General features: G+C 39.1%; 2 protein-coding genes and 1 long non-coding RNA gene across 3 annotated transcripts; 1 reads left to right on the top strand and 2 right to left on the bottom strand.

Moving 5' to 3' along the window:
- Positions 1-3,006: 3,006 nt before the first annotated feature.
- LOC131234499 (glucan endo-1,3-beta-glucosidase 14) lies at positions 3,007-8,396 on the top strand. Its single transcript, XM_058231429.1, has 3 exons — positions 3,007-3,151; positions 6,153-7,180; positions 8,183-8,396. The coding sequence occupies exons 1-3, from the start codon at positions 3,100-3,102 to the stop codon at positions 8,231-8,233; spliced, it is 1,131 nt and encodes a 376-aa protein (XP_058087412.1). The 5' UTR covers positions 3,007-3,099; the 3' UTR covers positions 8,234-8,396.
- Positions 8,397-40,139: 31,743 nt separating this feature from the next.
- On the bottom strand, positions 40,140-70,210 carry LOC131234858 (uncharacterized protein At5g03900, chloroplastic). The gene is made up of 13 exons (XM_058231841.1): positions 69,710-70,210; positions 66,912-67,019; positions 66,697-66,797; positions 66,391-66,474; positions 57,913-57,982; positions 57,776-57,841; positions 55,594-55,683; positions 48,884-48,949; positions 46,365-46,507; positions 44,319-44,405; positions 44,169-44,232; positions 42,377-42,520; positions 40,140-40,595 (listed from the first exon to the last, which is right to left on the bottom strand). Exons 1-13 carry the CDS (start codon positions 70,088-70,090, stop codon positions 40,464-40,466), a joined length of 1,536 nt encoding a protein of 511 aa, XP_058087824.1. The 5' UTR covers positions 70,091-70,210; the 3' UTR covers positions 40,140-40,463.
- On the bottom strand, positions 45,042-46,358 carry LOC131234859 (uncharacterized). Its single transcript, XR_009165811.1, has 2 exons — positions 46,078-46,358; positions 45,042-45,448 (listed from the first exon to the last, which is right to left on the bottom strand). It is a non-coding gene; the product is annotated as an uncharacterized LOC131234859 (long non-coding RNA).
- Positions 70,211-72,089: the final 1,879 nt, after the last annotated feature.

Here is a 72,089-nt window from a genome sequence, read left to right as displayed (position 1 = left end):
TGATAAGTTCACATAAGCTTGGATGAAGGGAACAAACAACTATCAGCTTGATCCAAAACTTTTGTGGCCCGTCAATTACTATTGTTTCCTGTGGTATGGTCCACTTGATAATTCGATCTGCTTCATTTTTTGCATAATACCCTAAAATGATATGGGAAAAAGGATGGGCAGGGTGGATACTGAATACACACATCAAGGTCGCCACCATGGTCAGGGCCACACCGTCTTGGGTGAAGTCCGGGTCTCACCTAATCCACTCTCTTGTGGAGACATGTAGAATTTTTGTGGCATCTATCATGATGTATGTATTAGATCCATACCGTCCATCAATTTTTCTATGGCATTTTAGGGAATGGGACAGAAAATGAGGCAGATCCAATGCTCAAGTAGGCCACACTACATAAACGGTAGGTACTGGACGCTAGCTGTTAAAAACTTCTTGAGGCCATGGAAGGCTCTATCAAGCTGATATTTGTGCTTTCCCTTCATTCAGGTTTTTGTGACCTTATGAAGAGGTTAGATGGCAAATAAACCTAACAGTGGATCTTAAAAAAGGTTTCAATGGTAGTCGTTTAATCCCTGCTGCTTTTTGTGGTGTGTTCCACTCAAGCTTTAGATGTGCCTCATTTTTGGGTTCATGATCTAGAATGATCGGTAAAAATCGATGGCCAAAGCGGATCTAAAACATAAATAATTGTGGGGCCCCAAGAAGATCCACACCCTAAAAATTGATAATACTTGGAATTTGATATACTTAACTGTTAAAGGACTAGTTGTCCTATATTTTAGTTTCCTTGTTTAGAAAAAGTGAAGTTCTTTATAATAAATCACTATATATATATATATAGAGAGAGAGAGAGATAATAAAATTATAAATACAAAAATAAGACGTATATTGAATGTAATATACTAATGTAATAACGAAACCAATACGACCTAGCTCTTTTGGGTTGAACTTGGTTGAAATTTCGAAACTAAAGTTGAGTTGACTTGGGTTAATGTTCAGGGATAGGAATCTTGAGTTAGCTAGGTTTGACCACCAACCCGACCCAACCCGACCAACTTTCAGCCCTAGGCTAATCCGCTCTCCCCATATACAGCCTAGCAAGTTTTTAATGATGAGAATTAAATCAACTTTTTTCTATAATGCGGTCACCTGATATTTTGATCTGCCGAATATTTAGTCTCATGCTTTAAAATGAGCTGTAAAAATGGATGGACGGAGAGAATAAAACACATACATCATGGTGAGGCCCACTAAGCACCAGAGAGTAGCTACGGCGGGGAAGTGGATTGGCTGGTGTACCACACACCACCAACTTAGCTGATGTGTCAACGTCACCAAGTTCTGTGGGTCCCATCATCAGCTCTGAGTTATATCCAAACCGTTTGTCAACTTGGTGAGCTAGTAGTAAGGCTTGAGCTGAAAAATAAGATAAATCCAAAAATCAAGTGGACCACACCATAAAAAGCAGTGGAGATTGAACGACCACAATTGAAATCCTTATGGGGTAGGAGAAATTTAAACTTCGGATCAAAATAATATTTGTTTTTTCTCTGACAAGTTTTTGTGACCTTATTAATAGATTGATGGAAATTAAACATTACAGTGAGCCCTACGAATGTTTTAACGGTGAGAATCATTGTCCCGCTGCTATTTTTGGTGTGGTCCACTGAACCTTGGAAATTACTCATTTTGGGGATCAAGTCCTAAAATGATCTTGCCAAATGGATGAACGGTGTAGATATGATAAATACATCATTGTGGCCCATGGAACTTTGATCTCCTTTGAACCGTTCCTACAAGTCGGAGTTCGAGCAGCGTCAGCTCTCATCTTGGCATGACACGTATCCACATCAGCTAGGTTGGTGGTGTGTGGTACACCAGCCAATCCGCTTCCCTACGGTGGTGCTGCCAGCGTCAGTGCGCAGCCCGCATCCAGTGGGATTGGGATTCCTCCTCGGAGGCGAATCGCGGGTTGCGTGTGCCCAACTTCGGTGGTGTGATGACGTGGCAAAGTTTGGCTGATGACACTATGGCAAGTGGTGGGTGCTCCGTGGGCCTATCATGATCTATGTGTTTTATCCATCCCGTTCATTCATTTTTACACATCATTTTAATACTTTATGTTACAAATGAGGCAGATCAAAGTCTCAGGTGGACCGCACCATGAGAAGACAGTATTGATTGAATGTCTACCATTAAAAACCTCCTGTTGCACACTGTTTATTTGACATCTAACCTGTAGATTAGGTCATACAGAATTAGATAAAGATTAAAAAAACAAATATAAGGTTAGATACAAATATATTGCAGCACAGGAAATTTTGAATGGTGAGAGTTCAATTAACACTGTGTGGCTCACTTGAGATTTTTACCTATCTCAGTTTTGTGTTCATATCATAAAATTATTTGAAAAGATGGATGGACGGCATGTATGAAACACACACATCATGTAGGGCCCACATATCACCAACCACTCTAGCCATTGCCTTTTAAAAATGAGAGGGATCCAAAGTTCAAGTGGACCACACCACAACTCAGTGGTGATTGAATACGTACCATTGAAAACTTCCTCTGACTTCTGAGCCACAGAAGTTTTGGATACAATGATATTTGTATTTTTCTTTCATCCAGGTCTGTTTGGATTTCAAATAAACATAATGGTGAGGCCGGGAAGGTTGGAACGGTGGGCCTCACTGTCCATGTGGTATGGTCAACTTGAGGTTTGGATCTGCCTCATTTTTTGGATGATTCCCTAAAATGAACTCGAAAAATGGATAGACGGTGGGGATATAATCCATACATCATGGTCAGGCCCACAGAAGTTTGCCACGTTAACACAGCGCCGGTTTTAGCACACCACGTAATTCGCTTCCCTTCGCGTTGCGCCAAAAAGGCATTCAGGTAAAAACCCAGGTTGATTGGTATGCTGGAGAAGTAACGGGTGAAGGATCATAACCGTATGCCGCGATGAACCAGAGATTACCGCATAAAGGCTCCCCGCTGGAGAATGCTATATAGAGAACGCAGCGGCAGCGATCCGTCATCGATATTGGGGTTGGTAGAGAGAGAGGAAGAGCGGAGGAGGAGATCAGATGAAGAGATCTGTCTTTTCTTTCTCGTTTTCGCTTCTGCTCCTCCTTTCAGGTAATTTCAGTACATCTTCATAAAGCGTTTCTCCATTGCTGGAGCTCTGTATCAATCTGCAATTGAGTTCAAGAGATTTTTGAGTTCAATGCTCCAATTTCCTTTGAATCGCTACTTCTATCGCTGAAAATGGCATAGGATTAGAGTTGGTCTTTTAAATGAGCTCTTGAACTTATTAGATCTGAAGATGGACGTTTTGCAGTGGTTTTTTTGGTGAATCTGTGAGATTTTCGTCTTTGAGTAGGTTTTTCTAGAGATGAAAACAGTGTAGGATTCGAGTTGTTCTTTTGAAAGAGCTCTTGAACTGATTGATCGGAAAATGAAGGTTTTCTTTGTTGTTTTCCAAGGCGATATTGAGAGGTTGTCACTGTTAACGCTAGAAATGTCTTTGAATTGCTTTATTTTAGAGCTGAAAAGGTGTTCGACTTTAATTCTTCTTTTGGATTGCTCTTTTACTGTTCAGATCTGAAAATGGAGGTTTTACAGAATTTATTATTACTATTATTATTTTACTGTGAAACTGTCAGATGTTTTGTCTTCAATGCTAGAAATTTCTATGCCCTGTTTCTTCTAGAGCTGAAAAAGGGTGTCGGATTCCATATCTTATCTTAATTGATCTTTTTCGAATTGGTAAGTCGACTTTTTTAATTTTTATTTATTTTTTATTTTTCGAGAGAGATTTTCATCTTTAATGTTACAATGTCCTTTGAGATGCTTCCTTCATATCTGAAAAAAGGTGGAGAATTCAAGTTATTCTTTCAAATGAGCTCTTGAAATGATTAGATCCGAAAGTGTAGTTTTTTTTCCCGCAAAGTTTGAGAGATTTTCATATGTACGTTGCAAAGTTCCTTTCAATCACGAATCACTTTCTCTCGAACTGAAAATGGCGTACAATCTCATCATGGAGGTTCTGTTTTGCGAGAATCTGAGAGAATTGCTTCTTTTATGTTGGAAATGTCTTTGAATTGATTATTCCAGAGTGGAAAATGGTGCAGAATTCAACATCTTCCATCAAGAGAGCTCCTGAATTGGTTAGCTCTAGAAAAGGGTAGATTTTACCTTTTTGTTCTTACCAGGAATCCAAGAGTTTCTCATCTCCCTGACAAATATTGCCGAGTATTTTAAAATCTTGCATTTTTTTGTGGAATATTAAATTAAAAAATGTTATCATGTCATTATCACGATATTCCAAAAAGTCGGCAGTTTTTAATTATCTGCTATTTTATAGCGAATTTATCATGATATTATATGGAATTATTTGATTTTTTTTTTTCAAATAATCATTGCATACATGCATATAAATAAAATGATATATTAATTTGTCATAAATATTTTAAAATTTTACGTTTTTAGTGAGATTTTCCCAATAAATACACTGAGAAAAACCTCAAAATCTGAAAATCTCTTGAGAAATTCCTACCCGAAAAATAGGTGAGAATGAGATTTGTCGCTGTGATTTACATATGTGATGTTAAAAATTCTTTTGAATTGTTCCTAATGATTTTAATGGTGAAGAATTTGTGTTCTTTTAAAAGAGTGCTTGAAATCCAAGAATCTGAGACATTTCTGGTAATGTTAAATTTCTTGAAATAGCTTCGTTGGAGCTGAAAATGATGTAGAGTTTGACTCCTTTTTCAAGAGCTCTAAGATTGATACATCCAAACTATGCCATCTCTGCCTCACTGAATTCGAGGAACTTTCATGGTAAAATTAGATTATTATTTTTTTAAATCGCTTCTTAGGGAAGTGAAAATGGTCTATAATTCAACATTTTCTTCCCTCTAGAGTCTCGCATATATCTGAAATTGGTTTGTTGTGGTCTCTGTAATTGCAACATTTTGGAAAGTATTCCTCTGTCTAATTCCTTGATTTCTCCCTTGTTGATGGACTTGAAATAAAGGGCTGTCATGTCCTTTTGGTGAATGGCATATATTTTATCCTGTTATCTATACAATTTCTTGAAAACTGCTTCTTTGGAGCTGAAAATGATGTAGAATTTGATATAGGAGGCCCTAGTCTTGAAATTTAGTATCTTGCATTTGAGTTCCTGTAAAACTCTTGATTTTATTTTCTTTTTTTCTTTTTTTTTTAATGCCTTCAGCTTTGAGCTGCTTGGTGTTGATTTCTGATCTCTAGAGCTTGAAGTGGAGGGTTTTCATCTAGGATGTAGGGAATTCTTTGAAACTTCTTGTTTTGGAGCTTAATAAACGACAGAGAACATAGAATTTGATACAATACTATTTTTGTATAAAATCAGTGGTTCTGTTTGAACAAGTTTGAACTTCTGGAAATTCTCTTCGTCATATGTTCACTCTTTTGTGGGAGATCTGGACTTGGTCTTGAATTTCTGCACTCCATCTAAATCAAAGCTTATGTTATGGACATGTTCTTCATCTTTTGAACTCCTTTTTCCACGCTGATTTATCTCAAATTTATTTATAGGCATCTTTTTAGTTCAGACATGGATTTTTTTTTTTCTTTTTGTTCTTTTTTTTTTCTTTTATTAGTGTGGGGAGATCTTTAGCCATTCTGATCAAATTTGCTTAAATCTCTTCTTCCAAGAGCTGAAAATGGTCGAGTATTTGGATGTCTGTTCTGATTTTGAATTGCTGCACCTTTCAAGTCATTATGGAGATCCTCTGCAGCGTTGATTTGAGATTGCTTTAGCTTGCTTCTGATGGATAATGATAACAGAGAGGTTCTTCAGAAGTTCTTTGTTTATGAGTTGAAGAGATTTTCCTCTCTACTATTTTGTAATTTGTTGAAATCAGTTCTAGTAGGACTGACAGTTCTCCATAGAATTCCTGGCTCTCAAATAAAAAACAATCACTTCTATCTTGTTTACTTTTCAAAAGCTTGTACTAGTATATTTAAATCCTAATTCACAGTCCTTTCACTTAGGAAAAAAAAAAAAAAAAGAAGAATTAAAGAAGAAATGCCTTCCGTCGAATTGCTTCTTTTAGAGCTGAAAATGCAATCACTTCTTTTTGTATTTTTACAGGTCCGGATCTGCAAACCCTCAGTGTTGGAATTGGAATCAACTACGGGCAAATAGCCAACAATCTTCCTTCTCCCTTCCAAGTTGCACACCTCGTCGAATCCCTGAGCATCAACAAGGTGAAACTCTACGATGCTGATCCAAATGTCCTGCGCGCATTCTCCAATTCCAATGTTGAATTCATTGTTGGAGTCGGCAATGAATACCTTCCAAACATGACAGATGGTAACAAAGCCCTGGCCTGGCTCAAAGAACACATCCAGCCTTACCTTCCCCAAACCAGAATCACCTGCATCACTGTCGGAAACGAGATCTTATCTGGTAATGACACCTCTCTAATGACCTATCTCCTTCCTGCAATGCAAGCCATGCATGAGGCACTCGTATCCCTTGGATTGGACGACCAAGTGAATATATCCACCGCGCATTCCCTCGCCATCTTAGCTAACTCCTACCCTCCTTCCTCTGGGTCTTTCCGTCCTAATCTTGCCCAATACATCCAACCCATGCTCAATTTCCATTCTCAGATCAAGTCCCCTTTCCTCATAAACGCATATCCTTACTTTGCCTACAAGGCCAACCCAAAAGAGGTCCCCTTGGAATATGTTCTTTTCGAGCCCAACTCAGGGATGACCGACCCAAATACAAATCTGAAATATGACAATATGTTGTATGCTCAAATCGATTCTGTTTATTATGCAATCAAAGCGATGGGGCATTCAGATATCGAAGTCCGGATTTCAGAAACGGGGTGGCCGTCCAAAGGAGATTCTGATGAGGCAGGGGCTACACCGCAGAATGCAGGTATTTATAATGGGAATTTGCTGCAGAGGATGGTGAAAAATGAAGGTACTCCAATGAAGCCTACGGTGCCCGTTGATATCTATGTTTTTGCATTGTTTAATGAGGATCTGAAGCCTGGGCCAGCTTCAGAGAGGAATTACGGGCTATTTTATCCAGATGGTACTCCAGTTTATGATATTGGTTTACGTGTATATCTTCCACTAATTTCATCCGCTTCTATGACTACAGTAAGAAACATCTTCAGAATTCTCTTTTATTTTCTTTTTGTAATCTTCCTTTTGCATCCTTCTCATGAAACTTTCAGCCACCTCTCTAGTAAGAAACGTTCTGAAATATGTGTTATGTTTTTCATGATTTAATACAATCATCAAATAATCATGGAATCAGCCTCACAAATTTTCATCTCCACTATGCATTGGTTGGTATTTGTTGAACGGAGATGCTCCTGTGGGACTAGACAGCAGTGGGTCCTGTGATGTAGTTTCTTGACATCCAACCAGTCCATCTGATGTGTGACCTCAATTACTTCTACTGCCCAAAAATCAGTCCGATCCAGTACTCAGGTGGGCCGCACCACAGGGACTAAGTTGAGAGTGGACACCCACCTTGAATTAGGGGCCCACCGACCTGGCTTGGATGAAGGGTCAGGCCAAAAATCAAACTGTTTTGCAGCTCAGGTGGGGCCTCCCTCTCATGCTGTTCCCTGCTGTGGCCTCTGCCTGAGTGTTGGATCCGGCTAATTTTTGATACCTTGATGTAATATGAGCTCACACATCTGATGGACGGATCAGATGTCCTGCATACATCATGTGGCCCCCACATTTTCCCGGTACCACCATAAGCTTATGATGGTACCAGTGCCACCAGGGAGCACCTCCTCTTCCTTGAAAGGATCGAGCTCTCCTGTCTACTGTGATTAAGCAAAGTTGGTCGCACTGAAAGAAATAGCAGATGGAAGAACTGGGACCATAAATTTCAGGATCCACTAATGCATATGATGGTTGGACTTAGATCCATTGCAGATGCTGACACTGATTCAATCAGATTTTAATGTGGAAATATTATTTTCAATTCCACATTTTTATTTTTATTTTTTTAAAAAAAAAGGACCGATCTAGTCATTTAGTTTATTTCCTGCAAATGTTTGTTATCGTGTTACCAAGATTCTTCCAAGTGATACCGCTGACTCAAGCTAATCCTTTCTCAAAATTGGATGCTCTGTTTTGCAGGCAATGTCAGTTCTGGTTTTTCTTATCCTGTTTGTGACCTTAGTGATCTGAACTTCAATGAAGGGACCTACATTCTAACCATGGAAGATTGAACAGTAGGTCATCGACAGTAAAAAAATCAATCTGCCTGGGGTCTCAGTCGGAAACACTGGATCTAGATATCTCCTCTGATTTCACTGGGAAGAGATCTTTTCCAGGGGAGAGAGATTACTTTCACATTCAAATTCACCCTCTGCTATTCGATTTTTTTATCTCGATGCAATCATGCATGCATCTTCTTCTCATGACAAGAAATAAAAGAAAAATATTCTCCCTGCCTACAATCGCGACAAAAGCGGCATTTGTCTTCTGCTCCATTCTGCTCCATCTTTCGGCTTGCCACCGCTCTCTTTTTCGTTCTTTTCTTTTCATATATCTTCAAATTGCACAAAGTTCATGTGTCCAAAAGTGTCATATTTTTTCATGAAAGCATTCGATTCCCTTGCTTTCATCATCTTACGTCACCGTGGCTTCTGTAGTTTTGCAAAAGTACCTCATCCATTGTCGAATCTGTGAAAGAGGAGTTGTTGAATATGGTGATAGAGTATGACTCATCATATTCATGCACAGCCTTCAATCCAAACCATCCAAATTGTGGCCCTAACTGTTTCTGGGCCCACTTCTTTCCTTTTCTTATTTGTTCCTCTTTGGTCCCACTTCTTTCCTTTTTCGGTTTTCAGATATTCAAGTTGCACAAACTTCACGTCTCCGAAAGAACCTTTTTTTTCTTTCTTTTATTCGAAGAAAGTCTTTGATTCCCCCTCACTTTCATTACATGATGTAATTGTCCTTAGCATTACAGCATTGTGCAGCGTTATGACCATGCATGTCTGGTGGTCAGACACTGTACAAGTATACATGTAATCCAACCAGTCCAGATCATGGACCCCACTGTAGATGTGGATGGCTTCCAAAGTCAGATTGATTCGACATTCCTATAACTGTAACAAGGCATAACAGCTGGTGGTCTGACTTTTACAATACAACCTTAACAGTCATAACAGGACTTGTAATGGTCATGAAAACCCTATCCAACTTTTTTTAAAAGGAAAAGAAAAGTATTGGCCCTGTATCTGTCCATTATGGGCATATAACAGCCCGTTACAGCCTTATATCCGGCCGTTACAGACCATTTTCATATCAGGCGTTACATCCCTGTATCACATAAAAAAACAACTCCCACTCCTACCATTACATACCGTTACATAACGGCCCATTTTTTTAATACCTTGGTTTCGATCCTTCAATAATTATTAGACATTCATCCGTTGAATTTGGACTGTTGACTATTCCTAATCAACTGTCCAGCTGACGGTAGCATTGTGTTTTACCCAGACATCACATCCTCTCTCCTTTTTTTTGTTCTGTAGCTCATGTAAAGTTGCTCTCTACACCAGACTAACGTGTTGTTGTTGTCTATTGTAATGCAGGCCATCATCAAGGGAAAAACTGGCATTGCAGCATTTATCCGAATAGTACTACATCTACTAGGCTAGATACTAACTCCACTCTCTCATTCAGAATCCACAATTCATTTAATGGACCTAGAAGCCCCTCGTTAGAAAGGATTATTACAAATAAACCCTACTCCAAGCAAATTCCAAAATTTCATTCAGAGCATGGTTAATAAAAGGCCCCCTGCTGGAAGGGCTTTTCTTTCAGTGCTAGCGAAGGGTACTGACATTTTCGGTACTCCCACCATTTTAGAGAAGTTTGTATTTTTAGTGCTCCTTTTTAAATAGCAAACAATTATTCATTCGGTTTTATTTCATTTTTATTATTTTATATTAGTTTTTATAAACTGCCTGCTTTCTTTTCGGTCTAATTAGATAGAACCAACAAAAAGTATTTTCTTTAGAACTGTTTTACCACCCTCAGTCAAATCCAAGTAATGGTTGTTAGGCTCATTCTAAAATGACAAAATTACCCCTAAGACGCGGTATCTACTCGAAAGTATGACCGTAGGTGGACAGCTATCTATACCGTTCAAAACTACATGGACAATAATCTGGACCATTCCAAAAGATGGTGGATAATGATCTATGTCCGGAGACTAGGTAGACCATTCCGAGATGGCGGGCAGCAATGGACTGATCCTCCCATCAATATATAGAAAGATATGATAATTTCTTAAGGGTATTTCTGTCATTTTTTAGATTAGGCTGGCAGCCATTAGTTCTAATGAAAAAGTTAAAATAAAGTATGACACCTCAGCATGTGGGCATTGACATATAAAGAAAAATTTTGTGGGTGGTTCTACCTAATTAGGCGGAAAAAAGTTGGTCGCATTTTATAAAAGTCTTTTGTACCTATTTGTGTTAGGTTTTTTTTTTCCAAATTTTATGATAAAATAATGCTAGTGGGCCATCATTATTATTTATTTAATGTTTGTCTAAGTATTAGGGCACATAAATCAAGCATGGAGATGGAAATGTGTTTACAATTATTACAATTTTACATTATAATATTTCATGGTGAAGACAAACAATAAAAGGATCTCATTATTGTGGTTAAATGTAGCTCATATTACCATACAAGAAAATGACGAAAGGGAGGACGTGAGGTCGAGCACCATCTTCCTCAAGCGGATAACTATTTCAAATCCACGGAATTTCTCTGGACTCCTCACAGAGACTTCTCAAATCCACGAGGAAAGAAAGCAAGAAAATTCTAATAAATTCGAAATTGATTGATCGATGGGAAAAAAAAAAAAACGAGTTCGCAACCCTTTAAATATGAATACCAAGCAATGGGAAAGAAATCAAAATCAAACTATGACTAAAACTCCTAGAATTCCTGACTTATTATAAATAGTAAACTTATTATTTATAGACGGTCGTGATGTCTACTAGTGCGTAAGGTTTTCAACCAAAAATAGTATCCTATTCGGCTTCGCCAAGCTGTTCTTGTAATTTTTTTTAGTTCTTTTCATGTTGGGCACAAGTCCTAAAGCCCAACAGATGAAGAGTTATAATCAAACTAAAACTTACTATTTATAGTAAAAACGGAATTGAAATAGGGAAACAACCGTCAATCTGGCGGTATTTCGCAAATCCGACTTGGGCAACTGGGCATAGCGGGGTTGGGTGGCTAAAGTAGCTCGTTCTACCCCAAAATCATATATTTTACGTTCAATAACTCATTCCGGATTGCGAGATACGTTTCATTTAAGGTCCGGCGGTCCAGATCACTTCTGTCGTCGACCGGGCCTTTTTTGATCCATCTTGGCCATGTAACTGTCCGCAACCCTCTCTACATTAGAAAATTGTTATTATTACCTTACTTGTACGGCATTTGTTTTGAGTAGTTTTTGGATATTCTACGAGTAAATTGAATTATGATATTTTCAATATGGGAGTTGTTTAGCAACTTGGATTTGGATTGTTACCTAGCAGCATGTTTGGATTAGGAGTAAACCACAGGAATGCAAGGGAAAGTAAAAATGTGCCATAAAAAGATGATAACATAAATAAGGGAAGGAAACTTAGTTGTATTCCGTTGCATTTTCTAGTGTTTGGATTAATTCTCACGGAGATAAATCTCTTTTTCCTCTATTTTTACCATTTAAAATGTCACATGGAGGGAAAATTCTTTAGGGGCACTAGGACGAGAGAAAATGGGAGGGATTGTGAGTAAATGAATGTAAATGGAAGTAAATGACTTTTTTAATGCGTTGGGTGGAAGTAAATGGAGGTAAATGGAATGAAATGGGAATAAATGCGGCTGCAAATGAAATTCTCCCTAATCGGGAGATTTAAGAGTAAATGGAGGTAAATGCCTTTTTAAGCTCCTTGGAGAGTTGCAAAGTAAAAAAGGTGTCGCTATGCATGCATTCACCCTCCATGTGCATGCTAATGATACTTTGAAACAAGCCAATTATTAACTACATCACTCAAATCATACTAATAGAATGATCCAAACTGTCAAAACATTGGCCATCTAAATGGACGGTTAAAAAGCATTGACAAGCTACTTGTTTGTGATCCTTACATTTGTGGCCCACCTAAGGCTTGAATTTTTTGCTAAAGTATATATTTCAAAAGGCTTACTACAATTATTCTATCAAATATCATATTTATACGCTAATTCTGGATATTAAAGCTTATTTAAAATATCACATATGTTCCTGTGAATATGTAGAAAATTTTTAATGTATTTCAATTCCTCTCATTTACTCCCATCCAAACATAATATATTAGTTTTCGATACATTTCATTTACTCTCATCCAAACAAACTTTGAAAGTTATTTATTCTCAATTCATTTACCTCCAATTCCACTTCCCATTTACCTCCATTTTTGAGTTCCCAAACAGGCCGTTTTACTTCTTGACTCCTTTTCTTAATGTAAGAAAAGAAAAGGCAAACAATTTGTTGTGGGTTCCGCTTTCCAAGCATGTGAAAACTATCTTGTTGTATTTGCCCGATTCAACTTCGATCCTAACATGCCCTAAGAATCAAAATTCAGGATTCGAAATCCTTGAGATTTGCATTGCATTTTGTTGATTGTGTTTGGCAGCTTAGATTTCAAATTGTGGAATCCAAAAACTGTGTTTGGTTACCTGGATTTGGTGAGGAGAAACCAATTTGAAAAACATGACATTTATAGATGATTTCTGTCAAACAAGATATTTTTTTAGCCTGGATACGGCAATTCCAAATACCCAGAATCCAAGCTGCCAAACAAAGCAAATAATATTTATAAACGGAGAAATGGAAATGAAATTCAAGAAGCATAAACGAGTGATTCTAACTATGACTGGCCATACATAATAAAAATTCAAAAGGCATAAAAAATAAAAATAAAAAGTGATCCTAGTGTACAACCAGATGTAGGTAATTAGTTCTCTCCGAAAGTATTTCAAAGTAAAAGATAGTTTAGGCATCTAACAAAAGGCACTTCTCTTTAAATACCTTGAAATTCCAAACTCACTTGATTTTCACATTTTGCAACTATGATATAAAAATAAAAACGGGAATCATACTTTCTCCTTTTGAAAATCGTGAGGTCTCAAGTCCAACCGGTTGGACCATAAGTTACCTTCCACATGGCGAATAACTTCCAACCTTTATGTGTGCATGACATCCAACCGTACGTAGCGCTTTCAGTGCCAATGAAAAAAGCATTGTGTGGGTGTGTTCAGGCGTGGGACAGGGATGTGATCGGCATCTTGCTGGACAAGCAATCTATATTCCATCCAACTTGTACAATTGGTTGGCCCCACCATAAGGATTACCATGTGAAAAAGAAAAAAAAAAAAATTCATGCAAGGATGAAATCATTTTTAGGGCCCTACCAAATAGGCCGTATATTAATTTGTTGAACTTCCGAAAGGATGAATTACAAAACTTTGATGGTCGAGATCAAGGGTCCTATATACCCCACTGTCTCATTTGCAAAAACAAGAAATATTATCTTCTTTCTTGCTTACCTTCATCCAAAATCCGAGAAATTTCTTACTGCTCTTGTCTAAGCAAGCATCAGCCACAACACTCTATTCTCTGGTTCATATTTGCCTCAATCTTGTAGTGCAACCAATGGTTGGGATACACGTAAAGGTGAGCCATTTAAATTTTTAGGGCACCTTACATCGAGAACCAGTGTACTTGAGTAGAGTAGAACTTGTCCTGAGGACAGCCATCGGATCTCATTCATCCTTGTTCGTTGTTACTTCCGACCCTTAGAGATAGAACTACACAAAGGAAAAAAATGAGAAGCAAACAACACTGGGCTACTCATCTTCACTTCTTTTTAGTTCTATGTAAGCCAAGTTTTTTATTTGCCTCATGTTAAGCCAATGAGCAAACGTGAGCTGCCATAATAGTATAGAGTAAATTTCACACCGTCACTACAATAAGTTTCACTCATCTCTTTCCAATTTTATATCAAGCTCGAGTTTTTTATTTACCTTATTTTGAGCCAACGGCTTGACATAAACTAACACAATAGTTGTACAGAGTGGATTTCACGCCATTATTACAGTTAGTCCCTTAAAACCTTTTTCATACAGGCTTCTAAGAATAAATACGCATTGCCTGGATTGCTTGCAAAGAGAAGGAGAAGTAGATTAGGGTTACTTGTAAGAAAGAATTGAAAGGATAAGAATGTTAAAAAAATGAAAATTTATGTTTCTTTGTCTTATTAATTGCAAGGGTAAAATTAGCCAAACATTTTTTCACTAGTAAAATTTAAATCATTGATGTCATTTGTGTTGTAAAACAGATGTCTTAAATCTGGTTTCACCGTACTGCTCGACTAGTCGAGGGGGTGGAGGGGCTAACTCGACTAATCGAGGATCCCTTTAGCTAGTCAGAGCCCGCTCGACTCGAAGTCCAGCGACAAAGTTTCTGAAAATCCCGAGGTCTTCGACCAGTCGAGGGACAAGCTCGACCAGTCGAACGTTATGGAGATTCTACGCGGATTCTGCGCGAACTGTGTAAATTTGGGGCACTTTCAGAGGGTGCGTAAGTAGAGTTCCCGAAACTATAAATAGGGGTCCCGAGGATCTTTCTAGGTAATGTTAAGGCTTCCTAAAAGTATTTCAAGGGTTCCTAAAAGGGTTTTAGGGTTTCTAAAGGGTGTAGCAAGGGTGAGATTCGAGGTTGTTCGAATCGAGTAAGTCCTCTCTCTTTGTAATTTTTATTTTCATAGTGGAGATCTGTCGCTTTGTGCCGTGGTTTTTTCCTGAAAGGATTTTTCACATAAAATCGTTGTGTTCTCTTGTGTTTGCTTGGTGTCATTGGATTGCTATCCTAAATCCATATCTATGTGATTCCTCAGCCCAAATCCCAATAAGTGGTATTAGAGCAATCGTTAGGGCACAAATCTGAATCTGAGGGATTAACATCAATGGGAAACACTGTTTATGAGACCTGTATCCTAGCCCATACAATTTTGTAGACTCCTACGGTCCTCTCGGTCAAATTCTGGTAACCCGCGACGGGTAGATAGGATTTGCGCGTAACCCTGAGTCGTATCTCGTATTCCGTAGTCGGCTCGACCCGAGACTTGTATCCTTGTGACCGCACTGTCGCCACGGTTCTGATGCCCATCTTGCGCACCGATGCGATACCCGGGGTAGGAGATGTGGGCCCGCGTTCAGTTAGAGGAAAACGTCACGCATTTGCAAACCCAAGAGTGCATGTCCTATTAATCAATTACACCACATCTTATCATGTCAAGTACAAAAGCAACTCCAAAGTCAACTCTTTCTCTTACAACCCATACTTAGTCAAGTACACCCATCACTCCATCCATCACTCACCATCCCTCTCTCTCCTTGCATCACCTCTCTCTCTCTCATTTTCCTCCCAAGCAACCGTCCAAGCTCCATGAGAGAGCTTTGTGTGGCCCACTTCCTATCTCCCATCTCCACCATCCAAGCTTCATCTCAACCTTTAAACCTTGTTCCTTTAGAGCTAAAGAAGAGAAGTCCGAGAAGATCTATCGGTGGGTGATTTTTTTTGCTTGGATTTGATGATTAGAGGGCCCACATATGTTGGGACCCATCTTAATATATGTGATTGTAAGCTTGAGGGGCCCATAATGGCGGGGTCCCTCCCATTTCCACCGATCTCTCTCTTTTTCTCTATTTCTCTCTCTCTCCCTCCTTCTCTCTCTTTTTTTTCCTTGTGCAATGGTCCACCTTGATGGACGGTGCTGATTGAGGGACCCACCAGACGTGTGTGTTAGATCTACACCGTCCAGCACCCTGGGACGGTGCTGGACCCACTGTGATGCATGTAGATCCACACCATCCAGCAGCCTGTGGACGGTGCTGGACCCACAATGATGTATATCCATGTCGTCCATTGCATGGACGTGGAGCCCATGTATGTGTTGTATCCAGGCAGTCCAACTGTCTGGATGTTGCTCCACCTGACGCATGTATTTGTACAGCCGTCCATCTGTGGCCCCAGCAGCAGATCAGTTGCTGTGTTGACGTCAGCAGGTCCTGTGGGTCCCACCTTGATTGTATGTTCTTTTTATCCTACCGTCCATCCATTTTGACGGTGGAGATCCACCCCCATGATGTATGTTTTGCTCCGCACCGTCCAGCAGGCCTGGACAATGGGCCACCATGAAGCATGTATTATATCTAACACCATCCATCCATAGCTGCAGCTGCTGTGCAGCATCAGCAATTTCTGTGGGGCCCACGTAGCTCTCAGCTGCATCATCGTCAGCAGGTTCTGTGAGTCACTTGGATCCACGTCATCTGTCCATCTGGATGGAGCCCACTATGATGTTTAGGGTCTCATCCACACCATCCAGCACTCTGGATGGGGGGACCCACCTCCCTTGATGGATGTATTCCATCCAACCATCCATCCATTTGGCAACTCGTTTTAAGGCTTGAGACTAAAACTGAGGCAGATTCAAATCTCTGGTGGGTCACCATGTGGACACCACCATGATGTATTTATTCTATCCACACCGTCCAGATTGTGTTGGACGGTGCTGTCCAATGTTTGGACGGTGTTGATTTACATGGACGGTGTTTGGACGGTGTTGTCCAATGTTTGGACGGTGCTGATTTACATGGACAATGTTTGGACGGTGTTGTCCAATGTTTGGACAATGCTGATTTACATAGACAATGTTTGGCAGTGCTGATCATCATTAGTGAGCCATGTGCCCCATAGAATGATAGTGTACAGTGATACACATGTTACAGCTGCAACTATTGAAATGATTTTTAGTGTAATCCAAGCTCTCACTTGAGGCCCATTGGTACGGCCCATGTGATGCAGCCCACTTGATGTATATGAGGCCCATTGGTGCGACCCGTTGATGCGGCCCACTTGATGTATATGAGGCCATTGGTGCAGCCCATGTGATGCAGCCCACTTGATGTATATGAGGCCCATTAGTGCGACCCGTTGATGCGGCCCACTTGATGTATATAAGGCCATTCGTGCGGCCCATGTGATGCAGCCCACTTGATGTATATGAGGCCCATTGGTGCTGCCCATTGATGCGGCCCACTTAATGTATATGAGGCCCATTGGTGTGGCCCGTTAATGCAGCCCACTTGATGTATATGAGGCCCATTGGTGCGGCCCATGTGATGCAGCCCACTTGATGTATATGAGGCCCATTGGTGCGGCCCGTTGATGCGGCCCACTTAATGTTTATGAGGCCCATGGTGCGGCCCATTGATGCGGCCCATTTGATGTATATGAAGCCCAATATGATGTATTTATGGCCCATGTGCCAAGGCCCATTGTAGTATTTGTGTGGCCCATGTCATGCGGCCCATTATGATGTGTATTAAGTCCATGTCATGCGGTCCATTGTAATGTGTATCAGGCCCAGGAATATGGCCTGTTGTGATGTATTTAAGGCCCAGGTATGTGGCTCATTGTAATGTATTTGTGACCCATTTGATAAGGCCTATTGTGATGTATTTGTAGCCTGTATGGCAAGGCCTGATGTGATGTATGTGTGGCCCTCGAGTGAGGCCCAATGCGATGAATGTGCAGACCAATGTAATGTGTGATTTCACTATAATGTATGTAATGATGTTTATGTGGGTCACTCCTTGGGAGCAATGTTGCTTGAATTTCTACATTGATGGGCGATGATAGTTAAATGTCAACATTGTGACCTTCCCTTAGGCCATTTGTTAAGCCGATTACCGATTCCGATTATTGAGGTTAATTATCGAGGCCGATCCCGATTGTCGAGAGCGATTTCGGTTATTAAGGCCGATCCCGATTATCAAGGCCGATTATCGAGGCTGATCTCGATTATCGAGGTCAATTCTAACTGTCGAGGCTGATTTCCATTATCGAGGCCGATTCCAATTGTCGAGGCCGATTATCGGTACCAGTTGTAGATACCGATTATGAGTTTGTGACAGCATAGCATCATGATACATGCCCATACGCATCATCTACATGTTTGTTATGAAATGTGGTTGACCATTGCATATATCATTGGGCAGGTTGTTATGACACTCCCTAATAGGTGGAGATTGTCTCACATGAGTGCACGGTATGCGGAGGATTGATGCATGACTGGATTGTATGACTCATGCATCTTGCATTGTGTGATGTGATTACTGTACGTCCTAGCGACATCAGGGTCGTAGCCTCCACAGGCATGTCGTGAATGGACAGATGGGACACTGAAAATCTGTTACTAGCATCGGGGCACCATAGATGTCCCTGGGTGAAAATTCATAAACCTCTGAGGCCAAGAGACGCCCCAACATCGAGATCGAGTGGATACATGAGCGCCCGAGTGCCGAATACTAGTATGTCGCGTCTCCCACTGTATCGTGGTCAGTTAGGAGGGGGTATGGCCTTACCCGCCTGAGGGTAGGAAGCATAACTAGGCTGAGTTTGACTAGCTCGTAAATGGGTCCACTATCGACGTGCCCGGTAGATATTGGTTGATTACTAGTCAGGTAGATAGTGAGGTTTCTTCCAATTACATGGTTGCGCGTCCAATAGGCGGCGATTACATGTAGAGTGTACTAGACCCCGGTGATGATCCTAAAGATGTACAATACTGATATGTGGACTTGTTGAGGAAGAGTTGCATACTCATTCATTCATTCATTCACTATCCACTCGGGCTAGTGGTGCGCAACTATTTGTTACGTGTACCTTCGTAATGGCCAGGATTTCGTTTGGGGCGCGCGACCAACCTGAGATCAAGAGTTTACCACATTGAGTCTAACTATCTAAATTAGGTATGGGACCAGTTTTGATAGAAGTCCCTTGTAATGGACCCCATAACCTGTGATACTATATACTATCATCCCGACTTCATACTCCTACATAGTCATTCGCACCGCATATTGCATTACATCCTCGGCATCTAATACTTGGCTCCCTATGTCTCCACATTGCATAATCGATTTACATTGCTTCCTTAGTATATGATATTGGCTTATTATGTTTTTGCATCGCATGGCCTGGATAAGCCTGATGGTATTTATGAACTTGCCAGTATGTTTCTGCATTACCCTGATATTTATATGCTTGGCACGTGCATCGCACACACTTACACTACCCTCTAAGCTTTTTATAAGCTTATGCACGATTGATGCGTGCAAGTGACATTAGGTTGCAGCAGCGTTGAGCTAGGAGCGTGCAGCAGTCTTCTAGAGTTGTGATTTTCAATATATGTATTTCCCTTTCAGCACTGTATTCAAATGTTTATATTAGTGCATATATGATGATGATGTTGCCTTTGTGATTGGGGTAAACTTGTGGTTATACTTATTACGAGTTAAATGTACATTGAAAAATCTTCCTTGTAGGATCCTAGGATCGAAATCTAGAGTATGGACGCTGGGAGCTGAGAATGGGGTACTATGGAGGCTATCGGCACCGGATCCGATGATTGTAAATTTTGTGGGCTCAATTTTTGAGTTTGGGGCGTGACACTAGGTATGAGATCAAGAAGTACTCAGGAAAAAATAATTTTGAGTTATGGAAGATCAAGATGATCAATTCCTTAATCAAGTAAGGTGAAGATGGTGCTCTTGAGGAGCGAAAGTCTACTATAACTGATGATGATTAGAATACTATTGATAAAAAGGTCTTATCATCAATCCGTTTATGTCTCACGGATGAGGTTTTCTACAATGTCATAAGGGAGAAAACTGCGACTAAGTTATGGGCGAAGTTAGGGGATATCTATGCGAAAAAATCCTCTGAAAATCGCCTACACTTGAAGTGGCAGTGGTATAACTTCAAGATGGCAGAGGGTGGAGATATGGAGGCTCACATCAGCAACTTTAATAAATTGGTTTGTAAATTATTGGATATGAAGAAAGGGATGAAAGATTAAAAATAAGCATGTATGTTGCTGAATTCTCTTCCGGCATCGTATGAGTCATTCAAGGACACAATGTGTACCACGAATAAATTAAACCCTGAGTGTCGACATCGTTATCTCAGCCCTTCAAGGGAAGGCTATGAGAAAGCTTAACGTCAGCATGGGGATATCTTCTAATACACTGTTTACAAGGGATAAGAATTTTGAACAAGGTACAAGTTCTTCAGGTTCTAGATCCAAATCCAAGGGTAAGGGCAAAGGAAAGGTAAAGTGCTAAAACTGTGGGATGGAAGGACATGTGAAGAAGGATTGTACAAATCCTAAATCTAAGCGAAGAATCTGACGCTTCGTAAAGGGAGGTCAGTGTTGTCACGTCAGATAGATCGAGTGAATGTGATGGTGATGTTTTGCCTGTGTCTATGATCAGACGCCTATACGATGAGCGTAAGGGTGAGTGGATTCTAGACACAGGGGCATCCTTCACATGACTCCTCATTGGAGTTGGTTCACCAGCTACAAGGAGTGCGATGGTGGACAAGTATTTATGGGTGATATTGTGGCTGTTGGTACGGTGCGTGTTAAGATGTTTGATGGGACAGAGCGTACCCTGACTGGGGTGAGGCACGTTCCTGACATGAAGAAGAGCTTGATTTCTCTCGGTGCAATCGAGGATATAGTGAGCAGGTTTAAAAGTATTGATGGTATCCTTAAAGTATCTAAGGAGGCACGGATAATTATGAAAGCACAACGACTCAATAATGTTTACAGGTTAATAAGGATCACTTCAAAAGGTGTAGCTGTAGTGGCTGTAATGGATTCCACCTCTGCACGTGTGTGGCATGCTGGGCATGGCCACATGAGCGAGCAGGACAGGAAGGCTGAGACGCGTGGACAAACATACAAAGTAGGTGGATCAACCACCTGTGAGAAGAATCTCACGACATAATTCTAAGATATCGGCGAGGTACATGGACGACTCCAATATCGCAGAGGATCCGTCCTCTATTCAGATGGCTCTAGGTGAGCCTGGTGCTGAGAAATGGAAGGTGACTATGGGCGATGTGATGGACTTATTGTATCAGATCGACACATAGGAGCTGGTGGAGCTTCTAGTGGGCCAGAAAGTGATTGGATGCAAGTGAATCTTCAGAAGGATACAGTATAGATACAGAGCGAGGTTGGTAGCGAATGGTTATGCTCAGAGAAAAGGGATCAGCTTTTCAAAGATATTTGCACCGACGGTATAACAGGTGTCTATTAGATTCGTGATTGGCGTTGGTTGGTCAATGCGATATTGAACTAAAAGGATGGATGTGGAGTCTGTACTTCTATAAGGAAAATTGGAAGAGCAGATTTACATGAAGCAATCAGAGCAGTTTGAAGTTAAAGGGGTTGAGAAAAATAGTTTGCAAGAGGTCATGGTATGACCTGTTACCTAGGCAGTAGTTTGATTCTTTCATGGTGAGTCAGGTATTGTATGTTGATGACATGTAAATCGCTAAATTATAACATGTCTGAAATCAATGTACTGAAGACATGGTTAAGTAGGACATTCAGGATGAAGGATCGGGGGGCTGCAAAAATGGTTCTCGGCATTGAGACTGAAAGAGGAGTAGGCTTTGGTTATCTCATACAGAATACCTTGGGTAGGTATTGATTAAAGATATGATGGACCAGTCAAAGCCGAAGAGCGTTTCCTACGTGTCTCTCCTCAAGTTTTCCTCAGGACATGTCCCAAAACAGATGAGAAAAAATAGGATATATCTCATAAGCCTTATTTGAATACGGTTGGTAGTGCATGCCATGGTCTGTATTAGACCGGTTATTTCACAAGCTATCGATGTTATGAGCAAATACCCCGCAAGCAATATTGGGTAGCGATGAGATGTTAAGAAGCCTACGTCTTTCCTTTTGAGAAGACAGGAGCAAAGGTGATTGGGCATGTGGATTTAGATCCGACAGACATGCTCACCTAGATCGTTCCTGCAGAGAAGTTCAAGTTCTGTGCAACTTCTCTAGGCTTAGTGATGGCATAAAAGGAGGACAAAGTGTGCACAAGAAGCTATGATGTGATGCAGAGATAAGAAAAGATGTAAAAAAGCTACATGGTTAAAGATTGAAGACATGGTAGAGATTGTTGTAAAATAGATGTCTTAAATCTGATTTTACCGCGCTGTTCGACCAGTCGAAGTCCGCTCGACTCGAAGTCCAATGACAAGGTTTCTGAAAATCCTGAGGTCTTTGACCAGTCGAATGTGCCCTTCGACCAATCGAGGGACAAGCTCGACCAGTCGAAGGTTACACAGATTCTGCGCGGACTATATAAATTTAGGATGGTTCCAAAGAGGTGTGTAAGTGGAGTTTCGTAAACTATAAATAGGGGTCCCTAAGGTCTTTCTAGGTAATGATAAGGCTTCCTAAAGGTATTTCAAGGGTACCTAAAAGGGTTTTAGGGTTTCTAAAGGGTGTAGCAAGGGTGAGATTCGAGGTTGTTCGAATCGGGTAAGTCTTTTCTCTTTGTAATTTCTATTTTCATAGTGGAGATTTGTCGCTTTATGCCATGGTTTTTTTTCGAAAAGGTTTTCCACATAAAATCGTTGTGTTCTCTTTTGTTTAATTTGTGTCATTGGATTGCTATCCTAGATCCATATATGTGTGATTCTGCAACCCAAATCCCAATAGTTTGGTGGGTACATCCCAACCATATGTTGGACAACAACATTTTTTAGTTTCTTAAAATACCCGGCGTTGTTTAAGTATTTTGCCCATGTCCTTTAATATTAGATGTTCGGTTCCTTAAGAAACTAATTGTTGGGTAAAATTATCTACTGTAACTTGTATTATTCATAGTATACATGTAGATACAGATGTTGGTAGGCTGCAGCATAACAAGCCAAATCCAATACGAAGTTTCTAAGATAAGTCCTACATATAAAATCAACATGTGGTGGCCCACTGTGATGTTTTAATGACTTCCACTCCGTTCATTATGTCTGCCCCTCCTATTTCCCTTGGGCTCAAAATTCAAGTTGATTCAAAGCTTAGGTCAGACATACCATTCAAAATCATACATTTACCTTAAAATCACGTATTGTGGCCCATTAGAGTTTTGAAATGGGAAGCTCTTTTGGGTGTCCATTCATCCTGGTGCAATGCATGGTGGGATGCATTTTTTTGGATGGACTAGTAATCATGTACAAAATATAATATATTTTAAGATGAGATTAATGTACAAATGGACATGTGGTGGCCCACTGTAATGTTTTGAGGACATGTACTCTGTTCATCATGTTTGTCCTTCGTATTTGTTATGGAATAACACCTGTAGACTATCTGCATATTTAAGTGGCACGGAACTCTTTCGGCAAAACTCCTTTGAGTTAGCCAAACTTTTATAATTTTACGATCTCTAAATGCGGACATCTCAAGAATTTGATTGACAACAATCAAATTCTTCGTGTTGAAATCCTTAACTAGATGAGCTTTTGATATTGTAATAACATATCTACCAGTACCTGCAACTAGCATGACATTTACATACAATAACAAGATAATAAAGCTACCATTACCATAAAGCTACCTTACTTGTTCTTACACATTGACGCCTACTTTAAACTATAAAGTAATTTGTTCATCCAATAAACGATATTTTTCTCACTTTTTTCAGTAAAGCGTTCGGGATAAATCACGTAAATTTCTTTTATCAAGAATCTCATATAGAAAAGTAATTTTTAAATCCAACTGTTCAAACTCCAAATTAAATACAACTATCATACTTAAGAAAGTATGAATAGTATTCAATTATACTCAACAAAGTATGAATAATCTTCAATTGGATAACTAAAGAGAATTTCATTAAAGTCAATATCTAATTTTTTTAGCATACCCTTTTACCACTAATTGGGCTTTGTATCTTTCAACGTTCCCATTGGTATCTTTTTTCAGCCTATAAAGTCATCTACAACTAGTAATCTTTTACCATTTGGGTAATTCGACTAATTCTCTATTCTTATTTTTATATAGAGCTTTTATATCTTCTTTTGTTGATAGTTTTCATAGGCTAGAATTTATAGATTCATATATCTCTCGGTATGAACAAGGCTCATGCTTTTCTATCATACAAGCATAAGTCTGTAATATAATCCTTAAGCCAAACAGAAGGTTTTGTAACTCTCTTCAGTCGACCTTGATCACTTTAACTTTAATTACCCAATATCTCATATATATGCATGTTTTTCATTAGCTTTATCCTCAATAATATCATCAACTTGTTGATATTCTGAAACAGTAAATTATTTTTTAACATCTTTTTAAAATTTTAGTTTAATTACCTCTCACAACTCTAAGCTTGTTTATATATCTTTATACAATGAATCTTCATTAAAAACTCTATTTCGAGTGATAACTAACTTGTCGACGGTATGTTCTCACAATCTATACTTTTTTTATTCCATCTGCATAACCAAAAAAGATACACTTTCTGAATCTCATATCCAGCTTAGTCATTTGCTATTTGAGAATCCACACATAGGTGTCACAACTAATGTACCAAGAAAAATGAATAATTAACAGGTTTTTCAAATTATACATCTTTAGAGATCTTGCAATCTAAAACATTCATAAGATAACGATTTACCAAATAACAAATCATGGTAACAGTTTCCATCCAAAAGTATAGCTCGAGCCTAACCAAACTCAGCATGCTCTTAGCATGATCCATAAGCGTAAGTTTATACATTCAATGACTCCTGCTCTTGAGTATTAAGTGTTAGCATGCTTATTTGTGCACCTATTTATCAATTACATGGGTCTGTGTGTCAGTGAGTCGGTTGAACTCTTGGAAGCTAGAGACCGAAGGCACGAGAGGATTTGAAGCATCAATGAGTGAAAAACAGTTAAATCATAAGGTGCCTTATGACCATAACCTTAGACCTAAAATAACCTAATATCTAAATGATCATAATATTAATAGGTAAACATTCATTGGATCAACCTTTAGCCTTAGGAGCCCCATATGAACATGCTTAGATAGGCTATGGAAGTACCAGCTGTTGTAAACCAAACTGTCCAAAACAGCAGACTATTTAAAGAGCTTGATCGAAGGTCGATCTTGATTGATCGAACATTGCCAAAAATATCCAGCGAGTTCACTAGCCTAAATCGATAAAGTTCAATCGATTGAGGATGTCGTTTTTCTACCCGTTTTATAGTCGTTGCAAATTATTTTCTATATAAAGGGCATTCGGGCATTGAGCATTTTGATGGGGTTTTGGTGTAAGTAGAGCGTAGGTGATTCCCCACTTATATCCATCATCATAGACTCTATACCAAAGAGTTTCATGTCAATCTTCTTGTGATTATTCACTCTAATGAGCATTGCATTCTCCATCACGAGGATATGAATGAACTCTTCCCTTTCTAGAGATTAGACACTAAGCCTACAGGTATATCATTCTCTAAATACTCTAGAATACCCATGTAGGTGAATCCCTACTAGGAATCAACTAAAACCTTTAGTTGTAAGAGATTCAACCCAACTCCCACAACCTTAGTCATCTTATAAGAGTATCATTTACAAGGCGGTTGATCGTATGAGATGATGCATTCGTGTCAACAATTGCGGGAGCAATTGAGAAGCTGATTGAAGTATGGGAAAGCATCGATCAAGCATATTAAGCAAGGCACCACAACGGGGCTCAATCCGACAAGTAAGTTGTCAATTGTAGAGTCAACACACTCTTTCCTTATATAGGATTAAGTGTAAGGTTTGTGACCCAAACTCAAATAGGTTCTTGTGTAGGACCTTACTTGTGTAGGACCGAATTTAGTGGACAAAGGTGCGTACGTGTTAATCTTCATAGGGAGCCTTCAGCGGGAGTGTACTTAGGGCCTTGGATTAGGACCACATTCACCGGACACTAGTGCATATGTGTTAATCTCCATAGGGAGCCTCCAGCGGGAGTGCTAGTGGTTGTTGGTTAGCCGATAGAAAACCAACTAAGTCTTTGCGAGAGCCACCAACATGAGTGGAAATGTATTTCTCTAGCACGTGAGTATATGTGTAGGTTAGTGGTAAGCTTAGGAGAAATCATTATAAAGGTTAGAGGTGAACCTGATTTAAAATTTTTGATAGTGAAATACCGATACACTCGAAGAGAGTGCGTTCATCGAAAGTTGAGTAGGCAAGTAGTCAAACCATTATACATTCTTATGTTTGTGATTGTTATTTGTGCACATTTTTATTTATGCTTGTAAGTTTAATTTGTTGAATCATATGAATGCATAATTAGATGTATGTTGGGTGTTAAATAGTTAACACATCTCACACACGAGATCATTATCTTACCTTATAAAGTATTTACTTATAGTGTTACATCTTTTATAGTTTATGTGATTGGATCCACTTTGGCTTGAAAGCCTAAGCATTAATTGTCTTATTAATTTAAATTGTTAAATTAATTTAATTAGGTAATTAGTTTTAAATTAATAAAATTTTAAGTGGTCTTATTCACCCCCCCAAATCCTCTAAGTCTTAGTTGTAATTTTAAGCTTCGCTAAGCTTTCGCATGCCCTGGTAGACAAGCCACACAATTTCATTAGGTACCATGTAGTGCTTCTCAATGCATGCTCATTGCAAAAATTCTTTAATTCTTTAAAGGTGCACCCTCCTCCATTGTCAGTTCTCAAACACTTAATCTTTGTTTCCTTATGTTTTTCAACAAATGCTTAAAGCTTGATAAAACAAGCAAAATTTCACTCTTCCTTCTCAACATATAAAATCATACATTCCTAAAGAAATTGTAAAGAAAACAAACAAAATACTTCAAACCTATCAAGAATTCAACGGGAGCATCCCAAGTCTTAAAATAAGTTAAATTTAAAACATCCAAACTTTTAATAATAAATAAGAAGGTATATTATGAATCATCTCATAAAAAGCAATGTGATAAAGCATCAATATTGATTCATCCATAATTAGATGAATATGTAGGGAAAATACCAATAATAAAGAGCCTCGGGTCAATAAAGACTGAAGAGATTAACTTGGGAACAAATTTGAATTGAGGAGCTCCATTGCAAAGTTTAAGACTATCCATTAATAGAAAAGCTATAGGAACGATGAAACCTTTGACGATAGAAGATTTAATTGAAAACAAATCCTAATTATTCATTGGGTGGGAGGGTCGATTACATATTGAAATCTGGATCGTTGCTGAGATTCATGATCAAATTCTCCCAGGAATCTGGCATTAAATAAAGCAGAATGCGACATTTTCTTCCTCATCAATCTTCACATCAACCAATATGTTAATCGATATGTTAAATTCATTCAAGTGATCTTACAAAGAAGATACAATATCCATTCATCTTCAAATTGTAAAACTGTTGTTGAGAGAAAGATCTTATTTGACATCGATTTTCCTTCATATAAATTTCATAATTTGTCGTACAAATCTTTTGTAGTTGTTTAATCAAACACGTTGAATAAAATCGAAACAACTAGTATAAGAAGAAAAAATCTCATGGCTAATTGATTTTTCTCCTCAAATACCTCATATTTCATCTCTACAGACTTTTTTTTCTTTTCCTTCAATCACAACTGCATAACCTTCCTTCATGAATACTATGTTCATTTTCAGTTTCTACAATACGTAATTGGATCCGTCGAACTTCGATACCTTGAATCTAATTCATCCATCTAAAACACAATTGCAACACAAACACTGACGTTAATCTTGTTCTAAAAGGCTTCTCAACCTAAGGTTCTGATACCAATTATTATGGGGAAAAAACACATGTACAAGATATATGTGGGAAAAACAAAACCACAAAAGAAAATAAGGCACAAAGATTTGTGTGATTCAGCAAGATGCTTATGTACAAGGGGCAGTAATACAAAGCTTTCTTTTTCACTAAAACAAGAAAAATCAGAATTACAAGACTAACCTTTCTCCCTACTCTTACTCTACACAAGGACTTTCTAATAAGGAATACCCAGAAAAAGTATAAAATACATCTCTCTTCCTGAGGTCCCATTTATACATATTACACACCTCAAAGAGAGCAACCTTCCAAGCCCTAAAGAAACTAGGTAAGCAACGAGAGAGAGAGAGAGAGAGAGAGAGAGAGAGAGAGAGAGAGAGAGATTAGTATCCTAATAAAAGATGTGTCGGGAGGGTGTAGAGGCATGCCTCAACACGCTACCCCAACACTATTTTCCTAGGATCCTAAAACTCATGTTAATCCAAAACTCCAGTGAGTCATACCATGCAAAATCATGCCTAAGCCCCTAAAATCAAATATTGTGGCCCACTTGAGTTTCAAAATAGGAAGATCTTTTGGGTGTCCATCCATCTCAGTGTGAAGTATCTTTTAAATGAACTAGTCTGCATGTAGAAAGTACAGTGTGCCCCATATACACTCGTTTTCAATGGTGGACATCCCATCCCAATTGTTCCCCATGGCATAGATCATCTAAGTTTTGGATTGGCTAGATTTTTGGACGCCAAGGAGAATATTATTAGACATACACGATGGAATGATTCGATGAATAAAATGTAACAGTGAGCCCCACATGACAATTTATATGCATGTATTAGATCCGGCCTCTCTTTGAGAAATTTTCCTAATATGGGCCATGGAGAGATCTTGGGTCGTGCTACAACCACTATGTGAACCAACAGAACAATAGCCAGGATTTACGGAACATGTCTTCACATGTAGAGTTTAGAATAGGAATTTTCAAATAAATAAAAATAAAAAAAAAATAAAAAAACAAAACTACCTAATTAATATAGATTTTATATTTCAGAACCTTTTTAGTTTTTTCAAGAAAGTTTTCAACAAGCTACCTCACAAACAATGTTCTTAACGCTTACTAACAATATTCTTAACGCTTGCGTGCAACCAAATCTGTTGGCCGCTCGAGTAAGCCCCACCATAATGTTTATGTGAAATCCACCCTGACCACTAGGTTCTTCACCAACGTTGACCCTAAGGCCCAACAATCATCCTCATCCATGATTCAGATCGACCAAACAATTAGAAATAGTACCAACAACACTCACACTTCAAACTGTTTCCCTTGGTCCATCCACTTGAATCATGGATGGCTGATTTTTGCACCCCCGGGGCAAATGAGGGATTTCATAAAATCGTCATGATAGGACCTGTAAAAATCGAGGGTGGACAATATCTCTCCCAATTGTTTCCTTTGGTGTGGCCCATCGGAATCACAAGTCAACCTGAACTTTTAGCCCTGGGCCTAACTTGGAATTACATGGATAATGGTTGGAGTGGATTTTACATACACATGATAGTGGGCCACACCAAAAATTGGTGTAGTCCCTCTCCCAGCTATTAAATTTTTAAAAATTAAAAATTTTAAAAATTAAAAATTAAAATTAAAAATTAAAAATTAAAAACTGAAATTTAATGGGACACTCACCTTTGATTTTTTACGGGCCCACCAAATGAGTATATGAGATTCACTCTAACCTTTGGATATATAATCAAACCTTAGGCCCATAACCAACAAAAGCAAAATCAGGCTGACCTGTGGTTCAAATGGGCCACGGTAAAGGAAACAATTGGGAAAGAGATGTCCACCCTTGATTTTTACACTGTCCACTTTGATGATTATTTGAGATTCATTACAACCATTAGATGTCACGCTAAAATTTAAGCTTAGAGTCTTTTAAGTGGGCCACACCAAGGGAAATAGATTGGAGGATGAACATTACCTTCTATATGTTTTTCAATCGTGTGGTCCACCTAAATCATAGATGGAGTTAGAGTTTGGGTGGTGAACAAGATGGTGATGCCTAACCAAGTCGGCAACCCATTTGTTGCCGTGAAGTAATCTAATGCCGAGATATATCCACAGGCATGGGGATGACAATTATTTAGAAGAATGAGGTAGCTTTTGAAAACCTTTTCGAAGAAGACATTAGAATATAAATTTTATATTAATAGGAAGATTTGTTTTATAAAATTCTTTTTTTTAAAAAAAAAAGTCGGCATGTACTAATAGCTACAGGCCACCAATCATATAGTTGTCCTGACTTAATTAGTCTATTGGGCAGTGGGACCCACATCCAATTATGAATCCATTTTCTTATCATTTGACCGTCCATATATAATTATCGAATGGCTCGTGGGGCCTACTCCCACCCACTAGATGCTTAACCTATATTGGCCATAGACAAAAAATCAGCCTCATCCGTGATTTAGATGGAACAAATAATAAAAAATAGTACATAAGCAACACTCACACTCCAACCTATTTTCCTTGATGCATCCACTTGAATTGTGAATGGCTGATTTTCACCCCAGGCCAAATTAGTGATTTCATAAGATCATCATGATGGGACCTATAAAAATCACGGGTGGGCATTCTCTCTTCCAACTATTTCCTTTAGTGTGGCCCATCGGAATCACAAACCAACCTATTTTTTTAGCCCTAGGCTTAGCATGGGATCACATACCTATCATAGTGGGCGCCATCAAGAATCCGTTTTGTCCCTCCCCCAAATGTTAAAATTACAAAAATAATAATAATAATAATAATAATAATAATGAACTTTTATGTTAACCCCTACCTTCGATTATCCACAGGGCCACTGAATGAGTATATGAGATTCACTCTGACTATTGGATATGTAATCCCACGTTAGGCTCAGAACCAACAAAATCAAGTTGACTTGTGATTTGGGTGGGCCACTATAAAAGCAACAGTTGAGAATGAGACGTCCACCCTTGATTTTTACATAGCCCATCGTGATAATTATTTGAAATTCATTTTAACTATTAATTGTCACACTAAGATTTAAGGTTAGAGCTAAAAATCTGGCCCGTCTATGATTTAAGTGGGCCATACCAAAGGAAGTAGCTTAGAGGATAGACATTGTCTTGTATACTTTTTTCAATCGCGTGGTCCACTCTAACCACTGATGGTGTCCAGTTTTAGGTCCTGAATATTTTATAGATGATTGAGGTAGCTTGTTAAAAACCTTTTGAAAAAGACAATGGCTTGTAAATTTTATATTAATTAGGTATTTTTTTATGTAAAATTATAAAATAATTAAAAAAATCCTTGCATGCTCAAACTGCATGCCACCAATCATCTAACATTAAGGGGCGTTTGGCGCATGGTATTAGGTGAGATTAGGTGAGATGGAATTGCATTTGGTCCCGTGCCAGTTCCACTGAATGCCCAGGGAGAATGGAAAAGCTTGGAACTAGATTAGATGGAATTGCATTGGGTCCCTTGCCAGTTCCACTCAATGTTAGCAAGTTGTGTAGGTCCCACCATGATGTGTGGGCTATATCCACACCGTCCACCCATTTTTTGATATCATTTTAGAGCATGGACAAAAAAATAAGGTAGATCTAAAACTCAAAAGGACCCCACCATAGAAAGCAACAGGGATTGAATACCTACCGTTGAAAACTTCTTTGAGGCCACATAAGTATTAGATCTGCCTCATTTTTAGGCCCATGCCGTAAAATGAGGTTACAAAATAGATGAACAGTTTGGATATAACACATCTGTGTTATTCTTAATAGTTTCAAATGGTAATGAGTATATCCATTCAATATACCATCGTATTACAATGGAATTAAGCTTATCCCATAGTTACAGGGGACGGTCCCTGCCGTGTATAATAATTACGTTTTTTTAATCTCATCCCACCTGATCCTTCCTAATACCATGCGCCAAACACCCTATTTGATTGGTCTATCAGGCAGTGGGACCCACGTTCAATTATAAATCCGTTTTATTATCTTTTGACCGCCCATTTGAAATTACTAAATGGCATCTGGGGCCCACACCCACCCACTCGTGTTGGTATTACACGCGTGCAGCGCCAAAGAACATGAAATGGCATGGTCAGCCTCTGCCTCACATTGGTGTCATGAATGCTTTACCTTCAGAGAAAAAAGTCTGGTGCTATGACAGTGTATGATGATCCATGTTCATGCACATAGGAACGGTACACGTTTCACACACGTGCTTAAAAATTAAACCGTCCATACAGTGGGACCCGCTTTAGATGGGACATACACTGAAATCAGATTATTAGATTGATCTAATCTCTAATCAATGGACATTTGTATTTAATTTGGAGTGGACTTTTTTCATTTTGATCGTCTGTTGGTGGACACCAATTGGACGGTTAGGATCATCAGATCGGTGTAATATCTGATTTATGTTCCTTCTACTATTGAATCCGCTATTTGAACGGTTTGGATTGCGGTACATGCACTTCACGTTTCCGGTGGCTGTGCACGCATGTGAATGGAGCAAAAGAGAGATGATTTCCTACGTAACGGCCACACCGAACTAAGATGCGACACATCAACCGCCCATCGTCGGACACGAATTGCGTCCTACCTATCCGTCCGGGCAGGTGTCTGTGGGGCCCACCGTGATGTAAGTGTTTTATCCACGCCGTTCATCGTTTTTATCAGATCATTTTAAGATATAAGCCAAAAATTAAGTAGGTTCACAGCTCCAGTGGACCACACCAAAGGAAGCTCCAGTGATAATGACACTCACCGTTGAAACCTTTCTAAGGGCCACCGTGATGTTTTTCTACCATCCAACCTATTCATAAGGTCATGTAGACGTGGATGAAGCAAAAAAGCAAATATCAGCTTGATCCGAAACTTCTCCAGCTCCCAAGAAGTTTTTAATGGTGGACGTTCAATCCCCAATTTGTGGTCCACTTAAGCCTGTTTCCTGCCTCGTTTTTTGACTCAAACTTAAAATGATATGAGAAAAACGATGAACGGCGTGGATAAAACACTTACATCACGATGGGCCCCACAGAGCCCTGCCGCGACGGATTACATCCCCATCTTTATCATCGGACGGCTCCAAGGGATGGGGCCCACCACCTGACATTAGGTTGAACTGTATACTTATCGTCTGCTTCTTCAAATGGTCCTGGTGTGGGGACCACCACCTGTATGAGTCCGGGTCTCCTGGGAGCGAATTCGGTCAGGTCGGGGTAACACCCAGTTCGGTCAGACCGTGACCGTGGGGCGTTCCTGGATGTATTTTTTGTATATCCACACCGTCCATCCGTTTTTTAAGATCATTTTAGGGAATAGACCTAAAAATTAATCAGACACAATTCTCAAGTGGACCACACTACAGGAAATAGTGATGATTGAACGCTTACCATTAAAAATTTCCTAGGGCCAACCTTAATTTTTATTTTCAATCCAACCTTTTAATAAGGTCAGACATACCTAGATCAAGGGAACATACAAATATCAGCTTGATATAAAACTTTTGTGGCCCACAAGAAGTTTTAATTGGTCAATCACCACTATTTCCTGTGGTGTGATCCACTAGATTTTGATCTTCCTTCATTTTTTATATAATACCCTAAAATGATCTGAAAAAACGAATGGACGGTGTGGATATACAGCACATACATCAAGGTGGGCCTCACGGTCATGGCCTGACCAAACTCGTTGTTACCCCGTCCTAACTGAATCTGCTACCGTGTCTCCATCTCCACCAAACCATCATATCCAGATTGGACGGCTGCAAAATGATTCTATAGCCGAAAACATTGCGGGTGCTTTCACACGAGGAAGTATATCACGTACGTGGTCCGCATCTTTGCACAAGATACACGAGTTTTTTTATTATTATTATTCCTGCAAGTGGGGCCCACAGTCCTATAATCCACACCATTGATGGAGTCTACACAGAAAATCTCCAACCAAAATTACCATCTTTTTCAATTGAATGTGGACCATTGCTATGTTTCTCTTCACAACCGTCCATCTTAGACCACAAATCAAACCCGTACGATTGTCTTGTTTGAGAAGATTTTTGATGAATGGTCCATCGATGGTGGAATGCAACAAACCAATGGTTTGGATTACCAAACAATGGGCACCAACTGTCAATATCAACGCCAATGTTTACGGTCCATAGAATCCGCCCTTAATCACGAAATTCCTCATTCCTGGCCCACCAAACTGTCGTATGGTCAAACAAGTAACTGAAAATCACGGCTGAAAGTAGAGAGTGGTGGGACCCACCACTTGCTTGTGTTGTAAGGCTATCTGGACCTAACGGCTTTCTATCAATAGACGAGACAGCGTTGAAAATCTCGACACGTAATCATGTGTGGACGTTTAAAACGCGGACGGCTGAGAAAGGATCCTGCAATAAAATCAAACGGTGGGGACAGATGATGACGTGATTGACAATTTTACCCTTGCAATTAGTCTTAAAATAGCAGTGATCTTTCTTCTAACATTGTGCAATCATCTTTTTCCGGTCATGTTTGTTCTCATAGTGCCGGCAGCATAAGTCTCTGTGGGCCCACCGTTAGGTGCGTCTGACATCCAATCCATTCATCGTTTGGACGGTCTTATTTTAAGAAGTAAGACCAAAAATCATGCTCATCCAAAATTCAAGTAAGCCACACCATAGGCAAAAGTGGGATTGAAGGCGACTACCGTTGAAATTTTCATGGGTACTAATGATATTTATTTGACATGATTACATCAAATAAATATTTATTTGATCTTCCTTAAGGCTCTAGAAATTTTTCAATGGTGATTCTCTTGATTCTTTGGTGTGGCCTACTTGAGTTTTGGATGTGATTGATCTTGGTATCAAGTCCTAACATGATCTGGTGCAGACGAGGGAAGAAGTGGATTTCTAACACGGATCATGTTAGGCTGTATTAAGATCCGCGGGTTTTATTCTCTCTCCACCAATGTATTTTATAGACATTCACATGGATTCCAATTAATTAAAATAATTAAAATTAGAGGCTGAGCAGCACATCGGGTGATTTCAATTCACATAGATTTTATGGTAAACTACTAATGCATGCTGTTGAGGAACATTTATGCTTTTGAATCCTTTCCTCTCTTTGCATGACCAACTGTCACACACTCTCTTTCGGCTTTCTGTTCTGCACCCCTCTCTTTATAACAACTTCCTTGCCTCACATTTTGATCTTTCTCTCTTTTCTCCATTGTCATCTAAGATTTATTTAAATTAATTAAGGTTGGCTACATGAGTCTTTTTTTATTGTTCCACTCTATCAAGAGTTATACTTTCGATTATACCATAGGTTATAAAGACTTTTCTTATTACCTTCATCTAATTCCTTTTATGCCTTTCCCTTATCTTTTAAAGATTTGAACTTGTTCTGACTCATTCATAATCAGTGCATTTCTTGACTTCACCACACTTGATTAAACCATTCTAAACAGAAACAGTAAAAAATATGCTAATATAAAATTTTCTAAACACAAAATTATCACGAATGTGGAACTATGATCGTCTTCTTCACTAGATAAAAACATGCAAGGAGACAGAGAAAACCTACAAGAGATGTTGACTTTCCATTGCAAAAGAAAATAATACTATATATACCAAAAGATTTCTAATTTGGTTGATTGAGGTTTTTAGGAGGGAAGAGATTTCTCAAGGGCTAAAGCTAAAGGAGAGAAAGAAAGAGGGGAGAAGTATCTCAAATTAAAGACCTGTAAATATATTATAAACCTCCAATGCAAAGAAATTCCAATTAGAGACTAACTCTGACATCTCTTTGTTGGGGGACTGCAGAAGCACACAGAGATGAATCAAGTGGAGTAATCCAATCACACCAAGCAAACACAATGCAAACAAAGCAGATTTAACGTGGAGAAACTCTTGCAGGAAAGAAAAAAAAAAAAAAAACAATAGTACAAAGTGACAGAAAGCATTATGAAAGCAGAAAATTATAAGAGAAAAGAGATTACCCAATCCGAACAACCTCGAATCAATCCCCAAGCCACACCCTTGAAACCCTTGGAACGAATTTAAAAGTCATAGATACTTTCCAATCTCGATTACACCAAAATATATAGCCTTTGGAAGAATCACAATTGAAATATGAAACAAATCCCGCAAATTCACAAATATTAGCATACATTCGATGACACATTTGATGGGACTTCGATGTCATCGAAATAACATCAAAATTATCCAGAGTCAAAGCATGGTATCTTCAATGACATTAAACTTAGATTTCGATGTCATCAAATACTCTTCTATGACATCGAAATGACACCCAATATGTCCAGCATCCTACCGGAGAAAATCCGTAAAAACTCGATGACATCGAACCTGTCATTGACAGACTGATGAATTTACAGATTTAAGACATCCATTCAACACTCTTAACTTATAATAATAAAGGTGTACCAAATTATCATGCTCCCTCCAAGTGTACTTCTAATCAAATAGATTTAATGTCAAACTTTGGAGATTATATTCCTCTCTAGAGGATGACTCATTCATAATTCATAAGTAGACTTGAAACAATTTGTCACCATCTCCAACTGTTTATCGTAAATTGTTAATTTGATTGCACTCAATCAAATAAAATTGATCATGAAGAGAGATCTAAATTGTTCTTATTTTGATCTTTAAAAAATTAAACATTATTAGATTGGGGATCAAAATGAAAATTGATTATATTAAATGTAATTCTAAATAACCCTCCAATCTACAGCGTTAAATGGGTTGAACTCCAACACACTGAACATCTACTCAATAATTAGATGCACCCTTTAATGATGGGCAATATGCCTAAAAATCAGGCTAATAAATGACTTAGGTGGGCCACACCACAACAACAGTTGAGAGTAGATGCCTAGTAATTAAATTAAAACCTTATTGTTTATAAAGCCTACTATGATGTGGTTCCCCATCCACATTGCATCTCACTTGGACAAGGGGTCATACCTGATTTTAGGCCACTCCAAAACTCAGGCAGACACCACCAAATACTTTTAGATGTTTTAGCCATGATTTCAAATGGTGTACCCACTTGAGTTTCAAATATGGCTGATTTTTGGAACATTCCATTACATAGAGGGGACCCACCAAATCACGGTACAAGAAAAGTTACATAACAAAAAAAAAATTTAAGAGAATGGATTAACAAACTAAATTCGATCATCTTTTTCAATCTATGAAATGTTATTTTTAGGACTTACAGTTTAAAAACCACGAAACTAAAGTTAATGCATTTTAAGGTTCAGTTGTATCTTGATGGGGATCACTATCATCCAATGATGTATTCTTACCATATGGCATATGCACATGGCGCTCTCATTACTAAATATACTTGCCTCGTATATGAAAATGAAGTACATGTTTATCCCATCTAAACCCAAGCTAGTCAACAAGTATTAGATCCCAGTCTACCCAAGGTACCTAACCTGATTTAAGAGGTCTGGGTGTAATAATTGGACTAAACCTGTTAAATAAAGTAGGGCAGGTCCTTGGTCTACCATATTGGATGCTGTTAGAATCAGGTCTAACTGGTAATTCCATGGTAACATTGTATACAATGGTTTTTATAAACACCTCCATTAATAATTGGGTATTTGAAAAAATCTGCATCAAAAAGTTAAATTTTCAAATAACCACACCATTAATATGTTATTATTTTAAATATTTGTATTTTTCATTAGTTTTTTATGACAAATATTAACTTTCGGGGCTTTTTTTTATGATGAGATTACCCTATTCTAAGTTGCACCACTCTATCACCCTTTGAGAAAAAAAAAGCAAAAAATCTAGCTCTTTACATTAAAAATAAAGAATCCAAAAAACTATTGCTCATCCTCTTCTCTTCATCTCCTCTCCCTCAAGATTTGGATAATGGGGGGAATTATTTGTGGGGCCCATCCACGCAATCCACACCATCCATCTATAAGGCCCCACAATTAATGGTAGATGTCAAAAAAAAATTATTTACTAGTGAGGTTTGTTATTGTTTATAATTGTTCATACTAACTAGGCTGTGGCCATTTTCATCGTTATTTAAATATTGTTAATATAAAGTCTTTTTTTTTGTGGGAATATGCTAAAAATCCTTGTATATATTAATTAGGTTTTTCTAACATCCTCCATCTTTACAAACAATGCTAACAAAGTCCCAAAACCTTTTGAATGACACATTAAATGCGCAATCATTGATTCAAATCAATTCATTCAATAATACCAATGGATCCAACTATGGTGCCAAAATCATGCTGATTGGATGATCTTAACCCTTTGAATGGGACCAATCAATTACAACCATCCATTGTTACGAGCCATAAATCACGTGGTTAGAATCATCAAACCAAAGTGCTAAGTTGGAATCATAATAAATACACCAGAAGGAAATGACCAGTGCATTCATTCAACACGAATCTTTCTGTCCGGAGTATTTATTATAAAGTGTCTTGGTTGCTCAATTAAGTGGGGAATGGAAGTTCAAGTGCCCAAGTTAGTCACAGCCCCCATGTGATCAGATTCCAAACATCTTTCTTGATTCTTCAAATCTTCACAAGAATGTCAAATCTCAACTACTATACCACTGCCATTTCACGAGTGAGATATAGGCTCTCTTTATTTGATATCAATCACTTTCTTAATTTCCTTACATTGACCAATCTATCATAAAAGGTAAAATGGGTACAATAAAGTCTGTTTATTCTTAGTCCTCTAAATTCATGACCCACCCTCCACACGTACACCAGATATTTGACCGAAGGCATGAAACGGAAGACCTTTAAAAAAAATTAAAAATTAAAAATTAAAAAATTAAAAAAATCCTCTTTTGTCAGAATTGATAGATTGCCCTAAGGTTGTCTAATTACAAAGAATAATCCATAGCCTACGTAAGAACTACATATCAAGTCGAAGATCTAGTCCATGTTTAGATGATGATTGGAGCCATTTTTTTTCTCCACTCTTGGTTGTCCGTTCATTTTCCATGCGATATGGCACACTTGGATCATCTAGATTGATGTGATTTTTATACCATGGCTTGCTCCTGGTTGTAAGAATGAATGAAGGTTAAGACTGATGATGGGTCAACCCATGTGCCATTTAAAAGCTTCAGAGAACTAACCTCCCCACGAGGATGGGTGTTAAAATAGTGATATCAAAATCACTATGGTTTTAACTACACATTTTAAGCCGTATAACTTTTGTTACATATGAACAAACAAGGCCCAAGTATTTGTGGACCCTTAGAGGGATGGTTTTGGTATTTCACTCTTAAAAAGTAAGTTTTTAGGATAAGTTTTATGGGGAAAAATGTTAAGTTACAAATTACATGTGGTTTCTCTTACCTACATTAAGAGAGGATTCAATATTGGGTTGCTCTTTTTTAAAGCAAGGTGTTTCAAGGCTTTTTCAAATGGTACTTAAGAATGCTCATACGCAATAATGAGAAGAATTCTTTCTTTTTTTAAGCTTGGATTCAAATGAATTTTGTTATATTATTGAGAAAATATATTATATACCTTGTTCTTTGTAATTTCTACTTATCATTGTGGTTTGTGGTTGGCTTTTTCTCTATTATCTTTTTTGCTATTTCAGAGTGTCATTGGAATCAAATAGTGTTTGATTAGTGGCAAATTATTTGGTGGTGATTCTAGTCACATTGGTGAAGAGGTTTAGCAAAACCCATTCATTATTTAGTAATTGACTTAGATTTAGTAAAAGCCCACCTGTGCAAGATCCAATATGTTCATCCGGTGAGTCAAGAAATGCAAATAACCCTGTATGAGTGGCCTCGACTAGACCCAATGCCAACATTGAAGACCTGATCAGCCCAGATCCTCAGGCATGGTATGATCCCAAACCCAATGTGGTCTGAACCCGAATACACTTGGCGGGTCCGCTACACATAAGGACCCGACTAGTTGACAGCCCTATCTGCATCTCCGCTCAACTGGCGATCTCCACTGGGTATATGCCAATCTGAACCACTCGCCTGGTGATCCCCACCACTTGGCATATGCCAATTCTAAAAAATCAGGCCAACATTATCATCAGGTGGGCCACATCCATGGCCAAATGAGCAGTTAGAACTCAATACACTTCATTTCTATGCACCCATGACACTGGGTGATCAGATCAGCCTGATTTTCTAGACAGACAAACCATCTATAAAATGCGAACCACCTGATGAGCAGTTCCGATTCTGCGCATCTGCTCCTCGTTTCCACGCAATGTGAGTGAGATGTGCATTCCTCTTTATCCACAATCAAATAGAATCAGATGCAAATCACAAGCCATACATCCATAGTGTGACAATTGAAATGAATTACTTGGGCGACTAAAATGCCCTCAACTGTATAAACATAACAAATGCATAAAACCCACAATGCAGCATCTCTGCGACTGTCCTGCTTCACTTTTTTCCAGTGCAGTATATGCAAGTGCATGTACCACATATATGCTATTGGGTATTGATATGGTACAGACCCTTTTCAATAAAAAGCTATTTTCATTTACCTACACTAGTGTTTTTCTTCTTCTTTTTTTCCTTTTACTTTTCTCTCTATCATGTCTCAAATGGGATGAGTATTTTCTGAATGCGCATTTTCTGGCACTTTCAATCTGATCTCTATAGTTCGCGAAATCGACGGTCCCAATCTCCCGCCTCGTAGTCTTGCTCAGAGAAGTCCTTTTCGGTGCTGTACACGATCCGATCAGGCGAAATGACTGTTTGGCGTGCCATGTCTCGAGCACTCAGCAGCTAAACAAATTGTGCAGGCGGAAGATCATAAAAGTCAGACGAAATGTGCATGCAGTTTTTCCAGGAGAATAAGGGACACAATTTAGAGGAAATGACACTATCGCATGCATGCATCATAGTTTCATAAGGAGAACAATGGCTCACAATTTAGATGAATGAGACTAATATGCACGCATCATCGATTCCTATGATGTGCTCACCAAAGCACCTCTACTGTACATGCACACTTGCGTACGGTGGTGGGCCTCCATGTAATGGACGATATCCTTAAACTAAGGTGATTGGACTGTTGTAGCCATCCTATCAGTGGATGGTTAACTCAAAACAGACCAATGATCTGCAGACACAAGAAACTAACACCAACTGGATTGTCAAAATTGTGTAAGATTTTTGGCCTATTGCCTATCCACATTGGTCCACAAGAATAACAGTCTGGTTCACCATATACACATTTGCCACGGGCACAATGAAGACAGAACTGCATAGCAACTTCTATGACACAACCGGCGTAATAGCATTTATCTAATATTTAGAAGCGGCAGAAACATCCATTCCACCATTTAAAGGGCTATTGTTTAAAGGTTGTAGATATTTGGAGTGGTTCACACGTGGTGCATGGTATCCTTGCGGCTTACGCCCTCAGTTTTTTAGGGTGGCACTTAGGTTTGAAGAGTCAAGAGTGCTTATCTGATGAGCTCCACTGGATAGGGACTAGGCCTGCAATTTGGGTCCAGGTAAACCCAAACAAGATTCACCCAACCCAAGTTCGGGTCAGGTTGTCAAGGTGCTCAGGTTGAGTATGGGTTGGAAAACGCATACCCAATTTGAAATCATGTTGGGTTCGGGCTGAGCAAATTTGGGTTGGGTTAGGGAATAATCATATGTATTTGGATCGGGTTGGATCAGGTCGGATCAGGTCGGGTCAGGTTGAGTTTGGTCCAGTTAAGTATAGAGGAATTCAGGTTGGGTCAGTTTGTGAAGTTGGGTGCTCCTGATATCGGATCGGGCTCGGGTTGACCCTCAACCCATCCCAACCCGCCCAAGCTGCACCCCTAATGGGGCCACCCCAGATATCTCCCAGGTTGGACAGTAATAGCCCTTTGATAGGCAGCCTGGAAATAGATAGTAACAAAAGAAATAGAGCAATGATCCACACTCAGGAAGAAAAGGCCAACATGTCTCAGAGATTTCCAGGAATCCAGTCCTATCCACATTGGGACCCATCAGATCAACAATCTAGACCACTGAAACACAAGCCCCAACAAGACATCCTCAGGCTGAGGCTCATACAAGAAAAATGCTGGTGATAAAACAAGGTGTTGGCAAGATATAGAAGAGAAGGTGCAAAATGTTATACCTGATATCTTAGTCATCAAGCAGACAGGCACTCAAATCTCTGTGCACATCACACATGTATGAGATCCAGACTGTTCATCTGTTGTACCCACCATGGATAGGCCATACATCAAGAGTCACATCATTCAATTGATCCTAGCCATCAATTAGAAACATTTGTCCATCTTTGGTTGGATTTTTTTCTGAAATAGCAAATTTGCAAATCCTCTAGCTTCTTCCAACCAGTCGCCAGGATCTACGGGTCAGTGTGATTTTTGGATACACACCATCCACATCAGGGCCCAATAGATGAAAAAGTCTGGATACTGCATGTACTCATATTGAATGCTTGATAACTAATTGATAAGCACTGTATGCTCTCTCAATATACAAAGAAAACCAATCAAGAAATGGATAAAGAGATCAGATGCGTTCTGGATATTTACCTTTCTTCTGAGGGCTGAATCAGGCATCTCAAGTGCTTGAGCTCGCTGTTCTCTTGCACGGTTCCTCTTCTCAATTTGTGCATTTGTCTGACGCACTAGGAACCACCGAAATAGTGGAATTGCAAAAAAAGAGGCAGCATAGATCTGCAATCATTTTTAGTCATGAACTAAATTAAAACAAGAAAAAATAGCCACCAACTGAATACACTGACAATAGAGAACGGGATGAAGATTTTTTATATTTATTTTTATTTTATTTTTTGGAAAAAAGATGGAACAGAACACTGAGGGCTAAGATCAAAATGAGAAATGTAGCATTATTGTTCCGTAAACAGAAGTGCAGTAGGCAATGGATTGTGTTAGAACAGAATTCTAACTGCTGAACAGAGCCTCATCATAATTAAGGATTAAGTACATATGGGGGCCATATTTTGTGATCAAAACCATCGATCTGATGGGTGGGCCCAAACCATGATTGGGAAATGGCCCAAAAATCACCTAGATTGGAAGATTGTAATTCCTCGATCTTTGGGCTACAAATAGACAGTTATGAATAAGAAAAGAGCAATGGACCACATTCGACTGCAACTAGGTCAAAGAAGGATTAGGATCTCAACCTGGGAGATACTTGGGACATCCCCCATCCATGGTGGGAGCCATCAGAAAGCAGCCTGCATCACCAAACAATGGACCCACATGTACAAAACCTGTACCTCACCAAACTATATGTTTCATGAAACCATGTGTTTGCTGAAGATCAATATTCAGTACCCTATATCCATATGTGCAAACAACCCCAGTATGGAGGGGAACTTTGAGTAGGGTTGAAGAGCTTGAAAGGAAAGTGACAGGAAAACCTGAGAGGACCTGGACAAAAGTGGAGAGAAGGGTTATGAAGGCTTGTTCACTTACAGAGAGTGGGGCCTTAGGATTCATTAGCGAAACAGGATTTGTAAATCCGGCCCCAAATATCGAGGACAAGGTTATGATCGTGATCATCATCATCATTCCTTTTAAGGCCCCATCCTTGGTAAGTGAACAAGCCTCCATATCCCTTCTCACTACCTCCATCCAAGCCCTTTCGATTCTTTATCAAGGTTCTTTCCTTCCCAGATCTGTCTCAGTTTTCACTGTAGATGACTGAACTACTGATGAAAACCCACTGCTGGGATCCGTAAACCTGACCCCAAATAGATATATACATAGAAGAGCTTCGCTAAGTGCGCAAGTGTCCAACAAATCTCATGTACATGCCGCACATGCCAGTATGGCACGATAGGTTCAAGATTAAATCCATCCATCAGAACAACACCACTGTACTGATGCCCTAACCCAGGATTCAGGTTGAACCACTCGTGAGGTTGGCCATGGTTAGCAAAACAAATGTACAGCTCTGAAAATTTTAGCTGAAAGTATTCTAGTACATCCACCTGTTTCCAATATTGGGGCCCACATGCCGAGTGGAGTATTTTTATTTTTGGGAAAAGATGTACAAGTTCAGATTAACCTGATGGACAGACTGGATCTTACACCTATTTGCCATGTTGGCACATGTGGTGTGTGCATGAGCTTTATTGCATGGGCAATGCAATTGCACCTAGCAAAGCTCTACATATAAATATAAAAATTAAAAATTTGTGTGTATGTATGAATGGGATCCATAACTATATATAGTTTATGCACGCGAAACTAGGATCCAAAACCCGTCCCCAAATAGCTAGGACCGTATAATGTAAAACCAATTAAGCACTTCAAATATATAACCAATTAAGAACAAAACATCGGACCACACCTGAAGTAGAGGAAATATGTCAGAAACAAACGAAATAAATCCCCCTGGCATAACTGCAACATTCCTTCAAATAGAGATGAGAAGTGTGAATAGAAGATCAACCAACAGAGAAAGTGGAAAGTAACATTTAGGGTGAATAGGAAAACATACCTCAACATGCTGCTGAGAACAATAACGCCAAAAAGATTGAGCCCGCCCAATCCTATAACCAGCGCCTTCTCCGATGTTCCTGCTTTGCTGAAACATCACAAACTTCACATCAGAAACCATAATAATGAATCAACATCCTACAATTATTGTTATCAAAGCTTGGCATTACAATTGCATCATGTTAGCTCAAAACTCCAATAACATGATGACAGAAAATGGGCAAAGAGACCGCATCAAATGTCCATGTATGACTAGAAAGCTTGAATGCTCAAAATTGTCCACTTAACAAGTTCTGCTAAGCTCATGTGCAGCTATACACATGATTGCATGTGCCAACCTAGCACTTGTGTTGGACATCCAAGCCAGGCATCATGCAGTTAGGTGATCTGTCCCAAAGAAGACGACAGTCAGCTCATCAGGTAGGCTGTCAGAAAGCTGTTGATGGTTTTAGAAGAATGACAACAGCCCATACTCATTGCAACTCATACAACATGTGGCCTGCTGCCTGCCTGATAAGAGGAGCTGCCTAATTTTAAGCCAGGTCATATACACGATGGGGCACACCTGATGCACAGGTCAGATGTCATGCACATACACACTGACCACAGATAGAGGTGAACATAAAGAGGTGTATGTGGACTTTGCCAAGCTACATGCTAACATCCCAGAGAAAAAAAATCAAACAATGTATAAACTGAATGCAGATATGTATGGTTTCAGAAATGTCCGCAATAACATTGTTGATTGGAACAGCAAGAAAATCTACGCCGGGAACCCCAGTGTTGAATACAACTTGTTACGTGAAAACGTAGTAAAACTGTAAAACTCACTCCAACCAATTACAGACCAAGTTTTATGCTAATAGCAGAAAACTGTAACATTTAGAAAGTATCTGGTCATGCTAACATAAGTCGCTCAAGGACATACAATTTTAATCATTTGAGAGTTTTCCTACAAGTTAAAGAAAAAATAATAGCATGCCAACCATTGAAAATAAAAAAGTAATCACAGGCTAAGATGAGTTTGGTTGATAGCCTCAAACTAAGATGACTGTATTTGCAAATGTAACTGAAGAAGTGAATATGAAGCAACATCATCATCATCATCTAGGCCTTATCCCAACCAATAATCTGAAGCAACATAACGAAGTAGAAATCAATAAGTTTGATTGCTGATCAATAAAGAAAAATAAATTATGAAAATTATGTACACCTATGCTGTCAACTCAATTCATCTTGGCAAGAAATGAAAGCTATTTAGCAAAGAGGAAAGCTTGTATGCAGTGCTCCTTTTATAAAGATTCTATGCAGCTCCCTCCTCAAGGTACCCACAGCAAAGGTGGCGATCAGGACCATTGATCTTGTGACTACCTGTGGATGTGGCAATGTGCCGAAATCTGAAGCGATTCAACAACTTTGACCATCCAGTGGTGTGAGTCTTAGTGGTTCAATGCTGGTTGCTGCTCTAACTGTTCCTTTGCGGATTGCTCATCGAATGAATTTGACAGACCATCCCCCTTGACTTTTCGGATATGACCTATCCACAGTGACGGCCCGCCAGTATAAGAGGTCCAGCTAGCATATGTTAGCCACATCCACCATGAACAGAGAGTACTGCTTAGAAGTTTTACACAGTATGCTGCATAAGAGCAATCCTCTTTGCACAGATTTTGAGACATCTAACAAGAACCAGCATCAGCATTAATAATTGAAGAAGATAAAAACTCTCATTTCAGAAAGAGCTGAAAGATGAAGCACACCCTTCAACAGGTACCCTTTCCCAGTAACTTCATTGACAATATTTCCAATGTCTTCAGAACTTCTAAAAACAAAACAGATATGCAATTAAGGACAGGCATGACTAATGACAAGAATTACTACAAACAGCACTCATGAAGCGTTTGGAGCAAACAAATCATTTAATTGGCAGTTTGGTACTCGTATACTTATTTTGTTTTCCCATTTTCTCAATCCGTGTTATCTTGTTGAGATTCACTTTATTCTTCGTCAGTACTTGAAATGCACGTAACTTGGTTGGAAAACCAACCTGAATGGCCATTTCTTTTCCTCGAAAAATTTCTCAACCCCTCCAACCCACTCAGCCCACTTTTTCCCAACATATTCTTTTCTTCCGCTCCGCTGAGACGAAGCTGTTCGTTGTAGTGATGGAAACCGATAGACAATGTTCCCCTGCATGACATGTAGCTTATGTAATTTGAATGAATGGTTCTTTAACTGCAGAGTGCAAAGTAGTGAAACCAATTCACTTTTTCAACTAAATTAGAATATGTTCACTGGTTGATTGCCCAAACAATGAAGCTTGCATGGAAGATGTTTGAAAATAATCATTAGATGCTATGTTATGCATAGGCAAACATTGAATGAACCGATCCTAGTAAGGTACTTGCATTGCAAGGAAAGAAATCTTAATGCAGGGGCATTTTCACACCAAGCTTGAGTGGGGTGGCCTATAGGATGTAGGGGCACAGGTGGGCAGCCCGTGTGAGCCCGTGTAAAGCGGGCCCCACCCATGTGAAGTGGGTGGCTCGTGTGAAGTGGAACCCATGTGAAGTGGGGCCTACGATGGGGGTTCGGCCGAGGACCTAACCCATGGGATGTGGGGCCTGGGCTATGAGATAAAGGGATTGATTCATCATGCTTTATCAGTTCGAGCTTTTAGAGCAAGTAGTTAATTATCCTGCATCAAAGTGGTATCGCTCGTGTGAAGCGGAACCCATGTAAAGTGGGGCCTGCGAGGGAGGTTCGGCCGAGGTCCTAACCCATGGGATGTGGGGCCTGGGCTATGAGATAAAGGGATTGATTCGCCATGCTCAATCTATTCGAGCTTTTATAGCAAATGGTTAATTGTCCTGCATCAAAGTGGTATCAGAGTGGGAGGTCTCGTGTTTGAGATTCCTCGCCACGGGTGATTAATGCAGGCGCATTTTCACACCGGGCTCAAGTGGGGTAGCCTGTGGGATGCAGGGGCATACTCGGGGTGGGCGGCCCATGTGAGGCAAGTAGAACCCATTTGAAGTGGGGCCCACGAGGAAGGTTCGGCCAAGGTCCTAACCCATGGGATGTGGGGCCTAGGCTATGAGATAAAGGATTCACCATGCTCTATCAATTCGAGCTTTTAGAGGAAGTGGTTCGTTATCCTACATCAAATCTCTTAGGGTGTTTTGTACCTGTCCATATAAATGCAACCAATCCTAGTAGGCCAACAAATGGGTCATCTGTGTTTGAAAATTGATGTTACTTATAGGTTATTGTTTCTCATAATTTTTCTACATAGATGGGTTTGTAAAGTGTGTTTGGTCATTAGTATTTCATGTTGGAGGCACTCGTGAAAACAAAATAATATTTATTGTATATAATATATACAATTATGTGTGTGTGTGTGTGTGTGGACAATATTCCAATAGGGTCAACTATATGGAAAGCTCCCACATATTCAAGCTGACTGTGGCCTACCATGATGCTTGTGTACCATCCAGCCAATCTATCAGTTGTGCCCCCCAGCAATGGACCAAGAGCCCAAATATCATCCTAATCCGAACTCAGGCAGGCCACACAACAGGAAATAGGTTAAGGATGTCTATGAGTTGGAAAAGGGGTTATGAACTACTGAAGTTCTATTTTTAGGTGTGGTTTGTGGAAACGGAAACTGATGGGCTGCTAAGTGTTAGAAATTGCTACTATTTAAGTAATTGAAGGTATATCTGGCTGTGGTTGGGATTTCACGGTTGTTGGGGAGTTAGGTTTTGCATTGTGGGGTAAGTTCATGGCCTGCAGCTAGATGTTTGGATGTTGTTTGGACTCAGATGGTTGGCGTTAAGGTTTAACTTCAAGAAAGGTTACCTTCAAAATAAATAAATAAATACTGCAAGAAGGGTTACAGTTAGGAGGAAGATAAAAAAAAATTTGAGAATGAACATGGCAAATAGGATTTGGGTTATGGAAAAGCATGTGTGGCTGGGGCTAGGCATAGATCTAGGGATTTGGATGGAGGGGAATGCTGAACAGGGATAGAATAGGTCCTGGAAGCAGGGAACAAGAACCAAAAAATAAAAAGTCCAGAAAGCCTAGAATAAGAACTCCCTCTCATACCAATCTAATGCAGCAGGATCTGCAAACAGCAGATTGAGATCTATGAATTTCAGATTTAGATCTACTCTCCATGAAAAATCAGCGCAGGGTGCAGCAGAAAATTGCAAATGTGAATTCTGATCTTATTTGCAGCAGAAACTGGAATCAGATCTGGCTGTTTTGCAGTGGATTGGATCTATATCTTCAAAAACTTCCCCAAGCAGCACACACAGCAGAGAGCAAAAATAAAGGACTGCAGATTAATATTCAACAGTCCACTAGCCTTGTTAATATTTACAGAAACTAGTTTCTACGTGCCTTTTTTAGTATAGTGGCATTTTGTTGCTTTTCAAAATTTTGGCCTATTACATTCTAGATTGGCAATGGGCAATAGATTCCAATTGGCTGAACAAAATGCCAAAAATGGAAAGCATTTCATCCAAATTACTAAAAAATACTAAGGTATCAAGAAAGCACCTCTTCATCTACTTCTGGATGCCCGTCAAACTGAAGTAGCACAGGTAAAATGTATGATTCATCATCCTGTAACCAACAAGAAACGGAAGCATGGTAAGATTTCTCCTTTTTTTAATATTGCATTCAAGAAATGGGAGGAAAGTAAAACATCGAAAACAAGAACCCAAATAAGTGAACACAAACTTTACAAAGAGAAGTAATCCAATACTCTCAGAGCACTATGAGTTATAGTGCTCCTAGTTGCATTGGGACACTTGGACGGTGCAATTGATAGATCTGTGCTGCTTGCATTAGCTCTAGCACAAATTCCATGGGTTAACATACAAAAGTTACTTTGATCAAACATATCTAGCCACATGAGCACCATAAAATGGACAGTCAAGATTGGTTACACCAAAATAGGTTCCAAACAACAATTTGAGCCAACTCATGGATTGCTTGTGTAACCAAAGAATCGCTTCTATCAGACAATATACCATCCCATCCATGGCCTGGAAAACAGATGACTATAAAAGAGGCCAACTCAGGGATGGCATAGATCATCTGATTAGTGCAATTGTCCATGGTAACCCATGAAATGTGGGCTGGACCCAATGGACAGTCTGATTGTTGATTGGACTGTCGAAGTGTCCTGATGCAACTAAGAGTACTATAACTTAACAAATGTTAAACAACAAGCACCAACAATCGCTTTTACAGTTTTTTTCTTTTTAAGGATCAACAGTCTCAAAGAACGGCTTCAAATGTAACTTGAATTTAAGATCTCAAAAGTTCATAAATGAATGATAGTGTTATCGGATATGGGCTGTTCCGTGGCTAGTCTAAAAACCCATCTATGTTTAGGACATAATGGCTATCAGTGCTTGTGTTACTAATAGCATTATTGTAATTATTGAAAGCCACATTAATAAATCATTGAGGGGGTGTGTGAACCCTATTCTCTCCTTTTCACTTCCTCCATTCTTTCTCCTCTTTTCTTCTTCCCTGCGTCTTTTATCAATCACACTACATGATATCAAAGTGAAATCGATTTGGGCATTGATCTCTTCCATCAACTTCCCAAGTTGTTGAGGGCTGATCTACATGAATTCTCTTCCAACCACCATATGGTGGATCATGTAATCATGTATGATGAATGTGTATGAGGCCCACTTTCTTATAACACCATTGTGATGGACAAAAGTGGATCATCATGCATGTGGTCAGATTTGCGCACGTGGTTTGATCTAAGATCCAAAGTGTGTGTGTGTGTGTGAAAGTTGCATATGGCAATGATTATAGAACAAGTGTACGCGTTACGTTTTTGGATCAAGTAGTGCTATCAAGTGATCGTGTTCATTGATACATGTGGTTTTCTAGAATGCTCATTGGGTAAGTTAAACGTTCTTCCCTTGTGTATTTGATTTCGCCTACATCAATGTATATCAAGAAAGAAACCAAGATTGGTCTTGTGTCTCCATATCAGTCGATGAACTTCCAAATTATATTGACTAAACTCAATGGAGCAAATTATTTGCAATGGACTACATCAGTAGAGGCTTTCCTTATGGGAAAAAGGAAATTAAAATATTTGAATTCTCTCGAGCCTAAAGAAAGTTCAATAGAACACGAAGATTGGGTGGCAAAGGATGCTCAAATTAGAGTGTTATTATGGAACAGTATAGAGCCTCATATTAGTGTGAATGTTATCTTTCTCAAGACGGCAAAGAAAGTCTAGGACAATATGAGAGAGATGTATTCAAGCAAAAAGAATTTAACTTAGATCTACGAGTTGTTGCAGAATATCTCCACTCTTCAACAGGGAGAAAGAGCGTCGAAGAGTGTTATTCAGCCTTGCGAAGCATGTGGGAAGAATTAAACGTATACCAACCTCTGTCTACCAATTATGAGAGATGGTGAAAGAAGGAATTACTCGCTACTAAATTCCTCCCCGATCTTTGTCCTGAGTTCGAGCCTTTCTGAGCTCAGATCCTTGGAGGCAGTGAGACGTATGAGTCGAGTACACACCACAGAGTATTGTTACTTCCGAGAAATGATAAACATTTTTATTTAATATATTCAGATATTTGGATCCAGTTCATCTTATTAGTTTATTTACTTTCAAGTCTTTGTTATTTTTGTGGATGATTATTCTTAAATCCAGTTTATCTTATTAGTTAATTTACTTTCAAGTACTTTGTTGTTTTTGTGAATGATTATTTTTATATGACGTGGCTATATTTGATGAAAAATTAGCTAGAAGTGCTTTCTTGCTAAAGAATTCCATATGAGAGCACAAAATTAATTCATTTATAAGGTTTGTGTTCTACATTAAATAATGCTAAGGAATATTTATCGCATGACTTTAACTCATATATTTCGCCTCATGGCATTATTCACCAAACTTCATATGCACACACAACAACATAATGGGTTAATTGAACATGAGAATAGTCATTTACTTGAGGTTGCTAGAGCATTATTGTTGAATATGAAGCTTCCAAAAATATTTTGGAGTGATACAATTTTAACTACATGATACCTAACAAACCGAACACCTCTATAGGCCCTAGATGGAAAGTCACCTCTATCCATCTTGTGTCCTCAAATTCCTTCCTACTCTATTCCTCCAAAGGTGTTCGGTTGTGCATTTTATGCATCAACATGAACATATTCATGACAAATTTGAACCAAGAGCTATCTAGTATATTTTTCTTGGGTACTCCCGTACCCAATAGGGATACAAATGTTATAATTCCGTCTCCCGAAGGCATCATTTGTCTGTTGATGTCACATTTTTTTAATGAACTCCATATTTCTCTAAAGAAGAAAAGTCCTTGCAGTTAAAGAGAGTTGCATAACTACTCTTCCCATTGTACCTAGTATTACTAATGGAGTTGGGGAGGTGTCTGTGCAAAATGCAGATCGGCTTTTGCAAATTAATTCTAGACATTCCAAAAGTGGAAATGGAGCACATATGAGCACGACTTATACCAATCTTCCTAATCCATCAGGAGATCATCATTCTTTTGAGTCCTTGCTATACCATTAGATGAAGGTAATTAACCTATTGCTCTTCATAAGGGTATCCGTTCATGTACTTAGCATCATATTTCCAACTTTATTTCATTGAGTGGCTTATCTCCTTCATTTCGACAATTTGCTTTGTCTCTGTCATTTGTGTTTATTCCTCATTCTTTCTAAGAGACAGTTATGATTGGTGGAAACGAGTTATGGAAGTAGGAATAGTTGTGCTTTATCAAAACCAAACTTTGGCATTAGCTAAATTATTTGCTGGAAAGCGTGCAGTTGGGTGTATACAATAAAATACAACCATGATTTTTATTTTATTTTTTTTAAGGGTAATGTATAAACTTTATTCAAAGGGTAATGTAAAATACAACTATGATGGCTTAATAGATCATTTAAAAGCCCGGTTAGTTGCCAAAGGATACTCTCGGACCCACTATTTGGAGAAATTCTCACACCTGTGTCAAAGCTTCACTCGGTATGTGTGGTTGTTTCCATTGATGCAGGTTTGGATTGGCCACTGTATCAGCTTGATGTGAAGAATGTTTTTTTTCATGGAGATCTAGTTCAAGAAGTTTACATGGAGCAATTACTTGGGTTTATTGCTCAAGGAGAGTTAGATAAGGCATGTTGTCTGAAGAAATCAATTTTTGGGTTGAAACAATCTCTAAGAGCTTGTTTCAACAAGTTCAATAAGGTTGTATTCGAATTTGGAATGAAACATAACCAAGTCAACCACTTGGTTTCTGTAAGACGAAGTGAGACGAGCACTATTGTGTTGGTTGTATATGCAGACGACATCATCGTGACAGGCAATGACAATACAAGTATTGACGAGTTGAAGAAATTCTTACAATAGCATTTCTATATGAAGGGCTTAGGCCGTCTTCGGTATTTCTTGGGCATTGAGGTAGCCAAGTCCAAGTGGAGCATCAACTTGTCACAACGAAAATATGCGATGGATTTATTGGATGAGACAAGTCTTATAAGAGCGAACCATTGAAACTCCCATGAATACAAATCAAAAACTTAGTGCAGATCAGGGTTGGTTAATTGATGGTTCAGAGAGATGTCTTTGTTGAAAATTTGATTTATCTAACAATTACCCAACCTGCTGTTACATATCCTGTCAGCGTTGCTAGTCAATTTATGCGGGAGCCTGCTGTTGCATATCCTATCAACGTTGTTAATCAATTATGCAAGCTCCCCGAGTCCCTCATATGGACGTTGTGCTTCGTAGCCTCAAGTATTTATAGGGAGCTAGGGAACTCCTGGTTGTGGTATCCTCCACAAGCAAAATGGTCATCTTCAAGAAAAAGGATATTCTGATGCAGATTCCGATACAATCCATATATGGTTGTTTTACTTTTGTAGGCGGCAATCTTGTTATTTGGAAGAGTAAGAAGCAAAGTGTTATGGCATGTTCAACTGCTGAGGCAAAATACAGGGCAATGGCCCATGCGACATGTAAACTCATTTAGCTAAAGACATTAATGTGCGAACTTGGGTTTATAGTTGAGGTTACCATGAGATTGTATTATGATAATCAAGCAACCTCTCATTTTGCCAAACTCCCTATCTATCATGAGAGGACAAAGCACATCAAGGTCAACTACCACTTCATCTAGGAAAAAGTTGCTAGCAAGGAAATTTGCATGTCATTTATCAAGTCCCAAGATCAACTGGTAGATATGTTCACGAAAGCTCTAGGTCGTACCCAACTAGATCATCTCTTTATCAAGCTAGGCATTCGTGATATACATGCTCCAGCTTGAGGGGGAGTATTATCGGATATGAGGTTATTCTATGGCCCATCTATGTTTAGGACATAATGAGCATTCCTGCTTTTCTTACTGATGGCATTATTTAATTATTGAAAACCATGTTAATAAACAAGAGGAGGGGAGCGTTTGAGCCCTAATCTCTCCTTTTCTCTTCCATCTTTCATTCTTTCTCTTTTCTTTTTCTCTTTTATCAATCACGCCACATACAGAATTCCAACTTGAGTACCAACAGATAATAAAGTGAGTTAAAGAGCAATGAAACATATCTGAGCAATATAATAGAATATTGGCCTTTCTATAATAATCATTGGACAAGATTGATTAACTTGTAGAATTAATCAATCCATAAGTTCTTGGAAGAACTTACAAAGTCAATTCAATGGAACAAAATTTATCCACTTTGCCCATGGCAAAATAATATAGAAAGAAATGGGCAAGGCACTTTGAAGCTTGGTTGCTTGCAGGCAGTGTTCGTAGTATCAGCATCGTTACATGAATCGCCGGTTTGGGGATATGGAAACATGTATCGAAATCACCAATACTATCGCTAATACCCAGAAATGTATCACTGATTGAGGGAAACATTGGGGAAACACAAGGAAATGATGGAAATTCTTAACGAAACTTCAAAAGATGCTAAAATACACATATTTGCATATTTAGCAAAAAGACGTTATGCATGATAAGTTTCTCTTTAATAGGGGTCTAAAAGCACATATCACTTACTCAGGGAAACATTAGGGAAACATGGTGAAAATAGTGGAATTTTTCAATAATACTTGTGGAGATGCTAAAATACAAATATTTGCATATTTAAGAATCAAATAATAGTGAAAAAGACGCCGCGTGCACACACACGCACAAACATATAGTGAAATGCTCACCTGGGAACCAATTCTCACGAGAACTTGTAAGCACTTTCTGATACGTGATGTAAGCCCAAAATCTGAACAGTCCACGTGATGCGACACCCTATGAAACCCCCGGAGCCCAACTTTCAGCATGATCCAAAACTCTAGTGGGCCATGGCAAAAGGAAACAGTTACCTCCCTTGATTTGCCTCTCTTTGCTATGGCCCACCAGAGTTTTGGATCAAGCTGAAAGTTCGGCCCCGGGGGTTTCATGGGGTGTCACATCATGTGGACCATTCAGATTTTGGGCCCACGATCCATCCATGCATCCATACATAAATCCATCCATCCATCCGTCCATGCATGCAAACATATACACACGTACAAACATGCATTTCATCATACAACCATGCACCAATAAAAAATTTTGAAACGGAATTTTTTTTAATAGACATATTTTTGACGATATCAATACATTGGCAATATTATCAAAATATTGCCGATACATTAGCGATACACGTGACATCTGGAATTTACACAATTGAAAATATTGGTGATACACTAGCAATATCGATATATTGGCAATACAAACAACATCTGAAATTTACACAGTCAAAAATATTGGCAATACATTGGCGACACTTATGATATATCGCAAATACCTGAAATTTCTGCTACTACCAGTGTTATCGGTATCGCCAAGCTGGAGCTACGGATAATATCGGGGATATTATAAATAATATCAGGGAGTAGAAATATGTTTTTTAAAACCCACACACACCACAATGGGTACTCAAACCCATGACCTCTGTGTTGAAACTCCTGCGAGTCTACCACGGAGCCCTGAGTAAGGACTCTGCATCAATCATGCTTTGAAGTTACTTATAAAGAAAAAACAGTGCTTTGAAGTTGAGAAAGAAGAAGAAGAAGAAAGCAATGGTGAATGTCAATGCATAAACCATGACTCAGGGATTAAATTTTGCTCCTATCTCTGTTGGCAGCATACCACACATTTATTGTTCAAAACTCAGTCCAACTGGAAGATGAGGGAACGTGATCAGCGTACCATAGATTCCTTAATCGGCAATACATCAAGATACGGAGCTAGCTCTTCTGCTGTGACAACACCTCCATTCGAAGCTATGTACTGTCCTATCTGTCAAAACAATTTCAAGGCCAATAATCCACTGTCAACGGAGGGAAAAAGATTTTTTTTTTTTTTTAATTTTAAATTTACACATGCACACACACCCCAAACACGCACGCCGTAGTGAAATTTCACCACCTATGGGTACTCGAACCCTTGACCCGGTGTTGAAACTCCTGAGAGTCTACCACCCAAGTAAGAGTAAGGACCCAGGAGGGAAAAAGAAATGACACGGCAAAATCATCACCATCATCTAAACCTTATCCCAACTAATTGGTTTCAGCTACATGAATCCTTTTCCGCCATTCCACTCTATCAAGGGGTTTGGAATGTCATATTCTTCGAATTCATGTTGGAAGCTGTGGCATAAGTTTGATGCCAGCTGCCATCCTGACACAACCCTCCTAATTTATCCAGGCTGGGGTCTGGCAAAGAGAGCATAAAACTCCCACAGGCACAATATAATAGATTATTTCAGAAGTTGATTACAACCAAATGCTATCTAACAGTCTATTACACACATTTATTACAATTAATGAGTTACACAGATAACAGAACAATAATGGATTAAGATGACAAACACTTAATCAAATGTATATGAGAATAATCCGTGGGTATTTTTGCAATATCAAAAAGGCCATGCATAAACATTTGTCAAGAGCATAAATATAAATTCAAAAAATGCATTTGAGAATTCTAGCTTGTGACAATAGTATATGGAAATATAATCAACCTACAAATATTTATGAAAAAAGAGATTGAATCTGAGAACATAGAAATTAACGGATCACTGTACTTAAACCCCTTATGTTCTCAAGATGTATGTAGAAATGACTAACAGAAAAGTAGAATCGAGTGTCATGGGGAATAACTCAGTGTAGGCATGCCATACTTCCTAGGACTTCTGCACAGGAAGGTCCACACCAGACTAGAAACATGCTCTTTCATCCAAGCTTAAACAATGGCATGCCTTGCATAATAATAGAGTAGATTCTGGATGCATCCAATTTCAATCTTGGGATAAGGCAGATGCCAATTTTGTTTGCAACTAATAATAACATAAATACTGTGCTGAGAAGCTACTGCGCTACGGAAAAAAAAAAAAAGGCATGAAAAGAGCAACCATGAGACCCTGGGAAGAAAATTTGGTAAGATTACGGTAAAAAAAAAAAATCTTACATCTGATATACTTCTTCCGAAACCAAAAGCTCCCTAGAAGCACAAACTTGACAATGAACTCACTCAAATATGAAACTCCATTCTAGACTAGACAACAGACAGCTTAAAACAATTATAGAACAGCCAATTTGCCTCTATACCAGAATGCAACCAACCAATATTTGGGAGCAGATATTAGTGATTGGAATGCACTTAATATGCATACAGGCATTGCAGTTTGGCATTGCAATTTATAAACAAGTGAATTTGCATAGAATTTGAAATGCATAATGATTGCAGATAGCTGAAAACAAAAGGGAGTATTTTGGATTTGCAGTGTTGTTCGCTGGTTTCTTTAGATAATCTAGTATGTTAATGGCAGCTTTTAACTCTTTGGATATCTCTACTAGATATAAAATACAGACTAACCCCGAGTCACCAACTTTTTTGAGCTTTATGTACTGACCAGATAAAGAAAACACTTTAAAAAAACAAAAAAATAATGAAAATAATAATAATATCAAATGCGAGAATAACTTTATTTTATTTTTATTTTTGAAAGATGAATCAAATTTTATTAAGACCAGCAGCTGAAGAAAGAAAAACAGAAAAACAAAAAAGAACAACAAGCAAACCGAAAAGAAAGAACTATACAAACCATACACCCGCCCAAAACACCTAAACAAAAGAAGGGAACAAACAAAAAAAAAAAAAACACCCACAAATACCTCTCCAAGAGGCAAAAACCCAGCCCTAAACTATCCTAGATAGAAGGGATCGAAGACCATTCGTTAAAGTTCCATAAGACTCCTCTAAGAACCCCAGAGGCTTCTCAAATGCGAGAATAACTTTACCACCTAGCGGCTACAGAAATCAAAACATTAAAACTGGACAAACGCTATTCAAAAGAAAAGGACTACTGAACTCAGGGCTCAAATATTACCAACTTCCATCGTTCTTCTTCAATTCCTTGATTTGGATCCCCATCGCCAAATACAAATGAGAAAACCTACACATACAATTCATTGCACTTCAGAATTAGAAAAGGAGAAGGAACAAACCAATTGAATCAAGACTTACAGATTCAATAAAGTTCATCCTATCATCTGTTCTTATCCTTTGCCTTCTGTAGTAGTATGGATCCCAGTACCTGCCATAGCAATTCTATTATATATAGAACATTAAGAAAGTTATAATTCCTTACATTTTCAAGTTATTAGTGCACAATTGCAAGAGAATTAATCAATAGATTCAGACCAAATCACAATACTGGTTTTACCATAACATAGAAAGAAATCTAGCATAAAAAACTCACGCATTTGATGTCAAGGGATTGATGACCTATACTAACCTGATGCGAGCTCTAACAATTAAATTATTCAGTTCTAAAACTTGTTGTTCTATAAGAATCTTAACTCGTGCATTTACTTCAACCCGATGGCATGCATTTACTTCAACCCAACAATATGGCAAAGAGTCCTGCTCGGGTGGACAGAGCAACCGATGACAATTCTGTGCCCTCTCTCCACCGAATTTCAAGGATCAACTCCATGCTGATAGTTAGTATATGAGGCTTCTTGGACCATTTTTTAATCAATGCTTCTTGGTGCAAATTTTGGGCTAATTTCGCAAACCTGAACTCTAATTCACCAATAAACACAAGAAAAGTGGACTTTCATCAGCTAAAATATAGGGAAAAAAAAAAGTTAACTAAAGAGATGGTAATGGCCTTATTCACTTCAATCCCACTCCCCCCTGGCACTCTCTTTAAGAAAAGCCTTCACATCTCTGAACAAAGTTTTCCAGAAAGTCGTGACTGAAAGTGAATCAAGCAATGTAGTTGACAGGAGCAAAAATGTGGTGGCAAACTGTGGGAATTGGCTTTTGTTTTTTACTTTCTTTCACTTGGAAAGAAGTAGAGAAAACAAAGCCTACAATGGCCAACACAGAAAAGGACCCTCTCGTCATTCTGCCAACTAGCCATCACATTACCCAAAAAAATTGAAAAAAAAATTTGAAAAATGAAAAACACAGACAAAGGGGAAACCCAAAGATCCCGAATAGCCCAAGCTGGTTTCAATCTTCCAAATCCCCAACCCAATCCGCCGAAAGTTCCACCATTGAACACCCTTGTAAGTCCTATCTTGCCAATGCGCAATTGATGATTGTGTAGAGAATCCCTTCTTTTTAAGATTTCTTCCGAAGCAACTTTATCTTAAAAATCTTCTATTTATTCCCCTTCCCCAATACCCATGAGCCCCAAAAATGCCATCCTCCAAAGAACCTATCTCACCTTTGAATGGCCCAGAACACCATTCCATTAGCCATTCCCTGATGGAAGTTCCAAGAGATCCCAACTTTAGGCAATGGAAAAGTTCAAAATCTCTTTGCCACTGTGCAATGGATAAACAGGCAGTCCACAGAATCCTCTTTTATGTACATAAAAGCACATTGGGGAAGACATATTGTACTTATATGGATTATCCAACGTTAAATTTTGTTTGACATAGCAACCCAAGCAAATATTTTGACTCTTACCAAACTTCAGCACAAGAGGGGGAGACACGTCAAGTCCTGACATAAGCACCAAGAATAAGGATATTGCTGACAAATCGCCAGTTTTGGCAACCATTTCCACTCTCCTATCTTCAATCAACCTACCAAAATGCCTTTCATGAAGCCTGTTAAGAAAATTTGCCAAATTGTCTAGCTGGTGTGTTGGCTAAGATGGTGTTAGCTGTCACGCAGTGTTGGGGGTTCATTTCACTCACACTAAATAATTTGGCTGAAACAAATTCCGTTATCTTCTCAAAGAAAAAAAATATATAAACTAAACAAGATATTTGTACCACCAGAACTTAAAGACATCTTCAAATTCTAACAGAAAACTCTAACAAACCGGGGTTGATTATGCAATCAGACCTCTAATTCACAAAACGAATAAATAAATAAAGCAAAAGTGCATATCTGCCAACTGGAATAGAATCGAGAAAGAAATTCAACCAAACAAGAGGTTGCCCTATAGAATTGAAGAAATTTTCCAAGCATAAAAGCAGCGCACTTGGAGAAATTCCAACAAAAGAAAGATAATGCCATGAAAAAACATGTCACGCATCTTTTTTATCCTTAAGTGTAATTTTATTAGCAAAGAAGCAAGAAATATTACATTATACAAGGAAGAGCATAACACATACCTACCATTCAAAGATAATCTAAGGAGCCCCTCGCTCCAAGGCATCCTTTTCTTCTTCTTTTTTGAAATGATGATAATATATTTCACAAAAGCTGAAGCTCAGAATTTACAAATATACAGGCCCAATCAGGCTACAAATCCCCCCAAGAGAGCAGAAAAGAAACTAAAAACTTTGCAGACAAAGCCCATTCTATTACAAGAGATTTAGCTTTTACCAAACACCTGAAAAACCTTACTTTTACAATTCCTGAAACAGCGATCATTTTTTTCCAGCCATAAGACCCATATGCCCGCTAACAAGCACAAATGCCAAACTTTTTCTCCCCATTTTCGATAAACCCCCACCAAGCCACATGAGAAAGAAACTCTCAACCAATTCCAGTAACACCCATAGCGCTCCGAATAGAATAAAGAAATTGTCCCATAACCTCTTTGTGAAAGAACAGTGAAGGAAAAGGTGATCCACCAATTCCTCGGCCTGCATACACATTAGACAGACATTCGGGAGAATAAGGCTTCATTTTCGTAGATTGTCTAGTGTAGAACCTTTTTCCTCCGCAGGCCACGCAAAAGCTGCCACCTTTGGAGGAGCACCATACCACTAAATAAACCGAGTCAAACAAACCCCATACCTAGAGATGGCCCCACTAAGAAACATATAGAATGATTTTACTGAGAATACACCATTCTTATCCTGAAGCCATTTCGTAGAATCCAGGTCAGAGAACCGGAATTATCTTTGATAACAGCTCCAACAATTGAATGAGCTCTTTGACCTCTTCGTCCCCCAGATTTCGCCTACACGGCAGGGCCCATACTACCTCCTCTCCCACTAATGAAAAGAAACTAGCTACCCTCAACCCCTCAGCCGAGATCCCCGCCAATTGTGAAAAAACCTCACTCAGTTTAAAATCTCTCACCCATCTATCCTCCCAAAATCTGATATTCTTCCCATTCCCCAATAAAAAAACCCACCCCTTCCCATACTTAATGATTTAGTGAGGCCACCAATTTCTATACGTGCAATGCCCTGTATAACGATGACGACCTAATCCACCACCTCCTTTCTTCCAGCCCATATTTTCTAATTAATAGCTCTCGCCATTGAGACCCCACCTCTACCCCAAATCTCCAAAACCTAGTTTCCTAATAATGCTATATTCATCTCCACCAGTTTCTTGAAACCCACTCCCTTATCCCATGGCTTACACACTTCTTCCCATTTCAAAAGACGAAACTTATGACTGTCTCCCCCTCCACTCCACAAAAAGTTCCTCCTGAGCTTATCCCATCTTTCCAGAACCAACTTCAAGCACTTAAACAAAGACAAATAATAGACTGGTAGATTGGACATGACCAACTTAATCAAATTAATTTTACCTCCCAACAATAGTTGACGGGTCTTCCACTGAGATAACTTCAACTTGAATCTTTCAATCACTCTATCCCAAAGATGCTTCGATGGTCTGCCAATATATAACGGGAAACCAAGACAATCGTAGGAAAAGAGCCCACCCTACAACCAAGCATTTGAGCAAAAATCTTCAGCTACTCCTTCGAGACCCCCACCCACAGTATCTCGCTTTTGCTCTTGTTGATTTTTGAACCTGAAACGGCCTAAAAATAAATAATGATCGATCGGAGATTTTCAATGTAAGACGCATCTACTTCACTAAATAACAAGGTGTCATCCGCATAATGCAAGTGGGAAATATGATATTCTGATTTATCAACCTAGAAACCTTTTACTACCCCCAACTCTACCCCTTTATCTAACATTCTTCCCAATGCCTCCATAACCACCTCAAAAAAATGTGGAGAGAGAGGATACCCTTGCCACAGCCCTTTAGAAGCTTGAAAAAATTCATTCAGAGATCCATTGACCAAAATAGAGAACTTTGCTAACCTCACACATTTCCGGATCCACTTTCGCCATTTAATTCCACATCCCAACATTTTGAGCATATAATCCAAAAAGTCACAATCCACACGATCATATGCCTTTTCAATATCAAGCTTACAAACTATACGTTTTGACCCTTCTCTAATACAAGAGTGGATTCAATCATTTGCCACCAAGAAGCTATCTACTATTTGTCTGTCTTATACAAAAGCCCCTTGTGATTCAAAGATAACTTCACCCAACACAACCCGGAATCTTGAAGCTAACACCTTGGCCAGAATCTTGTACCTACTTCCCAATAAGCTAATGGGCCTAAAATTCCATAAGCTTTCAGGCCAGCTCCATCCTTCTTCTGGAATAAAACGCTATTAATGTCACCCCCAATTCCAAGGCGATGCAATCTTTCCCATGAAATTCGTTCATAAAGGCACATACATCCTTCTTTACGACCTCCCAAAATCTTTGATAAAACGCTGTTGGAAAACCATCCAGCCCATGGGCCTTATCACAACTCCGCCACTGCCCATTTAATTTCTTCTTCTGAGAAGGCCTTTTCCAAAGAATCCGCCGATTCCAAAGAAAGCGAGGGAAATTTCAGATTGTCAGGAGCCAGCCTCTTCCATCCTTCCCTCGAGAGGAGTCGCCGATAGAAACGAACTATCGCATCACAAACCTTTGCCCTACCCACCACCCTTTACCCCTCCACAATTAACAACTTGATCTTATTTGATCTTGCTCTAGCACTAGTCATTGAAATTATCCCCCTCTTTCAACCACAGAGCCTGAGAATGTTGGCTCCATTTGATTTCATCCTCACAAAGTCTAGCATTGCATTTTGCACAAAAGATTTCTCGCCATGATCTTTCCTCCTCCGACAATACCTCAGTTTCCTCCTTAGCATTAGCATCGAAGATCACCATTCAACCACCTTTTCTACAAAACCTTCGACTTCTAGCCAAGCAAGCCTTTTTAAATACCAAAACAATAAAAACATTAAACCGAAAACCTAATGCTAGATTTTTTTACTACTTAATCCTGGTTCTAAAACACTGCTACAAAATGTGATATACATCTTTTTTTCTTTTTAATCCAAAACAATAGAAACCATAAACCAAAAGCTAGCCCTTGGTCACTAAATCCCTACCCTTAAACAGTCATATAAACAGTCCTAAAACCTTTCTGCTTCTGATCTGATCAAATAAGAACTCAAAAAACTTGAGTTGCGTCCCAAAATTGGGATTCTACATGAAACCCACAAAAAATATTCTAGAAATGCGAAGAAAATTCACGAAATATCCTAAATAAAAAAACAGCAACTCCAACCCGTCCTTTTGGTAAATACCAAGACCTATAGTCCCATTGCGATTGTCATCAAGAAATGATGTCAATGATGACATCATCTACCTTACTAAAAACCCTTTGTTTCTATCATAACCGTATACCCTATTAGTAAGTCGGTCATAACTTTGATGACAGTGTGTATGTGTGTATGAGAGACAGAGAGAGAATATTTTACTAAAAAGAAAAAGAAGCATCAGAGAGGAAATAATTCCCAATGTGAAGATTCATGCTTCCAATGCACCTTTCAGGAAAAAATGTATCAGCCCACTATGGGCCTTTTATTTCAAATCGGGCATTACAACCCTAATGCGGGGGCATTTTTACACCGGGCTCGAGTGGAGTGGCCTGCGGAATGTGGGGGGACACTCGGAGTGGGTGGCCCGTGTGAGGTGGGTGGCTCGTGTGAGGCGGAACCCATGTGATTTGGGGCCCACGATGAGGTTTCGATCGAGGACCTAACCCATGGATGTGGGGCCTGGGCTATCAGATAAAAGGATTAATTTACAATGCTCTATCAATTCGAGTTTTTAGAGCAAGTGGTTAATTGTCTGTATCAAATTGGTATCAGAGCAGGAGATCTCGCATTCAAGACTCCTCACCGGAGGTAATTAATGAAGGGGCATTTTCGCACCGGGCTCAAGTGAGGTGGTCTGTGAGATTTAGGGGAACACTCGGGGTGGGCGGCCCGTGTGAGGCAGAACCCATGTGATTTGGGGCCCACAGGAGGGTTCGGCTGAGGACCTAACCCATAGATGTGGGGCCCGGGCTATGAGATAAAGGGATTAATTCATCATTCTCTATCAGTTCAAGCTTTTAGAGCAAGTGGTTAATTGTCCTGAATCAAGCCCCGTATCATATAAAGGTTGTTACGGTTGTTACATAACCATTTTTTAACACCATCAATATAGTTGCATCATTTATGGCCAACAGTGCATAGCTGTCCTCTAGGCAATGCAAACATTCTGCATAGTTTTTCTAATGTGTAATCATGTCTTTTAACATCCCTTGAAGTTTCATCGAAAATTCCACCATTTTCCTAAAGTTTCCACATTGTTCCCTCAGACTTCAATACTTCACGTGATACATGTGATATCCCTTGAAATATCTCACGACATTTCTTATTCTCGAAGGCATGATGATACCATGCACAAATCGATACTAAAAACATTGTATCCAGCTGCAACATGATTTTATTCATGTGGGCTCAAGGTCTTTTAGACTCTTATCTTTTACTTCCACATATTAGATCACTCTACCAAACAAAAATGGGCCCACCAAGGATACCACGGACTTCTAGGGCACAGCATCAGCCATTCGATCAACAAGTTTACATGCGGCAATGAACTGCTTCAAATGTCATGTAGAAAACACCATCATGCTACGACCAGCAGAATCTCACATGAACGTAACCCTGAGAACTTTATAATAAATCAGATGAAAGAGTCAATGAACTATGAGAAGGGGGGAAAAAAGCACTGGTTCAAAGGAACAAATCAGTTTCCCATGCTACTTAAAATATGTGAAGCAATTGTTATATTCTCTTAAAAGAACACATCCTACCATGATATTTGAACTCAGAATTACTTGGATATTTCAGATCCCGATTTTGGAGAACATTTTCTTCCACTATCCAGCATCCAAATGCATAAGCCAGGGGAATTCCTTCATTTCTTTTTTCTCCTTTTTTTTCTTTTTTCCTCCACATGACGAAACATGGTTTCATGTATGACAAAAAGATAGATGAAGAACAAATTCTTCTTCTTTTTTCTTTTTCTTTTTTGAAAAGAAATAACCATCCTTTGAAAAACCAAAAGGAGAAATCCATGTGAGAGGGAACATTCTATGACTGAGACCTGCAAGATCCTTCTAACAAGGTGCCGCTCCCACCACTTCCAATCCCAGCTTCAGAATCTCGCTCATGTTTCCTATCTATGTATACTTATTTACATTTTGAAAGAGACGCTTCCCCGCTCCCGAACCTGAATTTGTTGCCGCTTCGCTTCACGCTTCGTGCGACTATATGACCGACTCATTTCATTTTAGACATCTACTTATCTAATCAGGTTTATGAATGATTATAGGCTTAACTAATTCCTCCTGGAGATGTGCTAGCACCTCACACAGCAGACCTGCCAGCCGTGGTATTAAAAATGGTTACATAACGGCCGTTATGTAACAGTAACTGTGGCAAGTGGGAACCGTTACAAGTTATGGGGCTGTAATGGCTGTTAGGGAAAACATGTCTGTTACGGGGTTGATACAGGTTTTTTTTAAGGCCATAACAGCTGTTATGGCCCGTATCGCAACAGTAACAGCGGTGGCTGTTACGGCCACCATTGTGGTTATTAAATACCTTGCTGCCAACCTGTAAGATTGTGGGACATCCAAGGTGCATAAGGTGGCCCTCGCTGCAAGGATAAACATACTCAAAACCAGGATGCTTCACTCATAAGACAGGCCACAATTGTATGTTTGAACGGGAACTTGGAATTTTTTTAAGCCATCCACTCGTTTTGTATAGGGGCATCCAATTGATGAGGGGACCATCCTGGTTTTTGCATATATTCATCTTCACAGTGGGGGCTTCCTTTTGCTCTGTCACATATTTCCCGGGTTGGCATGACCGGTGCCGGTAAGGTGTGCATGCGACTAGTAAATCTCTTCTTCCTATTAATGTAGAATGGACATCAGCATTTTATTTTGTGTAATGTGCATGATCACTATGCACGGATAGGTAACTTAATCAAAGTTTCCAATTGAGAAAGAGAAAGGGAAAATGTAGCAAGAAATAAAAAATTGAAACCAAAATAGCAAATAGAAACTAATTCATTAATATAAGATAAGATCATTGGAAGTGGTTTGCTGTTGCTTCTTGACCCATGAAAAACATGAACCACTAGCACAACTCAGTCAATCAATTATAGAAAGTCGACCAGCAGTCTAGAAATCAGCCACAGAAGATAATGAGATCAAAATGCTCAGCATCAATTGATAGATGCTATTATGTTTCAAACAACAGCATTCAAGCTGAGGAGATCTTAACTTATTTAAAAAATTAAAATTAAAATAAATAAATAAATAAACTAAAAGGCTCAGGAACCATGATTCTGTTGGATCTTACCAAAATAAATCAGATGGGCGGAAGAAAACAGCGAAACTCGAGTCATATGATCTTCCTCCACGTCTTCCACGATTATCTTCATCACTGTTACCATGAACAAAAAGAAGCACTGTCACAATGATAGGTCAATATTTTACCGTGCAAAAGTATCAACTAAGAACAGTGGAATGATTCTAAGAAAGGAGAAAACTGGCAATATTAAAACCAGATTAGATGAGTACATAAAATATACACATCGTAGGCGGCTTATAAAGAAAAGATTATGGAAGTACATGGAATTAAAGTATCAAGGTCAACATAGAATACCTTCTACTTGAAAGAAGAGAAATAATTGTTGTATAAACAAGTACAATTGAAACAATTAGTGCGGTCCCAAATGAAACCCTGATTAAGTACTCAGCTGCAGCCTGCAAATGAGATTTTAGCTACAATATGCACTTCTGTACAGAGTTTAACTCTTACAACAATTAATGTGATAAATGCAAAACAAATTCAAAAGTACAAGCATGGACTACTAGTACCTTTGATTTTTCAAACAAAGGCTCAACTTTCAACCTAAAAGATTTGGCTGCAAGCTTTGACCTATAATCCCTTGGAAAAACATAAAGCACATCGCCTTCATCTGAAACCTGTTAATACCATCTTGAAGAAGATTGCATTCATGAAATCAAAAACTTCAAAGAGCCCACAAATATTAGAAAACAAAAATGTGCATTTTTAAGTTGTACATGACAAAGATGTTGATAAATAAACAATCTATACTTTCAGAAGCCATAATATAATTGTCGACTATGATACCGTGATAGTGCAGAGTTTACGATAGTATTAAATAGGGCATCAATGCAATATGGATACAATGCTTCTTCTCCGTTTATGTATTGAGCAATCCCTACTAATGCAAGGGCATTTTTACACCGGGCTCGAGTGGGGTGGCCTGTGGGATGCAAGGGCACACTAGGGGTAGGCGGCCCGTGTGAGGTGGGTGGCTTGTGTGAGGCAGGCCTCACCTGTGTGAGGCGGGTGGCTCATGTGAAGCAGTACCCATGTGAAGTGGAGCCCACAATGGGGGTTCAGCCAAGGTCCTAAACCCATGGGATGTGGGGCCTAGGCTATGAGATAAAGGGATTGATTCGCCATACTCTATTAGTTCGAGCTTTTAGAGCGAGTGGTTAGTTTGTCATGCATCAGCTACCCTCAATTTGGTTTTACTTTTATTTTTTCAACCTGATGGTAGTTGGAGGTGCCCAAATAGGTTAGGGAGGCTCTTGAACACCAGCTCAAACTTCTATTTAGCGGTATCAGTAATCCAAGTTAGGGTCAGGCCAAGCTCTGCCCAAGCCCGGCCCGCATTGTTTAACATAGTCCCAAGCCTAACCCGAGCCGGGGCCGAGCCAAGATAGTCCAGCCCAAGCCTATGCTAGGCCTGGGCCAAGCCAAGATAGTCTAACCTGAGCCCGACTAGAAATGTTTATGTTGGGCCCGAGCCAGAGGGTTGGTCCAGTTGGTGTGGAGAGAGAGGGGGAGAGGGAGATGGGGGGCGTAGGCGTGGGTTGGAGCAATAACATGAGTAAATGAGGATTTTACATATGGTGTATATTACAAAATTGCCCTTGCAAACCCTAATAGGCCAGGTGGGCCAAACTCTGGCCAGGCTAATGGGCCGTTGTACACAATCCGAACCTGTCCTAGTTGAGAAATGGGCCTGAATTTTAAGCCTGAGCCTGTCCCTCGGGCCAAATACTCTAGTCCAAGCCCAGCCCAAGGCAACGCAAGCCCGAAAGCCAACAGCCCAGCCTGGCCCATTGATAGCCCTACTTCTATTACTTTCTACATTCCCTTTCAATTTAAAAGTTAGGTAATTCTTTAGAATTCTCTGTTGCCATTAAGCCAGTTAAATGCATTGTCAACTTTTTCGTCCGTATAGTTTATTGCTTTGAAAAGAAAGCTAGAGCTAACCTAGGGGCAAAGCCTGCACAAATGCATGAAGAGGACATGTTTCCTTTCGATGTGTTCAAATGCCAATAGCATGGCAAAGCTTTTTTTTTCTAGCATAATTTTATGCTAAGGGAAGAAGGATGAAGCTCAATTAGTGGCAGCGTGTGCACAAATACATGAAGATCCCTCACCATTGTACCCCTTCAAACACCCAATAGCATGAATACCTTCCAACGAACCAGAAACTATGCAGATTTCAATACACAATCAATAGAGTACAAATTGATTTTTTTTTTTTTTTTTTTTTTTTGGGGGGGGGGGGGGGCGGGATAATAAGTCTAATTTATGCTTCACATCCACCCTAAATATTAATGAATCAGCACTCCAAGCTTGGTTTTCCACACCAAACAACAAAAAGATACGATATTCTGGAATTTAATGTGGATGATACATGGATACCCACTATATACTGCTACAAAAGGCATATATGAACTTCAATCTGAAACTTAAAACCATCCTAGTTGTGGACCCTGACGTTAACGGGCAACCAAAAATCTCAAAAATAGCATGATTCTAATCATTTTATTGGATGGTTGAAAAGAAAGTCTGATTTCAACCAAAACTATCCATTGATCCAGCAGTTAGTGCAGTCAATGCATTTTTAGGACTATGCCCGATTGCCTATCCACTGTCGGCTCTTGCATTTGGATCATCTGAATCAGCTGGATGTATGCCACATCCACAGTGTGCATGTTATGATTTGCCAAAGTAACATTGAGGTTCACCAGTTTAGCCACTGCACTATTAGTTACAGTGCAGTCACTTCTACAAATGGGCAATCCAATCAACAAATCTGAACCGTCTATCTGGTCCAGTGCAGTCTTGGTAGGGCCACCATGCTAAAATCACAGCAATCAGCTCATTGCACCTTCTGAATTTTGGCCTTCTTTGTGTTAGGATCATCTGACTAAAGTGATTCTTGGGAACCATATGTATGGACTGAGTAGATGGTTCCAACTGACAATTCAACTAATTTGCATAAACAATCTTAACTGTCCAATTTAAGAGAATGATCGGATGGATTGGATTATCCAATCAGTGCGATCTTTGTATTGCAACAGCCCATAGCGAGTGGGCTGGACCGAATTGACAGTCCGCATGTCCAAATGCAGGTCAGTGTACTGTAACTTACGTTGCAGAAATTGCACTGAAACATTCCTCTCATACAGTTTCCCTAGCAACAACACATAAACCTAACCAAAGCAGGCGCGCGCAAATTCCACCGAATCAAACACGAAAGGAAATCGAATTCTGCATGTTCAGTTCTGATTTTTAAACTTCTGTAAACTCTCCGAAAACCCTAAGCAAGGCATCCAATGCATACCTCCAAGAACCCGCCGGTATCAGTTGCAAGCGCCTGCAGAGCCTTCTCGGCCTCGTCCAACTTCAATCCCGCCCGGCTCGCGACATCTCCGATCGTGACCCTCCCTCCGGACGAATCGACAGCATCCATCGCTCGCTTGCGGACATCCGACGGCAGCTTATCCGTCTCGACACCATTTCGAGGCCGGATTATATCCGGAATCTGAATGCCTGCTCTGATAGCAGGGAAGAGAATTCTAGGGCTTGAGGATCTGGAAGGACCTCGGAAGTGAGTGGATAGATGGAGATGAGGAGCTTTGAAAAGGGTCGGAGATTTTATGGAGAAGGAAGAGGGAATGCGGGGTTTGGATGAAATTCCAAAAGAAGTGGCAATTGAGGCCATGGGGAGGGGTTTTTTTGCAAGGTTTAAGCCATGGGAGGGGGTTTTCAATAATTTTCTTTTTCTTTTATCGGGAGTTCTCTTGACTGGCTGAGAGGATGAGATTGTTTGATCTTAATATCTTCTCCTTTCTCTATTCGAAAGAGATGAGACCGGTGATGATAAAGCGATTCGCGCGAGGATGAGACGAGAGATGTTAAAGATGTGATTCGCAATCCAGGCCGTTCATCGGGTGAGCCAGTACGTGCAACAGGGCAAGTATCGGTGGCTTTCTCTCGTCGGCTGTGCCCGACGTGTGTGAAAAGTGAACAGCTTGGTAAAACGGTGTAAAATGATGCGACTAAGCCCGAAGGCTTAACGAACACATGAAAAGAAGATCATACCTCAGAGGGTATGACTAAGATTAGATATTTTTTTACCAATTAAATACATAATTATTTACTTAAACTGATATATGTATTGAAGTTAATTATATCAATTTAATATTAAGACTTCAAAGTTAATAATGAATACAATGGCATACACTATAAATCATATTTTAATTAATCAATTAGTATATAAATATTAATCTACATGTATGTATGAAATGTATTAACTATTAATTCTTAACATTCATCTAATCATATATACATATAATTCACTAATTAATTACTTGAACATAATTAAATAAATACTAAAATGAAAATCTAAAACATAAATATATATAGTGGTTCAGTTTCTCTACTTCGCTCCTGACAGATTCAGTCAATTCATGAATGTAATGGATTTCACTATCAGATATTTTAAATTAAGTTCACTTCTAACATTTATAGGCGTACACTCCTGCTGGAGGCCTACACAAATACTTATCCATGTATCTACCCACGTTGGTGGCGTACGCAATGACCCACCATATACACATCCGTGTCGGTGGCCCACTCAAGGACTTGCTCATGTATAGACCTATGTTAATGGCCCATGCAAGGACTTACCCGTGTATTCAACTGTTTCGATGATGATACAGATCTACACAAAGAACCTGTGTGAGTTTGGCTTTCAAACTCTAAACTCGATTATACACAAAAAATTAGTGTGCAGACGATTTACTTGTTAGATTGAATCCATTTTGTAATGTCTTTTCGAGTTGCTTGATTATTGGTCTCTTATACTTCAATCGACTCTCCTTGTGCTCCTCGGATCGTTAATGTTAATGTTTTGTTAATGCTCTACGTCCAATATTAAACACCGTACATGCGATACTCTTTTAAGGTAACTGAGTTGATGGGATGTTAGGTGAATCTCTTATAACTAATGAAAAGCTGAAGTTCTAAAGTTTTTTATTAATGGACACTCTAAAAGACTTGAGATCATAACTCCGCAAGGTCCACTACAATGTATGTGCGTTGTCTATCAATTTTCTCCGCTCATTTTAAGGCATGAGCTTATAAACGAGGCAAATCCAAAGCTCAAGTAGACCAAACCATAGGAAAATAGGGATGACAATTCCCACCATCAAAGATGAGCAATGGTTCACACTCAACGTAAGTAAATGGGCAACTTTGGCCATGTCACATGCTGTTAGAACCTTTGTGAAGAACAACCTTATCTCGCACGTCCCGTGTGCGCATGACCTTTAGAGGGATTACGGTGCCAACGCTGTTAAGGCCACAATAACAAACTAAGAGCCATGTGTGGACCGTTAATGGGGATCTAACACCATCCATTAGATACGCTGTCTCTTTTAACCATAACTTAAATATCATTATTATTTAAAACTCAGGCAAGCCACAACATGGGAAAGATTTGGCATAGAATGCCTCCACTAGTTCTTTATAGGCCCACCGTGGTGTTTTTTTGCACCATCAAATCCATTTACGTGATGTAAATGGTCAAGATGAAAGAATTGTATAATAAAAAATTACTAATCCATTCATATGATGTAAATGGTCAAGATGAAAGAATTATATAAAATAATAATAATAACAGTATTCCAACACTCAACTGGGCTATACCATATTATTTT

Source organism: Magnolia sinica, chromosome 19 (assembly GCF_029962835.1).
Source record: "Magnolia sinica isolate HGM2019 chromosome 19, MsV1, whole genome shotgun sequence".
Classification (NCBI taxonomy): Eukaryota; Viridiplantae; Streptophyta; class Magnoliopsida; order Magnoliales; family Magnoliaceae; genus Magnolia; species Magnolia sinica.
This window is presented reverse-complemented; position numbering and strand designations above follow the sequence as displayed.

What these genes read in the sequence shown, in the direction of transcription:
- LOC131234858 (XM_058231841.1), bottom strand. Translation starts at nt 70,090, where the DNA reads ATGGCCTCAATTGCCACTTCTTTTGGAATTTCATCCAAACCCCGCATT. An exon ending in AAGAAGAACGATGGAAGTTG is followed by an intron (nt 55,684 to 57,775) that starts GTAATATTTGAG and finishes TTGTTTTGACAG; the next exon opens with ATAGGACAGTACATAGCTTC. An exon ending in GTTCTCAGCAGCATGTTGAG is followed by an intron (nt 44,233 to 44,318) that starts GTATGTTTTCCT and finishes CTCTATTTGAAG; the next exon opens with GAATGTTGCAGTTATGCCAG.
- LOC131234499 (XM_058231429.1), top strand. Translation starts at nt 3,100, where the DNA reads ATGAAGAGATCTGTCTTTTCTTTCTCGTTTTCGCTTCTGCTCCTCCTT. An exon ending in GCTTCTGCTCCTCCTTTCAG is followed by an intron (nt 3,152 to 6,152) that starts GTAATTTCAGTA and finishes GTATTTTTACAG; the next exon opens with GTCCGGATCTGCAAACCCTC. An exon ending in CATCCGCTTCTATGACTACA is followed by an intron (nt 7,181 to 8,182) that starts GTAAGAAACATC and finishes TCTGTTTTGCAG; the next exon opens with GCAATGTCAGTTCTGGTTTT.